At 45.0% G+C, this 72089-nt stretch overlaps 1 protein-coding gene and 1 pseudogene across 25 annotated transcripts; one reads left to right on the top strand and one right to left on the bottom strand.

Annotated features, from left to right (window-relative positions):
- Positions 1-15786: 15786 nt before the first annotated feature.
- Positions 15787-59911, top strand: LOC145537098 (histone-lysine N-methyltransferase PRDM7-like). 24 transcript variants are annotated; one of them, XM_081567759.1, is made up of 7 exons: positions 15787-15955; positions 18365-18678; positions 44943-45039; positions 46118-46281; positions 55310-55953; positions 57079-57271; positions 58954-59911. In XM_081567759.1, the coding sequence occupies exons 5-7, from the start codon at positions 55949-55951 to the stop codon at positions 59059-59061; spliced, it is 306 nt and encodes a 101-aa protein (XP_081423885.1). In that variant the 5' UTR covers positions 15787-15955; positions 18365-18678; positions 44943-45039; positions 46118-46281; positions 55310-55948; the 3' UTR covers positions 59062-59911. The 24 variants fall into 24 exon arrangements, with proteins under 24 accessions (XP_081423885.1, XP_081423871.1, XP_081423881.1 ...); XM_081567745.1 differs by having other exon boundaries at positions 58951-59911; XM_081567755.1 differs by having other exon boundaries at positions 55186-55953.
- On the bottom strand, positions 37487-38133 carry LOC145537097 (histone H2B pseudogene; annotated as a pseudogene). The gene has a single exon (XR_014076202.1). The product of XR_014076202.1 is annotated as a histone H2B pseudogene (transcript).
- Positions 59912-72089: the final 12178 nt, after the last annotated feature.

Below are 72089 nucleotides of genomic sequence, written 5' to 3'. Positions count from 1 at the left end.
AATGGTCAGATACAAAAATCTGACAAACCATTTGCCGGCAAAGATGAGGGACAACAGGAACTCTCATTCGTTGTTAGTGGGAATGCCATTTGGAAGCAATTTCTTACAGAGCTAAACATTGTCAGACCGCATGATCTAACCATTGTGCTCCTAGATAGTTCAGCAAACGATTTGATAGCCACTGCCCACACAAAAACATGCACATGAATTTTATAACAGCTTAATTCATGCTATCTCTCTCCCTGTCTCTCTCTCTCACACACACACACACACACAAACACAAATTGGAAGCAACCAAAGTGTGCTTTAATAGACGACTTGATAAACTACTGTAGTACATCAACATAAGAAAATATTATTGAAGAATAAAACAAAGTGAGCTATCAAATCACAAAAAGAAATGGATGAAACCTGAATGAATGTTATAAAGTAAAATAAGCTAGCCTGGAAAAGATCACACACTGCATGCTGCCTATTATATGACATTCTGGAAAAGGTAAAACTATAGAGTGAATGAAAAATATCAGAGACTTTTTTGTTTTGCTTCAGAATAGTTTTATTAGTTTGGATAATGTATGTCAACGTTTAACAATGCCTCTCCTACTTTGACTCACAAATCCAGTCAGTTGGATTCTTCGTTGCCCCAGAGCTCATAGGTCTGCAGGAACCTCGACATTGTGGGGGGGTGGGGGTGGTTACCACCAGTTGACGTGGCGAATTTCAGATTCCACACACTGGACACAAATTTCACGAGGTCCATCTCGAGCAGGGTTAAGGTATGGAAAAGGTAGTCTTCTTCAGAGGAAGACTTTTCCTTTTTCCTTCTGAGAGAGCCAAATGAACGGTCCTAATGGGCTGCAGGAGGAGGCTGCACTTTACTCTCGCCACTCTCTCCTGCCAACTTCACTGTCACGTACATCAGCACAATGAAGAAAAGCCAAAGCAACGTGATCTCAAGCAAGTCTCGGACATGCTCTTGTAGATTCTGCCGAATTAAAAAGTGCCCTCCACAGAGCAGCTTCCCCTGGGGTTCTTCAGCTTTCTCTCTCAGAGAAGTAAACTTTAAGGCGTAGACACAGGTAACACCCATGGAAAAGCACAGGAACGATTTGAGAGACCACATGGTGAGCCGAGAGGAAATGGCTCCTGGTGCGCTGGTCTGCCCTGGCACCTGGAGACTGAGGTCCAGCCAGGGCTGGGCCCTTGGTGACGTTTTAGAGGCCCTGCCCCATCCAGAACCCATGAGGCCATTGTGATGACTTCAGGGCAGAGGATAAGGAGGCTTGCAGAGGTCAACTGGTAGTAGGGCTTAAAGGAAGATGGTGAAATTTCCAGCGGGTAGTTGCAAAAGGGTTGGGGGGTGACAGAATGCCATCTCCTTGCCAGTGTATTCTTTCTGAACCTGGTGCTCTACTGGGAGGGTGGGTCTATCTTTCATTTTTATTTTTCCATTTGTTAAATCCAGACACTGGGTGAGCAGAGCAGACCCATGGGCACGTGGCCCTGTGGAACAGAGGGCCAAGTGGGAAAGAAAGATAGTAAAGGAGAGACCGCAAACTAGGAGCCGCTGAGGTGTTTTGTGTGGCCTTCACTGTTCTAAGTCGTGAGTGACTCCTTGGGACCCCATGGACTGTAGCCCAGCAGGCTCCTCTGTCCCTGGGATTTCCCAGGCAAGAATACTGGAGTGGGATGCCATTTTCTTCTCCTGGCAGAGAGGATGTTTTAGGGCAGTGAAACTATTCTGTATGATGTTATGGTGAATAGATGACACTGCATATTTCCCAAAACCCTCAGAATCTTACAGCACATAGAGTGAATCAATGTATGCATATTAAACAAATTTTGACCTCAAGAATGGAATACAGAATCTGTCTAAACTATCCAATTATATTGCAAATATTTAAAACAACCTCAATCAGATTCCCTGACTTAAGTAACTTTGGAAATGAACAGAGTTTGAAAGACTGAAAGCAAAAGATAAAAGCACTGTAATCTAGTTGATCGTGTTCTTTCTAGTAGTGATACAGGTTAACAATCTTGATATGGTTGCACATGCGTACATGAATTAAACTGTTAAATAGATGGCACATGAGTATACATACATACATTTCTTTGTTCTGTGAGCTGAAAGAGTCTAAGAGGAATGATACTCCCCATACCTGAAAGAAACAACGATGTAGAAATAAGCACACATTTTGGTTCCCAATACTTTCCCCAAGGAAAGGAACCAGGCTTCTAGGAGAAATTGCTGATTATAGGGCTCAGAGAAGAAATATAGAAGAGGAGTCTGGGGCATCTTATGGTATCAAAACGGAAGTGAAAAAAAAAAAAGCCCCACAGTAATGGGGTTATGTCAAAGTAGACAGGAATGAGCTTCCAATGGCCAAAACTAGAACAGGATGAGCAACGGAATAAATTAAGTAAGTCATCCTTTGGGATTATACCCCAAAGTATAAAGCAACTATTCATAAAGCAATTTGGTGAGGTCTATCAAGACAGGCATCCATGATAGGGGACGTGGTACTATAGTGGGCCAGATGAGATGGTAGGGATGAAGAGGATATCCATGAAGACAAAGTAGCCTAGTATGGGGAGTCAGAACCCAAATAGGGTGAAACGCTAAGATCCACAAGAACAGGGAAAAGAGGTGTGTAGTATGAGATGTGATCACACCATTGGACTTATCTGTGTCATTAAGATCTTTTCTGTATAGATCTGTGTATTCTCGCCACCTCTTCTTAATATCTTCTGCTTCTCTTAGGTCCATTCCATTTATGTACTTTATTGTGCCTATCTTTGCATGGAATATTCCCTTGGTATCTCTAATTTTCTTCAAGAGATCTCTAGTCTTTCCCATTCTACTCTTTTCCTCTATTTCTTTTCCTTCATCACTGAGGAGGCTTAAACTCTTTGCTCTTCTTTGGAAGTCTGCATTCAGATGGCTATATCTTTCCTTTTCTCCTTTGCCTTTCATTTCTATTATTTGCCCAGTTATTGGTAAGGCCTCCTCAGACAACCATTTTGCCTTTTTGCATTTCTTTCTCTTGGGGATGGTTTTGATCACGGCTTCCTGTGCACTATGACGAACCTCCGTCCATAGTCCTTCAGACACTCTCTCTATCAGATTTAATGCCTTGAATTTATCTGTCACTTCCACTATAAAATCCTAAGGGATTTGATGTAGGGCATACCTGAACCATCTCATGGTTTTCCCTACTTTCTTCAGCTTACGTCTGAATTTGGCAATCAGGAGTTGATGATCTGAGCCAGAGTCAGCTCTCAGTCTTCTTTTTGCTGACTGTATCCAGCTTCTCCATCTTCATCTGCAAGGAACATAATCGATCTGATTTTGGTATTGGCCATCTGGTGAGGTCCATGTGTAGTGTTGTTTCTGGTGTTGTTGGAAGAGGTTGTTTGCTATGACCAGTGCGTTCTCTTGGCAAAACTCTGTTAGCCTTTGCCCTGCTTTTCATTTTTTACTCCAAGGCCAAACTTGCCTGTTATGACAGGTATCTCTTGACTTCGTGCTTTTGCATTCCAGTCCCCTATGATGAACAGGACATCTTTTTTGGTTTTAGATCTAGAAGGTCTTGTAGCCCACCAAAGAACCATTCAACGTCAGCTTCTTCGGCATTATCGTTGGGGCATAGACTTGGAGTATTGTGATATTGAATGGTTTCCTTTGGAAACGAACAGAGATCTTTTTCTCATTTTTGAGATTGCACCCATCGCATCGGAGGCAAGTAGCCTAACCTATCCGTGCTTCCGTATCTCAGCCGTGTGATCTTAGGCAGGTTGCCTGACCGTTCTCTGCTTTCACTTCTGAGCTCTATGATCCTAGGCAAGATGCCTGTATGTGCTGTTCTTTCATATTTCAGCTGTGTGAGCTTAGATAAGTTGCCAAAACTCTCTGTGCTTCTGCATGTGAGCTGTGTGATGTTAGGCAAGATTGCTAACCTCTCTCCTTCCACTTCTGAACTGTGTGAACTTAGGTAAGTTGTCTGATCTCTCTGTGTTTCCACTTCTGAGCTGTGTTCTTTGTCAAGTTGTCAGACCTCTCTGTGCTTATGTGCTTATGTCCTTATGAGCTATGTGACCCTAGGTAAGTTGCCCGACTTCACTGTTGTTCCGCATTGAAGCTCTGTGATTTTAGGCACGTTGCCTGACCTCTCTGTGCTTCTTCATATGAGCTGTGTGATCTTAGGCAAGTTGGCTGACCTCCCTGTGCTTCCACTTCTGACCCATGTGATCTCAGCACCCGGCCTGACTTCTCTGGTCTTAACATTAAGAGCTGTGTGATCTTGAACAAGTTGTCTGACCTCTCTGTGCTTCCACGTCTGAGGTCTTTGATCTTAGGGAAGTTGCCTAAACTCTCTGTTGGCTTCCCTGTCTATCAACAACTCCCGGAGCTGGCTCAAACTCCTGTACATCGACTCGTTGGTGCCATCAACCTACTCATCCTCTGTCATCACCTTGGCCTCCTGCAAACAAACGTTCCCAGCATTCACGTCTTTTCCAATGAGTCAGTTCTTCACATCAGGTGGCCAACGTATTGGAGCTTCAGCTCCAGCATCAGTCCTTCAAATGAATATTCAGGACTGATTTCTTTTATGATGGACTGATTTCATCTCCTTGAACTCAAGAGACTGTCAAGAGTCTTCTCCAATATTCCAGTTCAAAAGCATCATTTCTTCAGTGCTCAGCTCTCTTTACTGTCCAACTCTCACATCCATACATGAGCACTGGAAAAACCACAGCTTTGACTAGAGGAAAGTTTGTCAGCAAAGTAATGTCTCTGCTTTTTTCATATGCTGTCTAGATTGGTCAGCGCTTTTCTTCCTGCACGAAGCATCTTTTAATTTCCTGGATGCAGTCTTGTTTCCTTTTATTTTATTTTATTTTTTTGTTAGGTTTTACGTGTGTGTGTAGGGGGCTTCACAGGTGGGGCTAGTGGTAAAAAAAAACCCACCTGCCAGTGCAGGAGACAAGAGATGTGGGTTCGATCCCTGGGTTGCAAAGATCCCCTAGAGGAGGGCATGACAACCCACTCCAGTATTCCTGCCTGGTGAATCCCTGGACAAAGGAGTCTGACAGGCTATGGTCCACAGAGTCTCAAAGAGCTGGTTGTGACTGAAACGACATAGTACGCACAAATGTGTGTATGTATAGCGAGAACACAATTAGATATACTCTTAACAAATTTCGGGGCTTCTCAGGTGGCTCAGTGGTAAAGAATCCACCTGCCGTTGCAGTATATGCGGGTTTGATCCCTGCACCAGGAAGATCTCCTGGAGGAGGAAATGGCCACCCATGTAAACTCTAGAGCCTGGAAATTTTCCAGCTAGCATTCTTGCCTGGAAAAATCTCATGGACAGAGGAGCCTGGCAAGCCACAATCCATAGGGTCACAAAGAGTCCAATACGACTAAACAAGCAACAGATTTTGAATAATACTTTAAAAATCTTCCTTCATTGTGCATTTAATATCTGAAAGCTCTGTATTGATGTCCCCTATGGCATTACTGAAATTGGTAATTAGTGTCACTACTTGCTTTTTCTCTCTCTTTTTTTAATCAACCTGGTTGAAAGTTTATTATTTTGTTAATCTATTCAAGGTATCAACAGTTGGTTTCATGGAGTTTTCTGGTACTACTGATTTTCGGGTTTCTATTTAATTGATTTCTGTTCAGATGTTTGTTAATCTTTTTTTTTTTTTTTTTGCTGGTTGTGGATTAAATTTTATTGTACTTTTCTAGCTTCTTCAGTAAGAAGGTTATTGGTCTTTGAACGATCATTGGCCTTTTTCCTTTTCTAATACAACGATTTAATGCTATAAATTTCCCTCTTTGAAGATTTGGTGTCACCTCATAAATTTTGATCTGTTGTATTTCCTATTTCTCCTTTGATCTTGGCATTAATTTGAAGTGGTTTTAATTTACAAATAGTTTGTGATTTTCTAGCTATCTTTCCACAGCTAATTTCTACTTTAATTCTCCTGTGGTCAGGGAATATACTTTGTATGATTTCAGTCCTTTTGAACTCATGACGTTTTTAAAATCGCATATCTCATGAACTTCCATATTCACTTTAGAAGAATATGTATTTGGTTGCTGTTGTTCTGTTGGTCTTTCCAGGTGGTGCAGTGGTAAAGAATCTGCATGCCAACGCAGGAGAGGCAAGAGACGCAGGTTCAGTCTCTGGGTCCGGAAGATCCCCTGGAGTAAGAAACGGCAACCCACACCAGTATTTTTCCCTGGAAAATTCCACGGACAGAGAAGCCTGACAAGCCACGATCCATAGGGTCACAAAGAGTCCAATACGACTAACCATGCAACAGGCTACAGTCCGTGGGGTCTTAATGAGTTGGACACAAACGAGTGACTGAGCACATTCTATAAATATCAATTAGGTCAAGCTGGTTCATAGTATTATTCAAGTCTTCTATATATTTTCTCATTTTTTTGCTCTCTTATTGTATTAACGACTGGGAGTGAAAAGTTAAAGTTTCCAGCTGCAACTGTGGATTTGTCTGTTTCTCCTTTCCATTCTATCAGCTTTTGGCTCCTATATTTTTAAAATAGCCTACACATTCATGATTGTTACGTCTTCTCAATGAACTGAATTCTCTATCATTATGCACTGTCCTTCTTTATCTTCAGTAAAAGTCCTCATTCTGAAGTATAGCTTAATGGGATTAATTCAGCCTCTCCAGCTTTGATTTGATTTGGAATTTGAAGGTGTAAGTATTTCCACCCATTTAATTTTAAATTATTAACTTTTTTAGGGTGAGATCATTTTTGACCATACATAATGTGATCTGACCAACTAGGTCTTTAAGTATTTATCTGGCTTCATGGGCCTTCGCTGCTGCGTGCAGGCTTCTCTCTAGTTGCAGTGTATGGGCTTCTCTTGTTGCAGCACAAGGGCTTCGTTGCCTCGAGACATGTGGGATCTTTGCTCCTAGACCAGGGATCACACCTGTGTCACCTGCATTGGAAAGCAGATCCTTAACCACTGGACCACCAGAGGAGTCCCCCAAAGTAGGTCTTTTAGTTGACATGTGTAGGCAAGTTACAATTAGTGTGTACACAGTTCAGTTTTAAATCTCCCATCTGGATATGCTTTTCTTTATATCACATATGTTCTTTCAGTGACCAGTTGTCCATTTCTTCTCTTCGTTTAGATGGTTGTTTTCTTTAATTAGTCCATTCTATTGCCTCTATTGGCTTTCTAGCTATACATCTTATGAAAAATCTTTCTAGGGAATTCCCTGGCACTCCAAGGATTAGCTCTTGGTGCTTTCACTGCCATGGCTCCAGGTCCAGTCCTTGGTTAGGGAACTAAGATCCCACGAGCTGAGTGCACAGCCAAAATAATCTTTCTAGCGGTGGCTCTAGAGTTTACAATATGCATTTTATACTTCTTCCAATAAGCCCTCAATTAATACTATACCCAGTTCCTATCGAAGAACCTTAAAACTGTGTGTTTCCCTTTCCTTCCTGCTATTCTTTTCTTACATTTTATTTTTGCATATGTAACAAACACCACGGTACGCTTAATATTTTTGCTTTCAATGATTATCATATGAGATTAACTACTTTTAAAATGTATATTTATAAAACGTATTACTATTTCCAGTATGAGTCAATTCTTTGTACAGACCCACATGTTTTTCTATCCTTTTCCTTCTTCCTTAAGAACTTCATTAAAAGACTTTGTATGGCAGATCTGTTAGCAATGAATATTCTTAGATTTTTAGTTTGATAGTCATTGGTTTAAATATTTCCACTTCATCTTCACGTTTCAAACAGCATTTGCACTGATTAGACAATTCTGGGTGGTATAAATTCTGATGAGAATTCTGCTTTCTCAAATTTGTTCCTGTGTATGAAACGTGTCTTTTTGTTTCTCTTTCTGCCACTGCTGATGTCACATCAGAGTCGCTGCTGATGTTTGAGTCAATCTTTTCAGTAGTTGAGCTGGCCTTCAGTTGTTTTCTGTCTATAGACATTTTCGATGCAATACAGTTTTTTACTATACTCTAGACATGGAGAATTGTACCTTGTTGAGTTCTGGATTTTATGATAATAGTAATAGCAATAATAATAATTCCTTTCAGTAGTTTTGAGACCGAGCCTGTGATGCATTTCAGATGCTTAGAAGGAGATTTATCCTTTTCAGGCTTGCTTTCAATCATTGTTAGATTGGACCAGAGCAGTCACTAATCTAGGGCTAATTTGCCCCGCTACTGAGGTAATATCTTGCTGAGTAATGTGCAAGATACCTGCATATTATGAGTGTTTTCTTCCCTCTGGCAGGTAAGAAGAAGAACTATCTCCATCCCTCTGTGAACTCTGAGATCGCTCCACCCACTCCTTTTCGGTGGTTCTTTTCGTGGCCTTAGGTGCATTCTTCACACATATGAGCTGATCGGAATGGAGCAGGGGGCTCCCAGGGAACCCTGTACAAATATCGGTAGCGCTCGCTCCTGTTCTCTCTCTCTCTCTGCAGTCCTCCCTGCTAGGTGCAGCTCCCCTTTCTCTTGTCCTGTGTTCCAGGATTTCTAGCTGTGTTGGCCTCCCTGAATGCTGTACTCTGTTTCGTCAGATCTGGCAGAGTGCTGGCCTCTGGGTGGGTTCCCTCTTCCTGCACTAATGCTTGGAAACTTCTTCAGGAAGTAAGCCAGGGAAAATTGTAGTTCTCACCTCGTTTTCCCCCTTCTCTCAGGCATCAGCATCTTGCAGGTTCTACTATGTATGAGAACCATCACAAAATTTCAGTTACTTAAAGTGGGAGGATAAATACAAGCCTGTTAACTCCTCATGGGCTGAACCAATTCCTAAGTCAGTCTTGTTGTTTTCTAAAATGTATTTATTTATTTTAATTGGATAATTGTTTTTTAAAAAAGTTTATCTTTAATTGATGTCTTTACAATTTACATTTCTGTATCTATTTTGTAAAAGACATAATTTATTAGCACAATAGTAAACCTGTACCATAAATAGAGTGTCTGTGCACCGCAAGGAAAGATCCGCAACTCAATTTGGGGTGCACGGACTCGCTAGCTGTGCCACAGGCTCAGTGGTTGGAGCGAATTCGCATGCCCTGCACTGCAACGTGAATTCTTAACCATAGGATTACCAGGGAAGTCCCCTCAAGTCCATCTTAGTTAGTTATTGAATTCTGGGTTCAGAGGGTCAGTTATCTTTCCTTATGACGTGTCTGTGTTTGTGTGTTCTGCGATGAAATGGTTGAGGGAAACTCCCAAGGAGTTGACATGAGTGCAAAGACGTAACAACTTTGATGCAGTCCTGAAAATTACCTCTATTTATGATGCGGCGGAGGCTGTCACGAGGGTCTGGAGTCTGCACCAACCCCATCTTCTCTATTGTACCTACACCAGAAGCGGATCAGCAGGGAACATTTACCGTGGCCATGTGCTGCTCTTCCCTACCCTCACATGAGCTGGGTTCCCTTATGCACACTAACTGCCTGGCCCTGGGCCATGTAAGTTTGAGAACCCTGTTCCTGGACATCTTCCAGAGGCCCTCACATACAAATGCTCTGTGCTACAGGTATTGTTTTCATCATATGACCTTGCTTTATATATTAATAGTTACTCAAATATTATCTGAGTACGGGGCTGGTGAGATTCCATTAGTATATCAGTACATGGACTACACAGGTCATCTCACTCCACGTTCTCTGCTCCCAGGACCTACCACTGGGGTTAGTTATCACTGCCTCCTTGTTCCTTTCAAACAGGTTTCTCTGTATTTAAACCACACACACACACACACACACACGGCTTTCACAAACACACACACACACACACACACACACACACACACACACACACACACACACACACACACACAGGGCTTCCCTGGTAGCTCGGCTGGTAAAGAACCAGCCTGCAATGTAGGAGACCCCGGTTCGGACCTGGGTCAGGAAGAACCCTGAGAAGCAATAGGCTACCGACTCTGGTATTCTTGGGTTTCCCTGGTGGCTCAGATGCTAAAGAATTCACCTGCAATGCAGGAGACCTGAGCTTGGTCCCAGTGTTGGGAAGATCCCCTGGAGGGGGGCATGGCAACCCACTCCAGTATTCTTGCCTGAAGAATCCCCATGGACAGAGGAGCCTGGAGGGTTACAGTCCATGGGGTCGCAAAGAGGCAGACACGACTGAGCGACTAAGCACAGCAGAGCACACACACAGACAAATACACACACAGAGCAGGCCCCACTATGAGCATCTCCCATTTGCTTCCCCTCCCCACAACTATTAACAGCATCTCCTGAAGCAGTTCCATAGGATCAGTACACACTGGTCCCCTCATTGTGTTCCACGGCCAGTGCGTGCTGCATGCTCTACCATGAACCCCTCACCGTTAGTTTACCATCCAAAGATCATTGACAATTAATGGACATAAAGAGGTTTTGCACAATTATTTGCTACCACCTTCCTTCTACACACAGGTCTACGAATGTGGGTGTGTTGATTATACATTTTTAAAGTGGAGCTGCTGGATCAAGACTCAGTCGGTCACCAATCACCCAATGAGCACCTACTATGTGCTGGGCACTGGGGTGACTGACAAAACTGGACAGAAAATATCCTTCCTTCAGGGACAGGACAAGGATTTTGAAAGGAGTGTTCACTTTGATAGATGCTGCCACAGCGCTGTCCAATCTACAGTGCAGGAGAAGTCAAGCTTGCTTCCTACCTCCTCACATCATTCTCAGGGCGGACAGAGGGGAATCCCCTTTCTCAGATGTCCAGGAGGCCACTCCAACCCCCATTTTGCCCACGCCCGTCCCCTGCACATTAGCATACACAGGCAGCAGTTTTTGGTTGTGGGGCTTGGAAGGCAAGGAATACTAGACCACTCTGCACAGCCCACGTGGAAAACGCAGGTTCAGGCTCTCGCGGGGTACAGCGACAGAGACCCCAGATCAGACCAGGGCTCACACAGGCACTGAGGCTGATGAGCAAGAGCTTGCAGTGGGGGCCTGGGGCCTGAGCACCGAAGGGCCAGTGGAACCCAGTTTCCAGGAGTGTTTGCTGCCCAGTCAACAGGCTGGAGAGGCTTCCCCAGTCAGTGGCTGCTTTAGCGAGGTCACTCTAGGAGTCAGCAGGCATCCTTGGGCGGGGCTCTGAGTTTCAGGTAATCATCCTTCTGAGTTGCAGTGTCCTAAGCACTTCTAAGGTGCCATCTCACTTCTTCTTCACTAGGTCCCTTGAAGAAAACCCTGTCACACCTGTGGGACCTTGAGTCTGGCTCTTTCTCTCACAGACCCTCACCCTTTCCCACCAGCCCTGAGGGAAGTGCCCTGGACTCCTGGTCTGGGTCTGGATATTCGCTGGATCTTGGAGAGATTTTCCGTTCCTCCCTCAGCAGGAATTTGTGACAGACCCCTGTGTGTGGGCAGGAGAGAGGTGTCCTGAAGAATGCAGGGAGTAGACAGGGTCCTCACGGGATCCTCTGAGGAAGGGGGGTGCCAGCTGAGAGGCCACAAATGGAGTGAGGGTGTCAATGAGGCCCTGGGAGTCGGGCTGGGGGAGGGGCTAAAGAGGCCCCTGAGGTGGGAGGGGAGGCCTCTTGGAAGATGAGGGGAGGGGTGGGAATTTGGGGAGAGAGAGGAGTTGTGGCAGCTGTCACCAGGAGAGGGACTCTGGAAGATGACAGATGATTAGAGGGATGTAAGGGAGTTGTCATAGGCACAGTGAGGGGAAACCCTCTCCGATCTCCAGAATTCAGTAGCCCACAGTGGGTGCTGAGAGAGACGACCAAGTCCCCGGGGCTTCTTCTCTGGATCTGGGATTCACTCTGAACCTCCCATGGGGCAGGATACAAAGTTACCATGACCAGAGGTGACCGGTGATGGGGGGAGGGTTAGGGCCTAAGTCAGGGACCCAGACATGGGAAGTCAGTTTCAGAACCCCTCAGCTCTAAGGCACACCACACCCCTGGAGTGAAACTGCCTTCCTCAGAATGACATGCTGGTGAATGCAGACTGCAGGGGTTGCAAGACTTGCGGCCTCTCTCCCTTGGTGTTGACTTAACAGAGTCTCAGTGCCACTGCCCACACGGAAGTCCAGAGGGAAAGAATTGGGGCTCTGTGTCCCAGGGTGCAGCCTGTCGGCCCTGTGCGGAGGGGTGTGACGCCTCCGAGCTAAAGGGGAGCTGTTAGCTTGAGTAGTGTCTACTTAGAGAAAAACATACGGTGGAAGTGTTGGGAGTCTAAGTTGGATTCAGGGTCTTCTGGGGACTAGAACCCAGGACACAGCTACTCTGTTAGCTCTGAGGAACCTGCTCTGAGGAGGTAGCAGAGAAGTCAGTATGATTTTGGCTAGGAAATACATTCAGTCAAGTATGGATATTGGTGAAAGATTACTGTGAAACACAGAGATCAGATATCACAAGTTACCGCTTTTCATGCTTTTCTGTGTTTGGGAAGATGCAAGAATCTGGCGTCACTGAACCTTTTCCTGAGGTATCCGTGCAACGAAATAAAGGCCAGCTGGTCCAAAGCATAGTGTGCCTCATCCTGTTTTTCACTCTGAATTCCTTCAGGATGCAGTGTCATTCAGCAACCACAGAGGTTACAACCTCACCCGATAGAACTGGCTGTGAGCAACGCTGTTTGTCTTAGGGATCCTAACTCATCTGAGGCCACAGTGGGAATTTCTGAGCTGGTTAGGGTCTGTGTCCTCAGGTGTGACATATTTGAGCTGCTTGGTATTGGTGTCCAGGATGAGCAGGCTCGGAACTATTTGTGGATCTCTGTCCCAGGTATGGAGTCTCTGAACTATGGGGAGGAGGGGTGGTCTTTGTCCAGAGGGATGGGCCTCTGAGCTGTTCATGTATCTGCAAATGAGAGTGTTCTTGAGATGAAGGCTGGATAGACCCCACTCTCACGGGTCTAGAAGTAGACCTGTGATTTCACATTTGCTATGATTTCTACCATGCCTGCCTACAGAGATGAAAGCTTGGGGCCCCATCCTCAGGGAGAGTAAGTGATGTGCAGTTCACAGGAGCCCATGGAAATAACTCTGATAAGAACAAAACTTTCTGACATGATGACCACCCTTGATAGGGGCCCTGTGACCAAATCTGTGTTCACACACTCACTCATTCAATCTGCCCAACCCACAACAAGGAGGGCACTGTTTGTAGATGGGAGCCCAATCCAAAGCCCAGTGCAGATGGAAAGTCTCAGCACCGGAGGAGGGGAGAAACTGGATGTAAGCCTGGGTTCCTTGGAGGAGGCAGGGAAGACTCAGCACAACCCTGGCCAGGTAGTGAGGGAGGGGGGCATTTGCACAGGGCCGCAAGGACCCTGTGACTGACGCACTGTCAGGATATTTCTCTGTGTCTCCCCATCACACACTCAGCTGGTTACCGGATATATGGAATGCAACCTTCTCATCCCCTGGGAGGTGGTGCTGAAAATTACAGAGGTGAGGCTCCAAGCAGGTGGGGAGAAACTTCACACTCAGCAATTTTCATGAGGCTCCACCACAAATGCAGAGACCCCTGCCTCTCTTTCCCCCATTAAAGCATTCATTGGCACTGAGGTCAGCAGGAGTGTAGTCTGGACAGAAGAGGTTGTGAGGGACCCTGTGTACAGCATGAGCCTCCCCATGACTGGAACATGTCCTTGTCTTGATGGGCAGAGGCCCCTGATGTGTGTCAAGGGAGCATGACCGATGCCCTGGCCATGGGTAACTCAATCACTCCCTAGAGGCAGTCCCCGAGGAGGGGCCTCTTTTCTCCTGTAGAGACAGGTACATCATCCAGTAGCAGGGCTGGGCACCCATAGGTGGCTGCTAACTAAGTGGGGACACTTTGCTTCCAGAAAGAGTCTCTCTGCTCCTATCTAATGCTCTAGCTTTGTCTTTCTCCCTGACAACTCCGTGCCTGTTACATCGTCCCTCTTTGCCTCTGTAAGACTGAATGTGACCTCACTCACACCACGAGGGTCCTTGTTCTGGCTCTCCTGAGGGTATCATCCATTGACATGGATGTTCACTGGGAGCAGTAGGGGGCATTCCCCTTGAGAGTGGGGATTCGAGGAAAGGCACGTTCAGCTTCAGAGGGCCTGTGGTTTTCTTGGGGGTAAACCAGGCGTTCCTCAACAATCATTGTCTGACCTGGGCCTCTGAAGGAAGCATGGGGGCTTCTCTTGTAGGAACCCTCCTGGGGCTCAAGTCAAAGTCCTCCCCATGGCCAGTACGCCCTATGGGACCTGCCCCTCGTTACCTCTCTCATCCAATCTCCTGGCTCTGCCTCCATCACGCTGTGACAGTCACATCAGCCTCCTCACTGTTTTCACACACACGACACTGAGTTCCACTCCCCACTTTTTCCACTGGCCATTATCTCTGTCTGGGGTACTCTTCTCCCAGAGAGGCATCTCTTCTAGGCTTTTGCTCAAAAGTCACAATCTTAGAAAGAACTTCCGTGACCACTCTTTCTAGACATGATCCCCTCTCTCTATTTCACTATCCCGATTTAATTTTAATCACGGCAGTTACAAACGCCTGAAAAATTACTTAGAGTTTGGGGGTGTATGATCCCAACAGAATGTACATTCCATGAGGGCAAGGTTGATTTTCTCCTTCCTAACACTCATAGTTGTGCTTCACACATACATGTGCTTCACACATGACTGAATGACAGAATGAATAAATTTAAACTCGTTGAGAGAGGCACAGCTAGACAGGCTGAGGATTCTGCTAGGGAACATATTCAGGGATGACAAGATGATGACAAAGCTGTGGTCTTTATCTCACCTACATGGTGTCCTTGGGTCCCCTTGGAGATGACCCCTTTTCTAACAGAATGGAAAGTCCTGTTGTCCTTTCACATATCACTCGCAGTCAGCGACAGAGGCCGTCCCCACGCCAGGCCTTCGGATTCCATTCTCAGTAGCTTTATCTCTTCTGCCAGTTGGGGGACTGTGGCCGCCTTTCCCCATGAGACCTATTCTGTGTTAAGCAGGAAAGCACAAACAAGCACCAATGCCAATGCTCAGCACAGAGAAAATTCTTTGAATGCTTCCTGTTACAATAGTGGCCACCACAGAGGAGTAATCTTCAGTTTATGAAGACTTTTTTCCGAGTCCAAGAGTGTGGCAATCTGTGGGGTTTTCCTCCTGACTTTGTCTTTCCACCCTTTGCATTATCATCCTGGGAAGGTTGGGGAATCTACGTCTGTTGTTCCCCAATCTCACCACCAAGAGGCGCTCGAGATGAAACAGTTTTGTCCTGGGATGTACCGCTGAGGGGTAGCGGTAGGACCACCCACTCTGGAAGGTACCATTGGGAGAGTGCGTGTGACAACACAGAGGGTCCCCTGACACCGCGTCGGGCATCGACCACAGTTCCCAGCGGAGGCACTCATGGCGCCACTGGGTCCAACCGCATTCGCTCCACTCCGCCTTCCCGCCGCATTTGAATTTGAGTGGACACTGATATTAAGCCGCAACTTTCTTTGTCTCTTTTCCAACTCCACCCCTTCGTTTTGACATGGTCACATCCAAGGTGGGGATGGCTCCAGAGCGAGAGATTGGCTGCCGCTTTGGGGGTAAGGCGACCGGGAGATGGCCGGAATTAGTTCTTCCGGAGCGCGAGTATACGCGGAAGTCCGGCTACTCCCGCCCTCCTTTTTCTCCTGCTCAGTTCCCATTGGCTGCCTGTCTTAGACAGGCACTGAGGTCGCGGAGCTGGACCTCTGGGCGCGAGGCGTGTGTATACCAGTGCGCCTGCGTTCGTTTGCCCGGCTTTTCAGAGTGTGCCATGTTTTCTCCGAGTTTTACCGCTTTTCCCGAAGGGGTTGAATGGCTGCCTTGGTTACTGGCGAGGTTCGGCACAGTCAGTGGCTGTGCAGGGCGACCGTGTTTCAGTCTTACTGAGCTCTCCCTCAGTCTGGATCAGATGGCAACGCGCGGTAAGTCGCACAGATGCATGCAATTCATGACCAGGGAGAGGTCTCAGGGCTTGTTTCGTGTCTCTCCCTGGAGAGTAACCTGGGTCAGGGAGCTTGGGGTTGTGTATGGCTACGTGTGACATCACAGATGCTGTTTTGGGTACGCTTGATCTCTCTGAGCCATTGGCCAGGATTGTGGGTGATGGGGTATTTGATCGGAGTGGATTTTGAGAGCCATAGTCCAAAGCCTCTAGGATGTGTGTGCCTGTGTGCCGGGATGTGCATTTTTGGAGCTTTGGGGCACTTGAGTCCCTGGGTGTGAGATCTCTGTGTAGGCGTCTGCGCCCCAGAATGTGAGATCTCTGAGCTTTTGATTCTGGGTCCCAAGTTGTGCTGTCTCTGAGCTGCTTTGAGGAGGGGTTTGTCTTAAGGTGGAAACTCTCAGCTGCTTGGGGTCTGCGCACAGGGTGCAGGTTTTCCATTTGTCTGGGAACTTTATCTGCAGGTTGTATGATGTTCTTGAGTTACTCAAAGTTATGTCTTTCTGCTTAGCGGTTTCTGTATTAACTTAGTAAGTGTCCGGAGTGGTTCGGAAGTCAGTCTCCGTGATGTGAAGTATCTGTGCGATTCTCATTTGTTTCTGTCTTGACGACCTTGGTCTGTTTGGAGGCTCTTTGTCGCAGTGTGTTTGGTCTCTGTCGTATTTGAGGGTCTGAGGCTCGAGTTGTGAGCTCTCTGTGCAGATACTCAGTGACCTTTTTTTGTGTGTCTGGGTATCTACCTGAGCTGTTTGGAGTCGTTGTGTTAGAAATAAAACCTCTTGAGTTCTTGGCTGTGAGGTCTCTGTCCAGGAGCTGAGGATTTGGAAGCTGGCAGATATGATTCCGAAGCCTGGAACCTGACATGCTGACTGTGTGTCATTGAGCGTGTATGATAATTAATTCAGTGGGGCCAGTGTCGGTCTTGGAGGGTACCTGTGCATGTTAGCGATGTGTGTAAAGGGCCTGGCTCCCGACTGTCCTTCAGCAAATGTTTTCTGAGCACCTGCCATATACCAGAGCGCTATTCGAGGAGTTTGTAACAGGACAAAACGGACCAAGTCTCTCGTTTCAGAGACCTGGTAGTCAGTAAGTAAATCAAGGGTGGGTGGCAGGCACTATGAAGAAAGATAATACTAGATCAGGGGAAAGGGGGTGTGTGGGGTATGATGTTATTATTTTATTCAAGATAATGAGGGAAAATCTCCCTGAAAGATGGCAATTAAGCAGAGATGTGGAGGAAGTGAGGGAGCAGGCCATGGGCTTACCTAAGGGAAGAGCATTCCAGGCTGAAGGAGCAATAAACGCAACAGTCCTGGCAGGGAAATCTACTTGAGGTGCTTCTGAATGTCAAGGAGTCCCGTGATGCTCTGAGTTTGTCATGTTTCATTGGGTTTAGCACTCATTGCAAAGGGTCTGGTGCCGAAATCTCTGTTTCTCCCACAATTTGTGGTCATCCGCATTTCACAGATGAAGGACTCAAGGCTCCAACGTGTGCCCTGCACCTTCTCTCCTAGCTATACCTGAAATTAGGAGTGAAACCTTCTGGTCCATGATGAGACAGAAAGCTTGAGTATACCAGCTGCAGGGATGATAGCATCCAGCTGAATGTCAGTCAGCCAGCGGATATCAGTTACAATATGGGAATCGCGCCTCATAACACTGCTACTCTTGATGCAGGGCAGGACTTAAGAAGGAGGAAGCAACTGGGGCAAAGGAGGGAGGCAGGAAGGAGAAGCTGGAGGACAATGAGAAAATAAAACCAATGGCTTCATCACATTGCTTGGATTTGGCCCATTTTACCTTGAGTAACTGGTTGTGTTAGAATATAGTCACCTTTTCTCTGTCCCTACCCATTTTTTCCCTCCCTTTGTCTGTTGTGCCAGGGATACCACCTGGGCCTGGAGATTTCTGTAAATTTTTCAACTACAAGCTCGATTTTTAAATAGATTATCTATTTCTTTTTGGCTCAACTTTGTTAGTTAGTTCCTTTCACCGAAATTGCCAGATGTAGTTATTATAATCATTCACAGAATCCTTTTAATTTCTGTGAGATCTGAAATCTATTTTACTTCCGATATTCATAAGTGTTGTCTTTAGATATCTTGCTTTTTTTGGTCTACATGAGTAGACGTTTATGAATTTGTATTGATCTTTTGAAAGAGCCAGCTTTGGGTTTTGTTGATCATCTCTACTTTTTTTTTTTCTGATATGTGTTCTGATCGCTATTTCCCTTATTTTGCTGACAGTCTCGCTACTAATGAGGTTTACTAAAGTCCCTGAGAGTTTCCCAAGCATAGTGAAAACGGACAGATTCTAGGGCACTATTGTAGCTGCACTAAGTGAGATGCACCGAGTGCGGATCATGAAATCTCCATTTTTCTTTTTTTAGAATTCCTCAGTTCTGATTGACATGGACAACTTGTCTAGGCACTACTAGAGCAGAGGAATGGTCTTATTTTGCCTCCTGCCAGGCTCTGTCTCCACTGGGAGCATGTGTAGGTGACAGGGGTTTGCTGCCTTCTCTGATGCACAAACCCAAGACCTCCAGTCTAGGAGACTCACTGACCTGCTGTCTGCTGTTCTGAGGATTCAGACTGCTGTTCAGACTATCCTTTCTACAAAACATCCTGATGCAGTCTTGCCAAGCCTCTATCTGAAAGATTTCTGAAGAAATCCGATTTCTATTTCGTGTGCATTTCTGAGGTAAGATCAATTTGTGTTATGTGGTAGCTGTTATTCTACATATTTTGCCATAGCCGTTGGATCTTAGCCTTGACTGAATAAATACAGAACACACTGAGGTTTCCACAATGCCTCGAGACCAGTGGTTCCCTGACTGCTGGGCGACTCTGAGCAAGTAACATAGTGTCTCTGTGCCTCATTCTTCCATTAGCCACATAGAAGCACTAGCTTGGAGTAAATTTAACTACTTCATGGGGCAGTGTAGAACACTGACCATGTTAAGACAGGGGAAAGTGTCAGAACAGTATGTGCCATATGGTACGTTCCCGGTCAATTCTAGCTGTTGTCATTACTGTAGTTAATATTATTGCTGTTCCACATTTCCCTGGATAGTGCTCCAGGGACACAGTGTCAAGACCACCTTTGACTCACCGCATGGACCTTGCAGCATCACTTCAGCCCTTCAGGGCCTCAAGAATGGATTGTATGAGGCATGGGGGAAGGATTTTTTTTTTTTTTTTAGCATAATGAGTATTCGGCTCTTCCTGTGGGGACATTGTGAAGCCTAAATACAACACTGAGGCTTCATCATGTGCTCGTATGGAAAAATTTAGTGCATATTCTCTATGCAGTTACAAGTCTAATGACCCCTTCCTATGATATGTATAATGACAGGAAGTAAGTGGTCACTGGCCAGTTATAGAACTAGAGTATATAAAGTTTTAAAAACCTTATAGAGGGTCATTTAAAGGCCAAGAAACTTCTTCACATAGTTTTTTTTTTTTATTTTGGCTTTCTTTTTATCAAGTCTAATTCCCCTGTATCAAATTCTGAAAATCTCAATCTAATGAAGATATGAAAATGTTAATAGTCAAACTTTCATCATTAATGCTTTATTTCTTGTTTAGTTTTCACATTGCCAGTTTTAGTGTGTTTCTTATTTCTTCTGCTAATATTCATGATTTTTAATCCAAGGGTAATGGTGTGGATATTTTCATAATTTTCATAATAAAGGAAATTAATTTTCCTTTATTCTAGGAGGTTTGTCATAGAGGATTTTACTATGATTTGTGTCATACAGTATTCTGCCTATGTTTTCTTCCTAGAGTTATATAGGTTCTGGTCTTACATTTAGGTAAATCTGAGGAGATCGTCAGCCATGATTTTGGATGGAGAGTCTGAGGATGGGACACGGGTGCTAGAGAGCGGAGTTGGGGTGGGAGGGGAAAAGGGTGGGGGCAGGGACGGGGGTGTGAGTACAAGCAGAAACGGAAGTGAAGAGAGGCAGGAAGATAAGCTCACCCTTCTGAACCGTGGTTAGCTCTCCATGTGTGCACGTATAATGAAGTCTTTGAGTACTCATCACAACACTATGAGGTAGCATTTTTAATGCTGTCATCCCTTTCGGCAGCTGAGGAAGCAGAAACACGTAGCGGTTAACGGGTGAATGAATTTACCCAAAGTCACCTCCCTGGCAAGAGCTGAGTCAGATTGGTGCCAGGTGGAGAGGAACAGAGACGTGTTGTATCTGACCCCCAATCTGGAACACATTGCGGTGTCTAGTGTACTCTGGATCAAAAGGCAGATCCACATGTCCATCCGCAGGAAACTTTACCGTGTACGGATTGAACACAGTGTCTCCTAAGTGCATGAAAGACCATGGGATGTCAGGTCAGCATGCACATATCACAGAGAACAGTTCCTGGTCCAAATAATAGATACAGTATCATGAAGACATTAACTCCCCTATCTCATACTTTTTAAAAATGAAGAGAACGGAACCTGGAAGGCAATAGATCACATATTAAGGGGTTTTTTCCCTCTCAATTGTGACATTCTAGGTAATTTCCAAATTACCTATTTCTAGCTTTTAACAAATATTTATTTTTCATTGATTGATTATTATTTACAGTATTGGTTTGATTTCTGTCACACCTCAACCTGAATTAACCATAGTTTTCGGTGTACATATGTCCCCTCCCTCTTGAATCCCTCCCACTTCCCGCTCATTCCCACCCCTCTAGGTTATTACAGAGCCCCCGTTTGTGTTCCCTGAGTCATACAGCAAATTCCCATTGGCTATCTATTTACATATGTTAATGTATATTCATCCATGCTACTCTCTCCATTTATCTCACCCACTCCCTCTCCTCCCCTACCCTTGTGCACAAGTCTGTTCTCTATGTCTGCGTCTCTATTGCTGCTCTGGGATCAGGTTTATCAGTACCATCCTTCTAGATTCCACATGTATGCGTTAATATACGGTATTTGTTTTTCTCGTTCTAACTTACTTCCCTCTGTATAATAGGCTCTGGGTTCATCCACCTCCTTAGAACTGACCCAGATGCATTCCTTTTTTTCTATGGCTGAGTAGCATTCCATTGTATATACGCACCTCAGCTTCTTTATCCATTCCTCTGTCGATGGACATCTAGCTTGCTTCCATGTCTTGGCTACCGTAAATAGTGCTGGAGTGAACACTGGGGTACGTGTGTCTTTTTCAGCTTTGGTTTTTGGAAGGTCATATGCCTAATAGTGGGATTGCTGGGTCACATGGTGGTTTTATTCCTAGTTTTTTAAGGCATTTCCACACTGTCTTCCATAGTGACTGTATCAATTTACATTCCCACCATCTCTAGCACTTGTTGCTTGTGGACTTTTTGATGATGCCCATTCTGTCTGGTGTGAGGTGATATCACGTTGTAGTTTTGATTTGCATTTCTCTAATAATGAGCTTCTCTGGTGCCTCAGATGGTAGAGAGTCTTCCTGCAGTGCAGGAGCCCCAGGTTCAATCCCTGGGTCAGGAAGATCCCCTGGAGGAAGAAATGGCAACCCACTCCAGTATGCTTGCCTGGAAAATTCCATGGACAGAGGAGCCTGGTGGGCTACAGTCCGTGAGCTTGCAAAGAGTTGGACACGACTGAGCGACTAACACTCTAATCATGAGTGATGGAGAGCATCTCTTCATGTGTTTCTTAGCCATCTCTATGTCTTCTTTGGAGAAATATCTGTTTAGGACTTTTGCCCACTTTTTGACTGGGTTGTTTGTTTCTCTGGTATTGACTTGTATGAGCTGTGTGTATGTTTTGGAAATTAATAGTTTGTCAGTTGTTTCAGTTGCTATTATTTTCTCCCATTCTGAGGGTGGTCTTTTCACTGTGTGTATAGTTTCCTTTGCTATGCAAAAACTTTTAAATTAAATTAGCACCTAGTTATTTATTTTTGTTTTTATTTCCTTTATTCTAGGAGGTTTGTCATAGAGGATTTTACTATGATTTGTGTCATAGAGTATTCTGCCTATGTTTTCTTCCTAGAGTTATATAGGTTCTGGTCTTACATTTAGGTCTTTAGTCCATTTTCAGTTTATCTTTGTGTGCGGTGTTAGGAAAGTTATGACCAACCTAGACAGCATGTTAAAAAGCAGAGACATTACTTTGCCAACAAAGGGCCGTCTCGTCAAGGCTATGGTTTTTCCAGTGGTCATGTATGGATGTGAGAATTGGACTATAAAGAAAGCTGAGCGCAGAAGAATTGATGCTTTTGAACTGTGGTGTTGGAGAAGACTCTTGAGAGTCCCTCGGTTTGCAAGGAGATCCAACCAGTCCATCCTAAAGGAGATCAGTCCGGGGTTTTCATTAGAAGGACTGATGTTGAAGCTGAAACTCCAATACTTCGGCCACCTGATGGGAAGAGCTGACTCATTGGAAAAGACCCTGATGCTGGGAAAGTTTGAGGTCAGGAGAAGGGGATGACAGAGGATGAGATGGTTGGATGGCATCACCGACTCAATGGACGTGGGTTTGGGTGGACTCCGGCAGTTAGTGATGGACAGGGAGGCCTGGCATGCTGCGGTTCATGGGGTCGCAAAGAGTCGCACACAACTGAGCGACTGAACTGAACTGAACTGATGGTGTTAGGAAGTGTTCTAATTTCATTCTTTGCACTGAGTTGTCCAGTTCTTCCAGCACCACTTACTGAAACTGCTGTCTTGTTCCCATTGTATATTCTTGCCTCCTAAGTCAAAGATAAGGTGCCCACATGTGTGTGGGTTTTTCTCTGGGCTTTCTATCTTGTTCCCTTGGCCTTTATTTCTGTTTTTGTGTACTGTCTTGATGACTGTGACTTTGTAGTATAATTTGAAAGCAGGTAAGTTGATTCCTCCCGCTCCATTCTTCTTTCTCAAGATGACTTTGGCTATTCAGGGTCTTTTGTGTTTCCGTACGAACTGTGGCTTTTTTTTTTCTAGTTCTGTGAAAAATGCCATTAGTACTTTGATAGGGATCACATTGAATCTGTAGATTGCATTTGGTAGTATAGTCATTTTCACAATATTGATTCTTTCTACCCAGGAACCTGGATTATCTCTCCATCTGTTTATATCATCTTTGATTTCTTTCATCAAATTATAATTTTCTGTATATAGTTCTTTTGTCTCCTTAGGTAAGTTTATTCCTAGATGTTTTATTCTTTTTGTTGCAGTGGTGAATGGAATTGATTCCTTAATTTCTCTTTCTGATTTTTCATTGTTAGTATGTAGGAATGCAAATGATTTCTGTGTATTGATTTTGTATCCTCCGACTTTGCTAAATTCACTGGTTAGCTCTAGTAATTTTCTGATAGTATCATGGTATTCTATGTACAGCATCACGTCATCTGCAAACAGTGAGTGTTATACTTTCTTCTCTTCCGATCTGGATTCCTTTTATTTCTTTTTCATCTCTGATTGTTGTAGCTAGGACTTCCAAAACTATGCTGAATAATAGTGGTGAAAGTGGACACCCTTGTCTTGTTCCTGATCTTAGGGGGAATGCTTTCAGTTTTTCACCATTGAGAATAATATTTGCTGTGGGCTTATCATATGTGGCCTTTACTATGTTGAGGTAGGTTCCTTCTATGCCCATTTCTTGAAGAGTTTTAATCAGAGCCAATGCCCCCACAGACTGAGGGGTCCACAGGTCATGATTTTAGAGCCCCCACCACTTGATTTACACTGGGTGACTCTGCAAACCCTCCAACCCCTCTTGCGGATACAAACACACACAACAGCACAGCAGAAATTGTGAGCCTGTCTTTGTCTCCTGAGGTAATTGCAGATTTGTGGACTCACTACCCAGAGTTGTCACTGGCCATCCTTTGCTCATTCTTGTCCTGAACAGGGTCACCGCAGAGATGCGTGGACCAGTCTCCCCTAGACTGTGGACGTCTCCTGCCTCCTCTTCTCGTTGTTAGACATCTCATGTTCTTTCGCCTTCATCTCCCATGTCAGCAGGGGGCTGGGCCCATGCACATACACGCAAACACAGGTGACACAAGCACACACCTGTACACACGCATGTGCAAGGCACAGGGACACAAACAGGGAACAAATGTGTCAGTACCTGAAGAACCAGTGGTTCACACGAAATGCAGTGATTTCATATTTCTCATAGGAAAATCCATTCTGATCTTCAAATGTGAAATATACAGAAGTCCAACTTCCATGAAAGAGTGTTCAAGCCTAGATTTTGATAGAAGAAATACAAAGAATTCCATATTTTGCGAAGAAGCAGTGGTGCACATATTTTCATTTGTGAAACAGAGAGAACTCCAATACCATATAGGTTCTCCATATCTTAAGAAAACCAACGCCATGATTTTCGTCTGTGAAATATAGAGATTTCCATATTTAATGTAAGGAAGTCACCACCCAGATTGTCATATATGAGGTATAGAAAATACCATATTTCATGTAAGAAACTCAGCATCCAGATTTTCCTAAAGTGAAATACAAAAAGTTCAATATTTCATGATGTAAATTCAGCACTGACATTTTCATATGTAAAATATAGAGAATTCCATTTTTAACTGAGTAAAATTTCACCCTGATTTTCATATGTGAAATATACCGAATTCCATAGTTTAGGTAGTAATATTGGTGCACAGATTTTGATATCCAGAATATACACAATTCCGGATTGTACATGGGTAAATTAGCACCCAGTTTTTCATGTGTGACATACATAATGTTAAGTACTGCCTAGAGGAAAATTTGAGCAGAGATTTTCCTATATGATATATAGAAGATTTCATATTTTGTGGTAAATGGGTGTCCAGGTTTCACATGTGATTCTATAGAGAGAACTCCACATTTCATGTGGGAAAATTGGCAACTGTATTTTCATATATGAAATATAGACTTCAGGGTTTTTTTGTATGAATGTCTGGGATGGGATTTCCTTATATGAAAGATGAAAAATTTCTTATGTCATGTGTGAAAATCTGTTCACTGATTAATATATGTGAAAAGTAGAGATTTCATATTTCATGTAGGTAAAGTTTTTCCCAGTGTTGTATAATGTGAAATATAGACAGTTACATATTTATGTAATAAAATCATAAGATTTTCATATATGAAAAATACAGAATCCCATGTATCAATATAGCAGAAAAACCCTTCCTCCAATTATCACCTGTAAAATATACAGAAGTCCATATTTCATTTAGGAAAACTTCTAATGTGATGTCCACATGCAAAACACAAAATTCCACATTCACATTTGAGAAACTATGCCTACAAAACCCATGCTAATATTTTAATATGTGAAGTTTAGGGAATTTAATATTTAGTGTAGGAAAATGAAAGTCTATATTTTCAAATGCTAAACACAGAGAATTCCATATACCATGTAGGAAAATGTGCAGCCAATATTTATAAATGCGATACGAAGAATTGAACATTTCATTTGTGAAATGTAGAGAAATACATATATTGTAGAACACACAACGCCAATATTTTCATATGTGAAATATAGATTAGTCTATATTTAAATCAAGGAAATCTGTGCTCAGATCTTTTATATGGAATGTAAAGAGTACCACACCTCATGTAAGACAAGCTCTATCTAGATTTTCATTTGTGAAATGTACACATTTCGTATTTCTGGAATGAATATTTGCTACTGGAATTTCATATTTGAATGATAGAGAATTGTACATCTCTTGTCAGAAAATTTAATTGAGAAATTCATTTATGAAAGTAGAATTCCATGATTCAGCAGGAAAATGGATACTCAAATTTTCCTATGTGAATAATACAGAATTCCCTATGCTTGCAGGAAAATACGTGCACATATATCCATATGTGAAGCAAGCAATATTTCATATATCATGACCAAACATATACAGCTAGATTTTCAGACATGAAATACAGATTTCATACTTCCTGGAGAAAATTCTGTACCCATATTTTCGTGTATGAAATATAGAAAGTTACATATTTCCTGTAGGAAAGTCATCTTTCAGGCTTTCCTATATGAAATATAGAGAATTCCATATTTGAAGTGGGAAAATCTGCACTAATACTTTAATACAAGAAATGTACAGAATTTCATATTTCATGTAGAAAATCTGCACCTAGATTTTCAAATGTGAAATATAAAGAATTCCATTGTTCGTCAAGTTAACCTGCCCTCATGTTTTGCAAGGGACATACAGAGAATTCCATATTTCATGTGGGAGAATCTAAACCAAGATATTCATATATGACATGTAGCGAATTGCACATATTATGGAGCAAAATCAGGGTCCACATGTCATATAGGAAATATAGGGATTCTATATTTCATAGAAGCATATCTAAGGTAAGTTTTCCATATTTGAAACATAGAAAATTCCATAATTCATGTAAAAAATATGAACTCAAATTTTCGTATCTAAAATATACACGTTTCATATGTCATGTAAGAAAATCTGTACCCTGGTTTTCATATGAGAAATGAACAAACGTCCATATTTCATCTCAAAACTTCCTCATCTTGTTTTTACTTGGGAAATATAGAGAGTTCCATATATTTTCTAAAATATCTGGCCTGAGAGTCCCACATACGAAACGTGGAAAATTTCATATGTGATGCGTGAATATCTGTACACTGATTTCTATATGTGAAATATAGAGATGTCATAGTTCAAGTAGGAAAATCTGTTCCCAGATATCTATATGTGAAATTAGAATTACATATTCTATGTCAAAAAATCATAATTAAGGTTTTCTTATATGAAATATGCAGAATCCCATATAGCAATATAGCAGAAAATCTACACTTAACTTATCATCTGTAAGATATACATGATTTCATACTTCATTTAGGAAAATCTGCACTCAGATTTCCACACGTGAATCATACAGAATTATATAATTTCACAGTTGAAAACCTAGGCCCACAACACCTGTGCCAATATTTTAATATGAGTTCTAAGGAGAATTTAATATTTAATGTAGGTTCCTGAATGTCTATATTTTCCAAAGAGAAACACAAGAGAATTCCATATGTCATGTGCAGAATGTGCACACAGATTTTAATAAGTGTAAAATAAAACATTCAGTATTTAAGCAGGAAAACCTTTTTCCAGATTTTCATATAGCATATTGCATGTTTCATGCAGGAAAACCTGTGTCTAGATTTTCAAATGGGAAATATAGAGAGTTACATATTTAGTGTAGAAACATCAGCACCCATGTTTTCATATGTGAAATACAGAGTATCCCCAAACAAGGAGATCTGTGTCCATATTTCTTTATGTGAAATATGAAATATGCCAACTTTCATGTAGGAAAATCTTTACCTAGATGATCATTTATGAGATGTACAAATTTCCTAGTTCAGTAATGAAAATTTGCCTCGGTGTTTCATATTTGGACTATGGAGAATTATATACTTCATGTCCGAAAATCTTAAGTGAGATTTTCATTAGAAAACTGCAAAATATTCCATACTTTATTCAGGAAAACATGTGCTCAAATTTTCCTATGTGAAGAATACAGCATTCCATATTTATGTAGGGAAAAGAGTGCAGAGATATCCAGATGTGAAACATACAATAGTCCATCTATCATGACCAAAAATATACAGCTAGATTTCCAAACATAAATACAGATATCAAATTTAATGTAGAAAAAACTACACCCATAACTCATATGTGATATAGAGAAAATTGCATATTTCATCATTCAGGAAAATCATCATTCAGGTTTATATATGCATAAAGCAGGGCATTCAAAACCAGTGCTCTGGAACAACCCATAGGAATAGGGTGGGGAGGGAGGTGAGTGGGGCTTAAGGATGTGTGGGACACATGTATACCTATGGCTCATTAATGTTGATATATGGCAAAAAGCATCACAATATTGTACAGTAATTATCCTCCAGTTAATACAAATAACTTAATTTGAATTCAAAAACGAAAAAAGTGGAAGGAACTCTACTCAGTGCTCTGTGGTGACCTAAATGGGAAGACAATCCAAAAATGAAGGGATCTATGTATGCCTATAATAGATTGACTTAGATGTACAACGGAAACTAATATAAGATGGTAAAGCAACTCCATTCCAATAAAAATTGTTTTCAAAATATAACAATTCAACTATAGCTCCAGCAGTGAATGAATAAATGGTTCCCCCATTTGCAATATATATGTCTGAGGGGACATTATGCTTTTTAAGTATAATATTTCAGTTAGAGGAAGATAAAAACTATATCATCACATGATATTGTTAGTTAATTTACCTGAGTTATAGAAACAGAGTAGAATGTGATTATCTTGGGCTAGTGGAAATAGACCATGATGGTCTAAGTTACCCACTTTCAGTCAAAGTTTGTATAATCTCACCAAGGAAGATACTGTAATAGGGGCAAGATGGGCATGGAGCTGCCGTCCTTAGCTAAAGACCATAGAGGTTAGAAGACCAGGTCCACCAATAGTCAGCCTCTCAGCAGAGTGTAGTAAAAGGTATATTTCAGCCTTCGTCCATGGCCCTCCAGGTCCTCTGGCCTTGGTCTGGGTAGCAAGGGGTGGAGCCTGGGGACAGGCCAAAGGCCGAGTCTTGCAGAGGTCCAGAGACCTTGCTAGAGACACTCACTGGCCTGGCCCAGGGTTCAGAGCACTAGGCAACCTACCTCTGCCATCCCCACCTCCATGACTCAACGCTTGCAATAATCTGATTGGGTCAGAGTCTACAAGACCCAGCTTCCCCCCCAAAGTTAGGGTAGACTGAGAAGACTGAGGGCAACTGTGGGCTGGGCACCTGGCTCCCTCCTTTAAGGTGGCTGGGCAGGGTATGGGGACCTTGGTAAGAGGAGGGCCCAGAGACTGAGAGCTGCATCTTCAGCTGTGACTGGCCACTGGTGGGAGGACCAAGACTGGGTGCTGGATGAATGCTCTCAGGCAGGATAATCAGCTTGCCCAGGAAGCCCCTCCTCCTAAACAGGACCTTGGAGTGTGAAAGTCAAGCTTGGAATCTTACCTTTCAGCATTGAGACTAATATTTGTTTTGCTAGAGGTTTACAGGAACACAGTTACCTCACTATGACTTTTCTTCAAGAATAGAATATCTGACAGCAAGAAGGTTGTCAGAGCTAATCACATTCCTCCCTCAAGTTTTGTATAAGTGGGCATTCTTGAAAGTGTTTGGAAAGTTCAGGATTGTTAAAGGCATAAGCCACCCATCTCCTTGCATGGCCCTGCAAGAAAATGCTCTCTTCCTTAAACTGCAATGTTCTGATGTTGTTTGTCTAACTAACCCATGGGTACATCAGTTCAGTTCAGTTTATTCAGTCAGTCAATGTCAGTCGTGTCCGACTCTTTGCGACCCCTTGGACGGCAGCACGCCAGGCCTCCCTGTCCATCACCAACTCCCGGAGTTTCCCCAAACTCATGTCCATTGAGTTGGTGATACCATCCAACCATCTCATCCTCTGCCGTCCCCTTCTCCTCCCACCTTCAATCTTTCCCAGCATCAGGGTCTTTTCAAATGAGTCAGATCTTCGCATCAGGTGGCCAAAGTACTGGAGTTCCAGCTTCAACATCACTCCTTCCAATGAACACCCAGGGCTGATCTCCTTTAGGATGGACTGGTTGGATCTTCTTGCTGTCCAAGGGTCTCTCAAGAGTCTTCCCCAACACCACAGTTCAAAAGCATCAATTCTTCCACGCTCAGCTTTCGTTATAGTCCAACTCTCACATCCATACATGACTCCTGGAGAAACCAAAGCCTTGACTAGATGGACCTTTGTTGGCAAAGTAATGTCTCTGCTTTTTAATATGCTGTCTAGGTTGGTCATAGCTTTTCTTCCAAGGAGTAAGCATCTTTTAATTTCCTGGCTGAAGTCACAATCTGCAGTGATTTTGGAGCCCAAAAATATAAAGTCTGCCACTGTTTCCACTCTTTCCCCATCTATTTGCCATGAAGTGATGGTACCAGACGGCATGAGTTCTCTGAATGTTTAAGCAAACTTTTTCACTCTCCTCTTTCACTTTCATTAAGAGGCTCTTTAGTTCTTCTTCACTTTGTGCCATAAGGGTGGTGTCATCTTTATATCTGAGGTTATTGATATTTCTCCCGGTAATCTTGATTCCAGCATGTGCTTCATCCAGCCCAGCGTTTCTCATGATGTACTCTGCATATAAGTTAAATAAGCAGGGTGACAATATACAGCCTTGATATACTCCTTTTCCTATTTGGAGCCAGTCTGTTGTTCCATGTCCGGTTCTAACTGTTGCTCCCTGATCTGCATACCGATTTCTCAAGAGGCAGATCAGGTGGGCTGGGGTTCCCTTCTCTTTCAGAATTTTACACAGTTTCTTGAGATGCACACAGTCAAAGGCTTTGGCATACTCAATAAAGCAGAAATAGATGCTCTTCTCGAACTCTCTTGCTTTTTCGATGATCCGGCGGATGTTGGCAATTTGATCCCTGGTTCCTCTGCCTTTTCGAAAACCAGCTTGAACATCTGGAAGTTCATGGTTCACATATTGTTGAAGCCTGGTTTGGAGAATTTTGAGCATTACTTTACTAGCGTGTGAGATGAGTGCATTGTTCAGTAGTTTGACCATTCTTTGGCATTGCCTTTCTTAGCAACTGGAATGAAAACTGACCTTTTCCAGTTGTGTGGCCGCTGCCGAGTTTTCCAATTTTGAAGGCGTATTGAGTCCACTGGTTTCACAGCATCATCTTTTCGGATTTGAAATAGCTCAACTGGAATTCCATCACCTCCACTAGCTTTGTTCATAGTGATGCTTCCTAAGGCCCACTTGACTTCACATTCCAGGATGTCTGGCTCTAGGTGAGTGATCATGGCATCGTGATTATCTAGGTCATGAAGATCCTTTTTGTATAGTGCTTCTGTGTATTTTTGCCACCTCTTCTTACTATCGTCTGCTTCTGTTAGGTCTATACCATTTTTGTCCTTTACTGTGCCCATCTTCGCATGAAATGTTCCCTTGGTATCTCTAATTTTCTTGAAGAGATCTCTCGTCTTTCCCATTCTATCGTTTTCCTCTCTTTCTTTGCACTGATCACTAAAGAAGGCTTTCTTAACTCTCCTTGCTATTCTTTGGAACTCTGCATTCAAATGGGTATATCTTTCTTTGTCTCCTTTGCTTTTCACTTCTCTTCTTTACACAGCCCTTTGTAAAGCCTCTTCAGACAGCCATTTTACTTTTTTTGCATTTCTTTTTCTTGGAGATGGTCTTGATCCCTGTCTCCTGTACAAGTTCGGGAACCTCCGTCCATAGTTCTTCAGGCACTCTGTCTGTCAGGTCTAATCCCTCGAAGCTATTTGTCACTTCCACTGTATACTCGTAAGGGATTTGATTTAGGTCATACCTGAATAGTCTAGTGGTTTTCCCTACTTTCTTCAATTCAAGTGGGAATTTTTCAATAAAGACTTCACGATCTGAGCCACAGTCAGCTCCCAGTCTTGTTTTTGCTGACTGTATAAAGCTTCTCCATTTTGGCTGCAAAGAATATAACCAATCTGATTTCGGTGTTGACCATCTGGTGAAGTCCATGTGTAGAGTCTGCTCTTGTGTTGTTCGAACAGGGTGTTTGCTATGACCAGTGCGTTCTCTTGGCAAAACTCTATGAGTCTTTGCGCTGCTTCATTCTGTACTTCAAGGCCAAATGTTCCTGTTACTTCAGGTATCTCTTGACTTCCTACTATTGCATTCCAGTCCCCTGTAATGAAAAGGACATATTTTGGGTGTGTTAGTTCTAGACGGTCTTGTAGGTCTCATAGAACCGTTCAACTTCAGTTTCTTCAGCATTACTGGTCAGGGCATAGACTTGGGTTACTCTGATATTGAATGGTTGCCTTGGAAACAAACAGAGATCATTCTGTCGTTTTTGGGATTTCATCCAAGTACTGCATTTCAGACTCTTTTGTTGACTATGATGGCTACTCCCTTTCTTCTAAGGGATTCTTGCCCACAGTAGTAGATATAATGGTCATCTGAGTTAAATTCAACCATTCCAGTCTGCTTTAGTTCTCTGATTCCTAAAATGTCGACATTCACACTTGCCATCTCCTGTTTGACCACTTCCAATTTACCTTGATTCATGGACCTAACATTCCAGGTTCCTGTGCAATATAGCTCTTTACAGCATCGGACTTTCTTTCCATCACCAGTCACATCCACAACTGGGTGTTGTTTTTGCGTTGGCTCCATCTCTTCATTCTTTCTGGAGTTATTTCTCCACTGATCTCCAGGGGGCACCTACCCGCTGGGGAGTTCATCTTTCAGTGTCCTATGCTTTTGCCTTTTCCTACTGTTCCTGGGGTTCTCAAGGCAAGAATACTGAGGTAGTTTGCCATTCCCTTCTCCAGTGGACCACATTTTGGCTGAACTCTCCACGATGACCTGTCCTTCTTGGGTGGCCCTACACGGCATGTCTCATAGTTTCACTGAGTTGGACAAGGCTGTGGTCCATGTGATCAGGTTGGTTAGTTTTCTGTGATTGTGGTTTCAGTCTGTCTGCCCTCTGATGGAGAAGCATAAGAGGCTTATGGAAGCTTCCTGATGGGAGAGACTGACTGAGGGGGAAACTGGGTCTTGTTCTGATGGGCAGAGGCATGCTCAGTAAATCTTTAATCCACCTTTCTGTTGATGGGTGGAGCTGTGCTCGCTCTTTCTTATTTACCTGGGGCCAAACTATGGTGGAGGTAATGAAGATAATGGCGACCTCCTTCAAAAGGCCCCATGCATGTACTGCTACACTCAGTGCCCCCAACCCTGCAGCAGGCCACCACCAACCCACATCTCCACTGGAGACTCCTGCACACTCCCAGGCAAGTCTGGGTCAGTCTCTTGTGGGGTCAGTGCTCCTTTCTCCTGGGTCCTGGTGTGCACAAGGTTCTGTTTGTGCCCTTCAAGAGTCTATTTCCCAGTCCTGTGTAAGATCTGGCGGCTCTGTGGTCAGGCTAATGGCGACCCCCTCCAAGAGGGCTTATGCCATAGCCAAGTCTGCTGCACCCAGGGCCCCTGCCCCTGCGGCAGTCCACTGCTGACCCGTACCTACACAGGAGACACTCAAACGCAGTTCTGTCTCAGTCTCTGTGGGGGCTCTGGGTCCTGGCGTGCACAAGGTTTGTTTGAGCCCTCTGAGCATCTCTGGCGGGGATGAGGTTTGATTCTAAATGTGAATTTGCCCCTCCTACCGTCTTGCTAGGGCTTCTCTGCCCTTGGACGTGGGGTATCTCTTCAAAGTCGCTCCAGCGCCTACCATCTTGCTGGGGCTTCTCTGACCTTGGACATGGGGTATCTCCTCAGGGCCGCTCCATGCCACGCAACCGCGAAACCAGTATTAGCCAACACACTCCAGTATTCTTGTCTGGAGAACGCCGCTCCTTGACAGAGAAGCCTGGCAGGCCACAGTCTCCAGGGTTGCAAAGAGTAGGACACTACTGAAGCGACCCCGCATGCAGAGGCACAAGACTGTTTTTGCCTGTGGCAGCTCTGCCCCAGTAAGAGTTGACCGTGAAGGTGGCACAGCTGCTTGGCTTGCAGGGACCATGGCAGCGCCAAGTGTGCAGGGACACGGACTGCCTCCACCGCAAGACTTATGGCCCTATCAGTCTTTTCTCAAGCCTCTTGTAGCTGGCGATCAGAAGGCCTCTTTGGCCAGTCTTTCTCCGTAACTCCACCCGTTCAGGCACTTAGAGGGCTTCGTTGCCTGGGGACCTTCTCTGTTGTTTGGCACATCGGGCACACAGAGGGGCCCCCCTGGCTGGGTCCTACTCCGTAGACTGGCGCATCAGGCACTTAAAGGGGCACCCTGGATGGGGTCCTCCTCTGTAATTCAGTGCGTCAGGTGCTTGCTGGGCCAGCCTCTCTATTGTTCAGCTGCCAATGCTGGCAGTGTGGGAAGAGAGAGGCTATGGTGATGGCTCCACCGCCAAACGTGACTCAGCAGTATCGCCTAGCTTCCGTGGCTGCCCGACTTTCCTCCACAGGCATTTGCCACCACAGTCTCCTCCCTCATATCCCCTTGATCAGTCTCTCCACAGTCAAGAGCAGCCCTCGCTTTAGGATTGCTCCACAATCCCTAAACTCCAGCTACCAGCCGCTGCACCTTCCAGGGGATCTGCATCCCCGTCTTGGGTATGTATGGCTGCAAGGACTGTCTGATTCTCATCCCACTTAGGCTGCCACAGATCAGCTGTTTCACTCTCATCCTTAAATGTTTCTCCTCTGACTCCGACAATTGCCCCGACGTGGGGATCGGACCCTTGCTTCAGTTCCCCCACCTGCTGAAGGCAGGTCCAGTCCTACTAACACTTCTGTTTTTCCCTAGTCCCTTCATCCTACCAAGGTTTGGGTGGGTCTATATATTATTTTCCACTAGTCAGGGACTCCTGTCCACTCTCAGCTGGTGTTCTGCATGCACCTCTGTGTCTGAAGGTATATTCCTGATGTATCTGTGGAGAGAGATGTACTCCGCGTCCACCTATTCCTCTGCCATCTTGTTCTTCTGTATGAATTTTAAAAATAATTTCAAAAAACCAGGGAATTAGAAAATTGAAATGTGTGTGAAATGTTTGTTTTGCCATTTCTATACTATATATCAGTCCCCATTTATATATTTAAATGTTTCATTAACTAGGATATGTGGAAAATATGTAAATAAACTGGGATATGTGGGATAAGTGTGATAGAGGTAGTGGATGCGTATATCAGTTTCTTCACTTTATCTACTGCATATCACACATAAACTGCTTCTGAAGAACTCCATAGTACACTTTGGGAGAATGAGAATAAACTGGGAAATGAAATTGCTAGGAAAATAATTTAGAACTTACCGAACTCTATCATGACTGACCTCGAGAAAACACTACAGCTGGGATCAAGAGGTTGGAATTTTGTAGATCCTCCTAGTTTTTCTCTCATTGTTTTGCTGAGAATCACATCCTTCACAGATTTCTACATCCAATAACAGTGGTACTGATAAATTGTTTTTAACTTTAATTTCTTTTTTTGTGGATGTATTCATGAGTTGCAATATTATATTTGTTCAGATTTACAACATAGCAATTCAGTTGTTTTATATATTATACTCTGTTTACATTTATTATTAGATAGTTGGTATATTCCTCTGTACTGTATAGCATATCCTTGTTGCTTAAAGTTCAAAGTGAATAGTTTAAAATGAAATATTAAGTTCTAATGAAAACCATTGTAAATTACAAAGGACTGAAATCACAGTGTGCTTTCTCTCTCTCCAAGGATGTAGTAAGCTTGAAATCAATCTTTTAAAAAAGAAATAGGAGAATAGAATTATGGACATGGGGAAAGGGGAGGAGAGGGTGAGATGTATGGAAAGAGTAACATGGAAACTTACATTACCATGTGTAAAAGAGATAGCCAAGGGGAATTTGCTGTATGGCTCAGGAAACTCAACCAGGGGCTCTGTATCAACCCAGAGGGGTGGGATGGGGAGGGAGATGGGAGAGAGTTCCAAAAGGGAGGGGATATATGTATCCCCTAGGCTGATTTATGTTGATGTTTGACAGAAAACAGCAAAATTCTGTAAAGCAATAATCCTTCAATAAAAAATTAATTAACTAAAATCACAAAAAGTATCTCAAACAAAAATAAAAGGAATAGGGAAATCACCAACTACTTTGAAATGCAGCAATATACTTATAGAAATAAAAATGTCAATGCACCAAGAAGGAATCACAATGGACATTAATTTCAGTAAATATTATCATAAGCATTAGCAGTCAAATACTTGAGGTAGAAGAAGGAGTCATCTTATTTCTCTTAATTGCTGAACATCGTCCTCCTTCTTACTTTGATGCAAGGTGCTAGAGACATGTCCCACAACAAGAAATGGATGCATGCATGTGTGCTAAATCTCTTCAGTTGTGTCCGACTCTTTGTGACCCTATGAACTGTGGCCCACCAGGCTCCTCTGTCCCTGGGAATTATCCAGGAAAGAGTACTGGAGTGGGTTTCCATGCCCTCCTCCAGGGAACCTTCTCCACTTAGGGATAGAACCTGGGTCTCCTGTGTCTCCTGCATTGCAGGCAGGTTCTTTACTACCGGCGCCACTTGGGAAGACCCAAGAAATGGATGGCGTGTATGCTAAGCCGCTTCAGTCGTGTCCGACTCTTTGAGACCCTACGGATTGAAGCCCGCTAGGCTCCTCTGTCCATGGGATTTTCCAGCAAGAATACTGGAGTGGGTTGCCATGCCTTTTTCCAGGGCATCTTCCCAATCCAGGGATTGAATCCGTGGCTCTTAACGTTTCCCACATAAGAAGGCAGTTTCTTTACCACTAGCGCCACCTGGGAAGCCCCAAGAAATGGATACCTGTACTTACATCGCCATGGTTAAAAGCAGGTGCTTGAATGGAAAAACATCAGGGAAACTATCACCCCACCTTCCCGCTCCATCTCTAGGCTGAGTGCCACAGGAAGGTTGTTATTTGTTCAGCCCTCCTCACTCCACCATACGTTTGGCCAATTGCTTTGGCTCATGGGCTACCAGTCCCTCATTGGCTGCTACTGTGGAGACTGTCGCTGCATTCACTGTCACTGGACTATCCCATCATCCCTGCAAGTTTGCAATTCAGTCCGGATTTTTTTTTTTTTTTAAAGCCAAATGTTCTAGTTTGCAAACAAAAAAATAGGATAAGAGAAATCTAGATAAGGTAATTTCATAAGATATGGTGCTTGATTCCAGAAATTTAGAATTTTCTCATTTTACACTGTGTTTGAGTCCTATTTTACACATGGAAGTGAATTGGGATTGAAGAGATAGAATGGGTAAGTGTGATTTTTATATCTGCTACTGCTGGTGCAGTGGTAAAGAATCCACCTGCCAATGCACGAGACGAAAGAGACATGGTTTCTATCCCATGGTCAGAAAGATCCCCTGGAGTAGGAAATGGCAACCAGTTCAGTATTCTTGCTTGGAAAATTGCACGGAGAGAGGAGCCTGGCGGGCTCCTGGCCATGAGGTCAGAAAGAGTCAGATATGACTGAGTGACTGAACACACACACACACACACACACACACACACACACACACACTGCTCTTTGTGTCCATGCGTGCTACCTCGCGACAGTGGTGCCCGACTCTTTGCAGACCCTGTGGACTATAGCCCACCAGGCTCCTCTGTCCATGGGATTCTCTAGGAAAGCATACTGGAGAGGGTTGCCATGCCCTCCTCCCGGGGATCTTTATGACCCAGGGATCGAACCTGCCTCTCCTGCGACTCCTGCATTGCAGGCGCATTCTTTACTGCTGAGCCACCCGGGAAGACCACACTGTTCTTTATCGGTTGCTATACACCACATAAAAATCTCTGGATGGTACCTAAGTATAGGTGGGAGAATGAAAATGAAAAAGGCCGATGAAACTTTTCGGGAAACCATTTTGACCATAAAGATCCCTAAAATCGCTGAGAAACCACAAATAGATATAACCATTTAGGAAAGTGACGAGTTGCAATACGCTAAGAAAAAAGTACACGATTTTCCATCGAACGAATGACACATCCGACACACATTGAAGCAAAGTTAATGAAGTTTTTAATGTTTTCGTTGGGGTGGAAATGTGCCTCTTCATCGCTACAGGTCTTTTCTCTCCAAGTGAGAGAAGAAAAGTCTGGTTTGCGATGTTCAGGCGGTCCTGAGGCAGTTTATCTGCAGCTGTTGTATCTGATGATCGCTTTAGTGGCCTCGGACATGGCATGCTTGCCGATCTCTCCAGGCAAGAGAAGACGAACAGCTGTCTGGATGTCATGATTTGTGATGGTGCGGTGCTTGTTGGAGCGGGCCAGGCGCCAGGCCTCTTCGGCGATCCGCTCAAACATATCCTTCACGAACGAATCCATGATGTTCACGGCCTCACGGGAGAGACTCAGGCCCGGATGGACTTGCCTCAGCAGCCTGCGGAAATAGATGGCGAAGCTCAAGAAGTCGTCCGGACGGGAGCGGCGGCGACGGCGACGGCGACGGCGGCTCTTAGCCGTCTTCCGCTTTGCCTTCTTTGGCTCGGCATCAGACGACTCTGGTCTGGAGGGCTCTGTTTCCGAGGGCTCAATTTCGGAGGTGCCAGTTTCTCTGGTGCTCAGATCTTCCTGAGAGTTGTCAGAGGCTGGTTCAGCCTTGTGGGAGACACCACCCCCCATGGCTCAGAGGGAAGACCAGTGCGGGCGTTGAAGGCCGTTGGCCGAGTTTATAGGCCCTGCGTTCCCTGACGTCACAGACACTGTCCATATCTGATTGGATAAAATGCAAAGCAGGGAGGCCTGTTACTATGGCAGCCCATGTCACTTCTCACTGGATGTCCCACCTCCCAACTCCTGCCACGCCCCTCCCCCACGCTTAACCCCCAGTCAGCCAAAATCAGTGGTATCTTCAAACTTTCCCTGACCTCCACCAGAAAAATCTTTGAACTCTGCCCCATGTAGGAAACAGGCATCCATTCACCTCAGCTGACTTATGTCTACTATTGATGCATGAGAAGTTTGAAAGATGTCACCAAAGTCACTGAAGTTGAAAAATGAAATAATCAGTTAGAGCTTCCTGAGAGAGTCTGACTGACCTCCATAACTCAAGCTCTTTCAGGCATCAGAGAGACTCAGGTCACTTGGTGGATATTTTACTCCAACACAGAATCTTCTCCTGATTGACCTGCAGTGGCATGAGCAGAATGTCCTGGCTTCCTCAGCAGAGTGCTCCTGAAAATCCTAAGAATTAATTGACCAGCTATTATCTCCGAAACTTATCAAAACCAATGATCAATTTGAAGAGACTGACAAAATCCCATTCTCCAAATACAGAACACAAACAGAAATAGGAATACTTACACATACACAGTGAAAATATTTAACATTTTTCAAATTTTAAATTGTTTTCTTAAACATTATATAGGTCCCCCAAGTACCACACATACTGGAATTGATTAATGATTTATAGCGGTTATTTCTCAAAAAATGATCACTCTTATTGCTGAAAAGCCACCAGGGTGAGATAAAATGAATAAAATGATAAATAAAGCAGCTAGGAGTAAACGTATCTAAGGTGGTGAAAGACCTGTACGTAGAAAAAGTAAAACCCTGATCAAAGAAAGTGAAGATAATACAAACAGAGGGAAAGGTTTACCTTGTTTATGGATGGGAAGAATTGATATTGTTAAAATAAACATGCTATCCAAGGCAATCCACATACTCAGTGCAATTGCTGTGAAAATACCGGGGCATTTTCCACAAAACTAGAACAGACCATTTTAAATTTTGTATGGAAAGACAAAAGACCCTGAATCGCCAAAACAGTCTTAAGGAAGAAGAGCAGAACTGGAGGAATCAGGTTCCCTGACTTCGAACTATATCAGAAAACTACATTAATCCAGTCAGTGTAGTATCGGCACAAAAACAGACACGTGGAACAGAAGAGAGAGCCCAGAAATAAACCTATGTGCTATGGTCAACTAATCTATAATAAAAAAACAGAAGAATATACAGTGGAGAGAAGACAGTCTCTTCAATAGGTGCTGCAGGGATAATTGGATAGCTACATGCAATAAAGTAAAATTAGAACATTCCCTAACAGCATATACAAAAATAAACTCAAAATGGACTAAAGACCTAAATCTAATACATATATTGTGTATGAAGTCATTTTAAGAAATAGAATCCATTAGATATCTTAATGACCTGTGTTTCTTTCACATTTGTAAATTCAGAAATTAAATGAATACATCAGTTATAAAAAAAACATTAAAAATACAAAACAATTGGGTTTTGAAGAGATAATTGGGACCTCAAAGGACTCTGATACACAGAAAATCTAGGATGGAGAAGGGAAAAGCAGTTTGATGTTGAAGATTGGAAGGGGGAGTAACACTAGTAATTATTCACTTCAGTTGATGATTGAGGAAATAAGAGAACCTAGTGAGGAATCACCTTGCAATGTTGTGGTTCACTGTAAAGGCAAAATAAGGGAAATGGCTTCATAGCTGAATTAACAATTGCAAGTCTCAACTCGTGGATGGTGGTGTTGATGGGATAGGCATACCCCATTCAGAAACCTTTTCAACATTACCATTGTTTATGGATTCCCTTAAAAAGAGGACCCCAACACAGCATAGAAGTTAAGTGCAACAAAAAATTTCAGGAGAAAAACCTCATTTCACACTGCCTAGAATCAGAAGTTTCTACCCTAACTCGTTCAGATGATCTAATGTCATTCTTTTCTAGCCCTTATTCTGTTGTTTTTGAAGTGGAAAATCTTGATGATTTTCAGCTTAACATCATAGGGATGCTGAGGGCATTCAGTCAGAGAAGCTAAAAAGTTCATGTTGACTCCATGTCAGCCAAGGAGGGAGTCAAACTGGTAGCCACGGTCACTGAGCCACTCTACAGCGAGGTTATCCTGACTAAACCAATAATGGTCTTCCTGGTGTGTTCGGGTCTAGTGACAGTAGTGTAACAAGTATGATTATTTATCTACTGTATTGTTCATTTTATAAAACTAGTTAAGATCATTTAAATATCATATGAGTATTAGAAAATGGCCAAATAGTAAAGAATCCACTTGCAATGCAGGAGACTCAGGTTCAATCCCTGGGTCCAGAAGATCCCGTGGAGTAGGAAATGGAATCCCACTCCAGCGTTCTTGACTAGAAAATTCCATGGACAGAAGGGCGAGGCAGGCTACAGTCCATGGAGTCACAAAGAGTTGGACACAACTGAGCGACTAATACTTTCAACACTTTCAAGTATTCTAGAGCTCCTGTACAAAATGCTAGTGATTGGGTCACTTAAACAACATTCATGTATTGTCTCATACTTGTGGAGGCTCTAAGCCCAAATCAAGGTTTCATCTGAGTTGGATTTTATGCAAGGTGTGAATGCATAACGGGCCTCCGTTCCTGGCCACTTTTCTTGGCTTGTAGATAGCTGAAGTCTCCCTATGCCTCCCCACGTTTTCTTCCCTATATGTATGTATCTATGTCTGATTTTCCCTTATTATATAGATATAAGTCATTTGGATTAAAACCTACTCTAATGAATGCATTTTAACTTGATCACTTGGTAAATACTCTATCTCCAATTATGATCACATATGAGTATGAGTGTTTATGGCACAGATACATTAATTTTAGAGGCAGAAAATCAACCCTTAGGAGATATGTATTTTGAATTAATTGTGGGCATATCTCCTGCCTCTTCCATCTTATTTAGAGAACACTGGTGACCACTTATGAGAAACAAGGTGGCCCCACCACAGTCATTTTCACAGTTCTGTGATTGTTCAGTAATTTTGTTTTCGTATTTTATTTCTTTTTCTCTGTGTGAGCGAGAAGATAGTGTATCATTTTCAATTGCTGCAAAGTATTCTTTACACCTACAGTTGTAATTATTTCCTGTTGTGTAGGATATAAGAATCTGTAAGTACACCACTGTCAGCCAAACATTGAGATGAAATCCTGATAATCCACGAAATCAAACTTTTCCTGAGCCCTTCAGGAGAGGGACAGGGCTCTACAGGACAAAAAAAACAAAACACTTTCTTGAAACTGGCAGAACCTCATGAGATAAAGGAAAAGAATTGAGGTCCTTGGGCAAGATACTAGAGAGAGCCTCCCTGAGTAGTACAGGTATGAAGTGGACAGTGCCTTTTCAAGAATGGGCAATGAAGGTCTGTATCTTTTGGTCCAAAATAGAAGAATTCTGATGGGCTATTATACCTCCAGGGCTCTCCTTGGTCACTGCAGTAAATATTTAGGAAATGTGAGTCCAATTATCAAGAACATTATTTGGTGTTTTGTGGAAAGTTAGAGAAATCTTATGAGAGAACATTTACAACAACTACAATGGGAGGGGGGGAAGGGGAGAAAAAAGAAAAAAAAAATCCAAAAGAATCTACAGAACAAGTCAAAACAAAAATAATCAATGTTTTTCTTGAGTCACTGCTGTCAGAATCCTTTCCCTCGCTGGGAGTCACAGTTCACCTCACCTCCCTAGAAACCCCTCTAACACTGTGCTGCTGTCTGGACCTGCTGTGGGGGCAGCTCAGATTCTAATCTGGTCCTAATCTTCTGTGTTCTTGTCTCCAACGTCCACAGCTATCAGAACTAGTGCGTTTTCTTTTGTGGGAGCTCTCGATGACCTTTTATATATTCCATAGGCACAGAATCTGCGGATTGAATCTTCAGCTTGTACAGCTGGTGGGAAGGTCTGGGGTCTTCTTCCTTAGCCGCACTGCCCCTGGGTTTCTATTGTGGTTTCATTTCCACCTCTGCATGTGGGTCGTCCACTGGGGTTTGCACCTGAGGCTGCCCTGGAGGAGTTGGGTTTCCCCTGTGAGGGCCAGGTGTGGAGGTGGTGCACTTGCTTGGGTTGCAGGGGTTCTGGCAGCACCAGGTACTCAGGGGAGTTGGCGGCTATGGTAACAGGAAACAAAGTGCTCTAGAAGGGTATCAGTTCAGTTCAGTTCAGTCGCTGAGTCATGTCCGACTCTGCGATCCCATGGACTGCAGCACGCCAGGCCTCCCTGTCCATCACCCACTCCCAGAGTTGACACAAACTCATGTCCATTGAGTCGGTGATGCCATCCAACCATCTCATCCTCTGTCATCCCCTTCTCCTCCCACCTTCAATCTTTCCCAGCATCAGGGTCTTTTCAAATGAGTCAGTTCTTTGCATCAGGTGGCCAAAGTATTGGAGTTTCAGCTTCAACATCAGTCCTTTCAATGAATATTCAGGACTGATTTCCTTTAGGATGGACTGGTTGGATCTCCTCAGTATCGAAGGGACTCTGAGGACTCTTCTTCAACACTACAGTTCAAAAGCATCAATTCTTCAGTGCGCAGCATTCTTGATAGTTCAACTCTCAGATCCATACATGACTACTGGGAAAACCATAGCTTTGACTAGACAGACCTTTGTTGGCAAAGTAATGTCTCTGCTTTTTAGTATGCTGTCCAGGTTGGTCATAGCTTTTCTTCCAAGGAACAAGCATCTTTTAATTTCATGGCTGCAGTCACCATCTACAGTGATTTTGGAGCCCCCCCCCACCAGAAAACTCTCTCATTGTTCCCACTATTTCCCCATCTATTTGCCGTGAATTCATGGGACCGCATGCCATGATCTTACTTTTCTGAATGTTGAGTTTTAAACCAACGTTTTCACTCTCCTCTGTCACTTTGATCAAGAGGCTCTTTAGTTCCTCTTTGCTTTCTGCCATAAGGGTGGTGTAATCTGCATATCTGAGGTTATTGATCTTTCTCCCAACAATCTTGATTCCAGCTTGTGCTTCATCATCACGTGTTTCTCATTATGTACTCTGCATAAAAGTTAAATAAGTGGAGTGAGAATATACAGTCTTGACATACTCCTTTCCTGATTTGGAACCAGTCTGTTGTTTCGTGTCCAATTCTAACTGTTGCTTGTTGGCCTGCATACAGATTTCTCAGGAGGCAGGTCAGGTGTTCTGGTATTCCCATCTCTTTCAGAATTTTCCACAGGTTGTTGTGATCCACACAGTCAAAGGCTTTGGCATAGTCGATAAAGCAGAAATAAATGTTTTTCTGGAACTCACTTGCTTTTTCAGTGATCCAACAGATGTTGGCAATTTGATCTTTGGTTCCTCTGCCTTTTCTAAATCCAACTTGAACATCTGGAAATTCACGGCCCACGAACTGTTGAAGCCCGGATTGGAGAATTTTGAGCATCACTTTGCTAGCGTGTGAGATGAGTGGAATTGTGCGGTAGTTTGAGCATTCTTTGGCATTGCCTTGCCTTGGGATTGGAATGAAAACTGACCTTTTCCAGTCCTGTGGCCACTGGTGAGCTTTCCCAATTTGCTAGCATATTGAGAGCAGCACTTTCACAGCATCATCTTTAAGGATTTGAAATAGCTCAATTGGAATTCCATCACCTCCCCTAGCGTTGTTCATAGTGATGCTTCCTAAGGCCCACTTGACTTCACATTCCAGGATGTCTGGCTCTAGGTGAGTGATCATGCCATCGTGATTATCTAAGCCATGAAGATCCTTTTTGTGTAGTGTTTCTGTGTATTCTTGCCACCTCTTCTTTATATCTTCTGCTTCTGTTAGGTCTATACCATTTTTGTCCTTTACTGTGCCCATCTTTGCATGAAATGTACCCTTGGTATCTCTAATTTTCTTGAAGAGATCTCTAGTCTTTCCCATTCTATTGTTTTCCTCTCTTTCTTTGCACTGATCACTAAGGAAGGCTTTCTTAACTCTCCTTGCTATTCTTTGGAACTCTGCATTCAAATGGGTATGTCTTTCTTTGTCTCCTTTGCTTTTCACTTCTCTTCTTTACACAGCCATTTGTAAGGCCTCCTCAGACAGCCATTTTGCTTTTCTCCCATTTCTTTTTCTTGGGGATGGTCTTAATCCCTGTCACCTGTACAACGTCATGAACCTCCGTCCATAGTTCTTCAGGCACTCTGTCTATCAGATCTAATCCCTTGAATCTATTTGTCACTTCCACTATATAATCGTAAGGGATTTGATTTAGGTCACACCTGAATAGTCTAGTGGTTTTCCCTACTTTCTTCAATTTAAGTCTGAATTTGTCAATAAAGAGTTCATGATCTGAGCCACAAAATCTGCCAACAAGGTCTCCCGACAAGATCTCTCAACTTCCTTCTTAGCCAAGCCTAAAAGACAGACTCTGTAGTGCAGCACATCAGGCCAAATACCGGATAAACTGAGAATATTTGTATGTAAGAGTACCAGGTACGGGATATTGTGCAGAAGATGTGCACTGCGAGTGAAGTCACGTAAAAGTCTTTTGTGCCACTTTCAGAGGGAAACTATTCGTCTTCCAGACGATCCAGTCGACAGGATTCAAATCACTAATAATAGTCAACTCAGCCACAAGGCAGGGCAGGGTCCCTTTGTGGAACTTAATAAAGAAGTTCCCATGCAAGCCTGTCTGCACCCTCTAATTTTCATTACTCAAATGTTTTCATTCCATCAACAGAGAGTTCAAATACAGACCATGGGCAGGCACTCGTGGAGATGATGAAGACTGCAAGAACACAGCATCCTTCCGGGGCGGTGAACACAGAATGCTGCAGGTTGGTGAGAAGATGGAGGAAAAATGGACCAGAGAATGAAGGGGAGAGTTCAGAGCAAAGATCTGGCTTTTTGGGGTGGTGGGAGCTGCTCCAGACCTGCCTGCAAGCCTTGGGGACATATTTCAAAATGTAATAAACAATGTAGTCTCTGGCCTCAATGAGCTTTGACAATCTTAATGCCTCAGCATACTAGACTAGACCAACTGCAGTGCAACAGGTTAGAGATTCAGGAGATATTATTTGGGGAAAGGGGGACAGTGACTTAAAGGAGACTTGCTCGGTCACACTTTTTCAAACAGTGTGACTACTTAATAGAGCTGGAGCCAGGATTCACCTATATATAGACTGTTCTCTTAAGCATATTTCAATTTCGTGATCATCACGAGATAACCACGTTTATGTGGGATTTCATTTTCTTTCTGTTTGAATACTTCTCTACTTATACAACCGGAAGTTAGCACTACCTTGGAAGTTACATTTTTGTATTAGGACTTTTCTCTCACTTCTCCAACTGTACCAGTTGTGCTAGATGACTTCCTACCACTAAAGATGGCCCAGTTCATAGTAATTCCTCCTGCCATACAAGAGTCTCTCAAAAAAACGAAAAGGCAGATAGAATGCAAAAGCACAGACAAGCCAAGCTTCTGAGGACTGTTTGAAAAAAAGGCCATGGGAAAGTAGGCCATGAGTTGGCTGATTGACATAGTAGTGTGGTTATAGAATCCGTGGCATCAGAAAGAGACAAGCGGCACTCAAAGATGCAGAACAGCCGAGTTTATTCAGCACCGGTGTGGGCTCAGTGGAGTCGCCGCCAAAGACTGAGTGCCTCGGCTTTGTTCTGGGTATCTTTTAATACACCGTAGATTTCCTGCTTGAACAGCTCAGATCCCTCCCTTCCCCAGGTAGCCCTAGTTCCCGAGAAGAGGAGGTGACCACCAAGCAAGAGATCAGATGTGGAAGCGGTGATTGATGAGCAGCAGCTGTTAACACAAGATAAAGGAAGGGAAAGCAAAAGGTTGTTACTTTAATTGGGGGCTTTGATCTGGTTTCTATTTCATTCCCCGCTCTTGATATTTAGGGTGCATCTGCGGCTGTCAGAGAACATCATCATCCAGACCTGGTTGGTAACCCCTTAAAAGCAACAACTAGGTGGCTGTTCTCCGTTTGACAACTCTTTCTATGAATGAACCCTGTTACGTGTTTGATTAGGACCGGTATGAAGCAGGGAATAAGCAGTCATCGGTGAGTATGACTACGACAATCCCAATCATTGTTTTAACCAGAAACATTGTCTGAACTAGAAGATGGGCAGTCTTCCTGATATTTTTAGCTATGTCTGTCACAACTCTTCGATTGTCTCCTATTTGGATGCAACAGTCAGTTTGGTAGAATTTCCCACAAGCTCCTCCTTCCTCCACTATTCGATTTGGATAGATGGCAGTCCTCATCTGGGATTGTTGCTGTGCCAACAGTTCCAACGCAGTTGCAATTTCATTAGTTATACTCTCAAGTACCGCCCGCAGTCGGATTATTCCGTTGAGCATGTAAATGTGGGTCCTGTACCCCCAACTGCCGTCTTGTGGCTACGTGGCCGGACCATAATACGGGATTATCTGTTGGGGGCGCTCAGCTTTGCCCCAACTTTGTTTTCCCCCTAGCTCGAGGAATCATTTTTCTCTATGTCTCAGGTTGTCGCAAATTGGGAACACCAGCGTGTCCCCTGGTGAGTCGGGAAGAGGAAGAAACCTGACTGAATTATTCCTATGGTGCAGGTTCCTCCGCATCTGGATGGGAATCATGAGTAGGCCTTCTCCCGCAAATCCAAAAAGTCCCTCTCGGGGCTGCCATAAGTCTGGGTTTGTGGAGTTAAAATGCTTCCAATATGGGCTAATGCCTGGGATTGCAAGAAAAGGATTAGTATCAGGTTGACTTCCCGTACAGTTTCGCTCTGGAATCCCAGAAGTGGAGTTGAAGGGAGTGCAAGTGTGATTTCCATTCCCTCCCTTTTGGGGATCCCGATACCAGGTTGGGGCCCCTGACCACCACAGACGTTTGTTACAGGTACCATTATAGACCAGGGCTCTTCTACATTTTGTTTCTCTGACCCAGGTATAATGTGTCCCTTCCTGGCTTAGGCATTCTTTGCCTTCTGTTTCCTTGGACAGGGTCCAACTCTGAATAGAACCCCCTGCCCGCCTGCTAGTTGTTCGATTCCATTGGAATAGCAGAGAGGCATCCAGTGCAGTACACTTCCAGGGCCATGTTTTATGCATCAGAGCTCCTCCACAAACACAGCAGCTAGTGACATTTAGTTCCAGGGCTACCTCCTCGGCTAGATGGATAAAAGGATTATTTCCAATAGTGGTCATTTCTAACTTATCTTTGAGGGAAACTCAAAGCTGGTTATAAAGTCCAGAGGACCCCATCTTTGGACCTGATGCCAATGGGTCTGGCTTGGTTACTTGGGCCTTTAACCATTTGACCACCTCCTGGGCTCGTTCTTTCCTAGCCTGGTCTTCCCCCCCACAATCTATCATCCCAAAATGAGTCTGTCGAGTCTAGCAAGCCATCTGTCTTGGGGTACCATAGCACGTTAGGCCATTCACACTGTGGGCTCTAATTGTCCCTCGCAATGATGCTTCCTTTCTCTAGTTCATGGGAAAGCTGAACTATAACATGCGGCTGGTTTGTATGTGCAGTCAGTGAATCCTTGGGCCCATTTACCCTCATGGTAGAAAGACTCCGTACATTCAGAACAATTATCCTGGCTCTCAGATGAGGAGGCGACTTTACAACTTAACAGAACTATAAGGCAAAAATACACTGTTTTCATATTTAAGTTGATCACAGTCGGAGGAGACTCCTAAAAAAGAAGAAGTATGAAGAAGTAGGGAAAGCAGAGAGAGAGTTTTTGGATACAAGTCCACTCTGTGGGAGAGAGGAAAGCCCTATTCCAAATAAGATGAATAGGGGGAGTCCCAGACCAATTAATAACCAATACATCTGCCTTGTGTAGGTCCTATTGGTTCCTCCAGCTTCAGCCGTGTGTTTCTTAACCAGCTCCCGGTGTGGCCCCCAGCAGGGCTTTGGGGTGCTTGTTTCCTTCTTTGCAAGGTCAGGCACAGGAGTTTCTCCAGACTAAGGGTCATTTCCCACTTTTCCTGGCTATCAGTGGGACTTGCAGGTTTGACTCTGGAGTAATGGGTCCAAGCATCTGTTCATGCCACCTTGAGATCAGTGGGGGTAGTTAAGATTACAAAATAGGGCCCTTTCCACATGGGTTTTACAGGCTGTTGTTTGCAATCCTTACCCATACTCGGTCCCCTGGTTGGTGAGGATGTGCTGTTATACCTAAGGAAATGGGTATTCTATCAATTATCCACGTATGTATTTGAGAGATTGTGTGTCCTAACCCTTTTAGCTGCCTATATAAGTCCAAGTTCCCCAGTTCTCTGGTGTCTCCCCTTAAGTTGACTAGCGAGGGTGGTCGTGCATACAGGATTTCAAATGGCAAAAACCCTGTCCGTGCCCCGGGTGAACACCTCACCTTTAAGAGGGCCGCAGGCAACATGCCTACCCAAGATAAGCTGGTCTCCTGGCATAGTTTTGCTAGGGTTTGTTTGAGGGTTCCACTCACGTGTTCCACTTTCCCTGAGCTCTGGGGATGGCAGGCAGTATGCAATTTCCACTGGGTTTTCAAAGCCTTTGCCACCTGTTGTTCTGCATCGGCTACAAATGCCGGTCCATTGTCCAACCCTATGGTCAGACACATTCAATATCTGGGGACAATGTCTTTCAGGAGTGCCTTGGTTACTTGTCTTGCTTTTTCAGTTTGGGTAGGAAAGGCTTCCACCCAGCCTGAAAAGGTGCAGATCAAATCTACAAGGTATCTAAATCCTTGATTTGGAGTGATTTCAGTGAAACCTGCTTCCATATCCTCAAAGGGGGATAGTCCAAAATGTTGTGTCCCTGCTGACCTACTAGGCCCCTGGCGAGCATTATTTTGTAAACAGGTTACACATCACTGGGAGACCGAAGAACAGAGTGCGGGGAGGTGAGCAACGAGATAGTATGGGCCTAGCAACGTCTCTAAGGCAGTCTTGCCCATATGGGTCAGTTCATTTCGCTGGTGCACCAGCTTGTAGGCAAGGTGTTCCAGAACATAGACTCGTGGTCTTGTGTGAGCCACCATCCCATCTTGGCCTTGGTTCCCCCTTCCGTTTTCATCCATTTCCTCCGCAGGCCGGCCGGATTTCCCAGGCTAACAGGGCCCCTGGGCTGCTGGAGCTGTGAACCACTCCCAGGCTGCTTGGCCCAATCTCAGCCATTGGCAGAGAGGGTAGTGGGCGTCACGCTCCACGGACAGGCCCCTAGCCCAAAGGGAGTCGCCTCGGGCCCACCTCACCCCCTTGCCCCGGCTTCCGGGGCTCCAGCGAGCCACGTGATGCCTCTGATTCGCTGAGTGCCCACCTCCAGGCATATTGCCTGTCTTCCATCTGGCAAAACCCAGGTGCGAGCTGCCATTTCCTTGGCCTGTAGAAATTCAAACCATGAATTCCCACTTCCATATCCGAAAAAGACACTCCTGCGTCCCACAGGACCTTAGACATCTGGGTGCTCTCCCAAGGTGTCCCATGAAAGGCAGGGGGGCAATGTGGCTGGAGAGTTTCCTCCATAAAGCAGAGAGCCCGATGTGGTCTGGATGATAGGAGAGTGGGTACAAACCCAGTTTGATACAATTGAGCTCTTTTGCTCAGGAGCCACAGGGTACAGAGCTCTCTGTGTCTCTGTCTCTGCTTCTGGCACGCACTGTTTCTCTGTCCATCTTTCTCCGTGTGTAGTAGGGGCTTGTGTCTGTGTGTCTCTGTCTCCCTGACTGGTGCTGTTGCCCTCTGCCACTCTCCGGACACCGGCACTCATAAAAGACACTTAACCTAGGCATAAAGCCAAAGTTCTCCTCCTGTGTGAGTTGCACCCACGGGAGATCTGACTTTGTCAGTTCACAAAGCTGGGGAATGCTTTCTCAAACTTAGAGGCAAACACAGGCGATCTCTTCTGAACCACAGAAGGAGACAGGCGTCCCTCCCTCCCTCACATGGTGGACATGAACACTGCACAGGACTACGGTGGCTTGGCCACACTTTGGACAGGGGGAGAAACGGGGCATGCTCTAGCTGGCATGAGGGAGCTCCATGAAATGTGCTTAAATGCCAGTCAGTGAGAATGCTAAGGACAGCTCTCCATTGAGGACCATGACTCACCGGTGCCAGAGGCATTGAAGTCTGCCCATTTAGTGTATACAGGCCCTTTCAAAATGGGGCTGTTCTCGTTCAGCCTCCAGGTTGAGAACACACCGCAGCCTACCCTGTCTCCCCAGCCCTGTGGGGTCGGGAGCAGCGAAGAATCAACTGACGCCATCCTTTGCATAGTCCTGATAGCCAAGCTTTCTGCGAAGAGAATAAAGAGTGATGTTTCCAACTGGAAAACTCTGCAGGTAGCAGCTGCTTATGCTGGAGTCCCGTCAGTCAACCAAAGCTTACATACAAAGCAAGGTGTGCTCATGCCCCTGGTCATTTTGGGGCATGAATGCTGCTACACTTGAGAAGGACAGAAAGATCCAAGGGACTGTAGCCCCGCCCCCTCTTCTGTGCCTGGGAATCCACCCCATTCTGTTTCTTGGCTCCTTTCCATCCTCACCGACTTCCCACTGGTGCTTTCTGCCTGCCTATCCTTTCGGCAAGGGATCCAGGGTGCAGCAGCACACTCGGAAAAAGGAAGGAATTCACGTCAGGACATTTTTAAACGAGCAATGTGGTGTCTTCCTCATGACTGCTATTCAGTAATGCCTGGAGCCTAAATACAGCAGGCTCTGCACTGGAACCTGTCTCTCACTGTCCCAGGGTCCCTGCATGCAAACAGCCTGCCGTCCTTGCTTCATCCCTGTTCCCTCCCTCACAGGCAGACACTGGCAGAGGGGCACTCACACACACCGCCCACCTGCGCTTTCCTCACCCTTCTGCACTGCCAGGTAGCTGGAAGTGCCCGGACGGATTGCACGCTCACACCCAGGCTCTCCTAGGATGCCTGGGGATTCACTCTGAGAGCCTACATTAGCATGTCATTTGTCTCGCATGGTGCCAATATGGAACACACTTGGAGAGGGAGTGTGCTGGCTGACAGGCTGATCCTAGGCAGCACTAGCCTAGGACTTGCCCAGATCGCCTTCTCACAAGTGTGGAACAATCTTCAGTGAAGCCGGCTCTCATTCCAATCCTCCTCCTTCCAGTCTCTTCCTTTATCCGAAGCACCCTGGCCTCTTCAAAATCGGGGGTCCTGCCCTAGCCTCGTCCAGCATTTCCACAGGGTAGCCAATGCACCACAGACTGAGGGGTCCACAGACGGTGGTTTTAAATCCCCACATCACTTGATTTATTTCCTCTGGGTGACTCCTCAAACCCCCCACCACTGCTTACGGATACAAACACACATCACAGCAGGAATTGTGAGCTTGTTTATGCCTCTTGATGTAACTGCAGATTTGCAGAGTCACTGTCCACAGTTGTCATCTGTCATCCTTCCCTCATTCCTGTCCCGGACAGGGGCATGACAGAGATGCATGGACCCGTCTCCCCTAGTCTGTGAGCGCCTCGTGCCTCCTCTTCTGGTTGCTCCACATCTCATGTTCTGTCACCTTCATCTCTGTGTCTGCAGAGGCCAGTACCCATGCACACACACATGCAACACAAGCAGACACGTGTCAGGGACAGGGACCCAAATGCAAACAGGGAACACGTGGCAGTACGTGGAGAACCACTGGTTCATTCAAAATATAGAGATTTCCATATTTCTTATAAGAAAATCTCCATTCTGATCTTCAAATGTGAACCATACCAAAGTCCAACTTCCATGAAGGAGCATTAGCACCTAGATTTTGGTATAGGAAATATAAGGAATTCCATATTTCATGGTGGATAATGGTTGTCTTGATATATGTATGAGAAATGCAAAGAATTTCATATTTCATGAAGAAACAGTGGTGCTGACATGTTCCCTTGTGAAATAGGGGAATACCAATACTATATTGGATCTCCGTGTCTTAAGAAAACCAATGCCTAGATTTTCATGTGTGAAATGTAGAGTATCCCATATTTAATGTAAGAAAATCACCACCCAGATTTTCATATAGGAAGTATAGAGAATTCCATAGTTCATGTAAAAAACTCTGGATACAGATTTTAATCAAGTGAAATACAAAAAAATTCAACATTTCATGTAGTAAAACCATCGTTGAGATTATCATATGTAACATACAGAAAATCTATTTTTAAGAGAGTAAAAATGTCACAGTGATTTCCATATCTGAATTATGCAGGGTTCCATATTTTATGTAGTAAAATTGGTATGCAGAATTTGAAAGATATCTTAAATATACAGAATTCCTGATTGCATGAGGGGAAATTGGCACCCAGGTTTTCCTATGTGATACACATAATGTTCAATACTTCCTCTAGGAAAGTTTGAGCAGAGGTGTTCATATGTGATACATAGATATTTCATATTTATGTAGAAAATGGATGGCCCTAGTTCAAATCTGATATATAGAGAATTCCGTATTTCATACGGGAATATTGTCACTCATATTTTCATATATGAAGCATAAAGATTTCTGTATTTTTTGTGCAAATATCTGGGCCGAGATTTTCTTATACTAAATGTGAAAAATCTCATATGACAAGTATGAAAATCTGTTCACAAATTTCTATTTGTGAAATGTAGAGGTGTCCTAATTAATGTGGGAAAATTGGTTCCCTGATTTCTATAACATGAAATATAGAAAATTACATACTTATGTCAGAAAATCTTAATTAAGATTTTCATATATGAAATATACAGAATCCCATATGTCAATATAGCAAAAGTCTTTGTTCCAATTATCATCTGCAAAATGTATGTGATTCCATATTTTATTTAAGCAAATCTGCACACTGATTGCCACGCGTGAAACATACAGAATTTGGTATTCCACATTTGAAAATCTATGCCCACCAAAGCCAGGCTAATATTTTCATATGTGTTGTGGAGAGAATTGAATATTTAATGTAGGAAAATGAATGTCCATATATTCAAAGGTTTACCATGGAGAATTCCATATATTGTGTAGGAAAATGTGCTCACAGATATTCATAAATGTAACATAAAGAAGTCAATATTTCCATTGGGAAAACTTTTTCCAGATTTTCTTAGAGCGTATTCCATATATCATGCAGGACAATCTGTGCCTAGATTTTCAAATGTGAGCTATAGAGAATTATATATATTTAGTGCAGAAATAACAGCATCCTAACCCTTACCCGACACCCTAACCCGACACTCTAACCTGACACCCGACACCCTAACCCGACTGCCTAACCCGACACCCTAACCCGACACCCTATCCCACACCCTAAACCTAACCCACACCCTAACTTACACCCTACTCAACCCCTCACCCCTAGACTTACCTTTTGAAGACCTCTGTCTGTCTGTGGATTTATGTATGTCTCAGTGTGAGTCTTCTGTTTTTTGATAATATTGCTGAAGTTGTAAGTGAGTTCTTATTTAAATAATCTAAAGAAAAGGAAGCCCTTACAAATCAAACAGTTCTAAATACAAGAAAAAATTGACCTAAATGAATTTTAGATTCATGTGAACTGGGAAATAGTCAATATTAAATACCTGGTATTTATTTTTTTTCACTACTCTAGACATGTCTGAGTCATTAACAGTAAGCATAAAATTTTTATAGTGCCTAGGTTTATTATAAGTTAAATATTGCTATATTGTTATGTCTGTCACAAGCTTGTCAACAAAGAAAGTACCTCTAAAAACAAACAAACAGAAAAACTCCTAAAGAATGTAAATGCGATATGAGCTTTTAGATAAACTGTTAAAAATAATTATACTTTAAAATATCTATCTACAATAGTCTCAATTGAAGGCAGAGGAGAAGGGGACGACAGAGGATAAGATGGTTGGATGGCATCACTGACTCGATGGACATGAGTTTGAGCAAGCCCCGGGAGTTGGTGATGGACAGGGAAGCCTGGCATCCTGCAGTCCATGGGGTCGCAAAGAGTCAGACACGACTGAGCAACTGAACTGAACTGAATTTACAATAGTTTCTCCAGATTTTGGTTACCTGAATTTCTATCGTTGTGCTAAACTAAGTGATGACAGTGTATTGAATAGCTAGGTCATTTCCAAATAAATAAGGTTCTGAGACATTCACTACTTGACAGGACCTTCCTCTTACACAGACACTAAAGAGGTTTTTGACCATCCATGAATAGTGTCTGGTGCCATCCTAAGATGTTCACTATAAGAAAGCAAAAATGTTTTTTAGATAGTATCACTGATACGTATGTTCACCAATCTATAGAATGCCAATGTAAAAGTCAGTTCTTTGTTGCTTAAGGAAAATGTATGTCTTGTTATTAAAGAAGGTATGAGTAATGAAATCACATTTTATGAAGGAAAAAGAAATAGTTCTGACTTCGGGTGGCAGTTTCAGGATGGGAGAAGCAAAGGAATGGGTACGGAAAGGGATAAGGAGGTTTTATGGGAAGTGGACCTCCAGAAAAGTGTTTTGTGCCTAGTACAAGTTTTCTTGAGAGGTTGAACTGCCTTTGCTAATGGATTTTAAGTTTCTTTACCTCTTGAGTGATCTGTTCTAGGTTGACCTTTGAAATCCTTTGTTAACTTTGGCTAAGTGGATAAGTATTGTTTCACAGTGACTTATGTCATCCTACTTGACTGTTATAAACCCTTTTGATATTTATAAACAAACCTTCCTAAATAATTGACGTCTAGCTACCTTTGGGATGCTTCAGAGGGCCCCTGAGACCTCCCAAAGAGAGATATTAAACAGCCCGAGTTCATTTGGCATGTTAAACTACATGGGAAGTGTTGTCAGAAGAAGTGATGGATCTTCTCAAGTTATATTGTATGGTTGATGATACTAATATAGATATCCTAGAAATTATGTGACATTCATGAAAATCTGATATGTTTTGGTAAAATGCTGTCAGTTATAATTCTAGTTATCATATTCAAGTGTTTCAAGTCACAGCAATGGCCAGATTACTTTGTCAATTTCAATTTAATCAGGTTTTAAACATGCCTTCTATGGTTTCACACTGATGCCTTTGCAAAAATACTGCTACTTCAAGATATATGGAAAAGACTTTTCTAAGCTTACCCATAAACAATTTTTTTTCTGTCATCTGGTAAGCTGGTACCAGACTGGAATTTGGTCTAGTCTCTAGGATCATCGAAAAAGCAAGACAGTTCCAGAAAAACAGCTATTTCTGCTTTATTTACTATGCCAAAGCCTTTGACTGTGTGGGTCACAATAAACTGTGGAAAATTCTGAAAGAGATGGGAATACCAGACCATCTGACCTGTCTCTTGAGAAACCTGTATGCGGGTCAGGAAGCAACACTTAGAACTGGACATGGAACAACAGACTGGTTCCAAATAAGAAAAGGAGTACGTCAAGGCTGTATATTGTCACCCTGCTTATTTAACTTATATGCAGCGTACATCATGAGAAACGCTGGGCTGGAAGAAGCACAAGCTGGAATCAAGATTGCCGGGAGAAATATCAATAACCTCAGATATGCAGATGACACCACGCTTATGGCAGAAAGTGAAGAAGAACTAAAGAGCCTCTTGATGAACGCAGTTGAATCCATGCAGGCTGAAGAGCACCAATGACAGCAGAGAGAAATCGTTCTTCTATTGCTTCCTACACAAAAAAATAAATAAAAGAGAGAAGAAAGCTTGTAACTCTTTTTCTGACACTCAGATCACCAAAGGGAGAAACTGCTATGAATATGTGGATAGAAAGGACACGTCTTTGGCCAACTGGATGAGGTGAGTGCAGTGAGTCTGCAGTTTGTAGACGTCGCTCTTCCCTCAAGCCCACACCCCTTTCCTTCTCAACCTGTCTCCCTCAATAGCTTTCACATCTTCTTTCCTCTTTTCCTTCCATATCATGCTCTTTCATTTCAAAAGATATTGGAAAGAAAGAAATACAAATATAGCATGTGCCCTCAAAATACAAGTCTATGTGCTAAACAAAACTGGGGGACTTGAAAACAACTTGAGGAGTCTAGATTCACCAGGGACACTGTAACTCACTTAATTGACACTTACCAAGCACTTCATGTTTCAGTTTAGACAGTGAACTTCATTACTGAAGCAGGTCACACAACCCATGTCCTTTTGGAGAACATACTGCAGACAGACATTAGCCAATTGGTTTTAGAAATAGTAACTTTAATTTTTCCATTTTTGAGTAACTGCACAGTGCCAGGATAACCTAACACGAGAGACCTTGAGTCCATGTGGGCAACAACCTCCCCAGGCTCGGTTCCAGTGAGAAGTGAGCCCTGAGGCCTGGGAAGGAATGCGGGGCAGGATGGCCGTGAGCATGGCCATTCTCTAAGGGCCTCTCCTTTCATCAGGGCAGGCAGAAAGTGAATAAACTATTACTGTTCTGGGTCTCAAGCTATGTCAGAGCACTCTCCAAGTTTCCATGGGAGGGGGTGGGCAAGTGAACAGGACCCTGGATACACATGGGGAGATTGAAGAAAAGCCTCGGGAGAGAAGGCAGGCTGGGGTGAGTGCTGAGGGGTGTGTGCTAGCCTAGGAGCACCAAGTCCTGTGGAATGAAAGAGAACTTAATTTAGAACTTAAGGGAGCTGGAGGTCACCAGCCTCATGGACAGTCCAGGTGGAGACGCGGCTGGGACTGGGCTCCGGAAAATGGCTAATTAGGTAAGGAGAGAAAAGCATTCCAGCCAGGAAGAGGACCAGAGACAGGATCTGGAAATAGGAATTCGCACGGCCTGGTCGAAGGTGTGAACAGAAGGTCCCCATGAGGGGCGGTGGGAGCCACAGCGGCCTCAGAGTCTGAAGGCAAGGAGCTGGGCATGGTCCGACAGTGGGGGGCGCTCGTCACCTGAGGTTTCTTTTCCTTTCCCTGCCTCGACCCCAGGTATGTGAACTGTGCCCGGGACGATGAGGAGCAGAACCTGGTGGCCTTCCAGTATCACCGGCAGATCTTCTACCGAACCTGCCAAGTGGTCGGGCTGGGCTGTGAGCTGCTGGTCTGGTACGGGGACGAGTATGGCCAGGACCTCGGCATCAACGGGACAGCAGGGGGAAGAGCGAGCTCGCGGCCGGGAGAGGTGAGCGCCACCCCTCTTCCAGCGCCCCAGCCCACCCCGGGGAGCCTCCCTGGTCCGATTCCAAAGCAGAGTACAATCCAGTCTAAAGTCAGTCAAGTCGCAATTAAAATGCCTCAGAATTAGATTCATTTCATATGACTGTTAGGAAAGATTTTTATGTGAAAAATGTTAGTTCTAATTTTCAACATTTTATGCAAAAAATATGTAACATCACCTTCTGCTGAAAGGCTCAGAAGCAAAAAGCAAGTTTTCTAGCACCTACCAGCTCTCTCACCTTTCCCTGTTTCTTCCTCATTTCCTCCCATTTCTAAGCGACAGGAGTCCAGTGATTTGCATTCAGTCACTGTTTCAGTTTGTTGTCCTGTGAGTTCATACTCTGTGCCAGACAGGGCTCCACCCACCAAAACAGACAGAACCACTGCCCTGGGGCAGCACCGGCTTCATACCAGACAGGGGCTGGTGCTCTGAGGAAAACAGTGCAGGAAAAGTGCCTTGGATCAGTGTGAGCAGAAGGCGGGGTGTGGTGCAGGATGGTGGGGCAGGGTCTCTGCAGAGATAACACCCGTGGGAAAGGATTCCAGGCAGGGGAACAGCCAGTGCCGCAGCCCCAGGGCCGGGACGAGAGGCCATGCCGGTGGTCGCAGGAGGAAGCACAGAGGGACAGGAAGGAGGCTGGACGGGACACGGAAGCCTCAGGGCCTGTGTCCACGTACAGGCCCCAGGGGTCTTTCTGGGTGACACAGAACAACCGTGAGGTTTTCAGCTGCAAGCGGCATGTTCTCTGTTCTGTGACAATGCTTTGGTTCATTTTGGGGAAGAGACAGCAGCGGAGAGTCCCCTCAGAGGTCAGTTCATTGCCGGACACGAGGGGAGAGTGGGCTGGCTGAAGATGCACGGGAGTGAGGGTGTGAGGAGTCTGGCTGGAGATGTATTTTTAAACAGGACTTCCTAGTGCATGTTAAATGGACTAAGACTGAATGAAATAAATGAGGTATGAATACTGGTGAGGCTTGAGAAAGGACATGCCTTTATTTTCGGATTTATGGAAAACTGAGAGAGGAGCAATTTGTGAAGCAGTTGGGGCAGCAGGAGCCAGAGACCTGTAGTCAGTGGGACCTGGGCCACTCGGTCTCGTCCAGTCTGAAACCCACTTCCTGCAGAGATCGGCACAAAGGCTGCTCTTTGAACCAGGAGCCGCAAAGTCAGCTTTACTCACACCTGCTCTAACTACCCCCTGTGCTACCTCCCATAGGCAGAGAGCTCCAGGCCAGGCGCCCCTAACTTAATAGACCCTTTCCCCTCACAGGGAGCCACTCAGGAAGATTCTACCTAAGTCATCAAGAGTCTTATCTCTCAGTAGGGTAAAATACCTGTGGCCACTGTGACATGACTTTTCAGATACTGACACACAGGGAAAGGTCCCTGCAGATCCACCTCTATCAGGAGAGACGCTGCTCTGATGCTGCTGGAAGGTCCCTAGTCCGGGTGATACGTAGAAAAGGCCCTTGACACAAGCTTCCCGGATTTCTGTAGATGTAGAGAATAAGGATGGAATGGAAAAGTGGACTGTAGAGACACACTTGATGGGAGACAAATCGTGCGCTGTCAACACCAAGATGATTAGTGGGCAGGCCTTACGACGGCAAACCAGCTACCTGACCAAAAGCTTTCTCTTTCAGCAGAACCGAAGCCCAAGATCCACCCATGTGCCTCCTGCTCTCTGGCCTTCTCTAGTCAGAAATTCCTCAGCGAACATGTCCAACGCAATCACCCCTCTCAGACCCTCCTGAGACCATCTGCAAGAGACCACCTCCAAGCAGAGGATCACTGCCCAGGCAATCAAAATCAGCAGCAGCGATATTCTGATCCGCACAGCCCGAGTGACAAACCTGAGGGTCGCGAGGCCAAGGAAAGGCCCCAACCTTTGCTGAAAAGCAAAAGGCTGAAGAGGATTTCAAGGGCCTCTTCCTACTCGTCCTAGGGACAAATGGGGGGCTCTGGGATGCATGAGAGAATGACGGAAGAGCCCACCACAAGCCAGAAACTGAATCCAGAGGACACAGGCAAATTATTCATGGGGGCAGGGGTCTCGGGGATTATAAAAGCCAAGTGCGGAGAGTGTGGGCAAGTCTCCAAGGATAGGTCAAGTCTCATCACAAACCAGAGGACACACACAGGGGAGAAGCCCTATGTGTGCAGGGAGTGTGAGTGAGTCATGACCAACAAACCACATCTTAGCCACAGGAGGATTACTGCAGCCGCCCCATGCCTCAGCTCTAAGGGGGCCTCAGAGGAGGTCTATGACCCTTTACTGTCCCCAAGAGTATGAGAAGAGACTTCCCAGGTGGTCTAGTGGCCAAGACTCCAATGCAGAGACCCATGTTCAATACCTCATTAGGGAACTAGCTCCCACATGCTGCAACTAAGACACAGTGCAGCCGAATAAATTAATACATAAATAAATATTTTAAAGAAAAAGTGTGATAAGCCCAGAATTAATTGATTAAACAGACCTTCCACTTTCATGACAGGAGAGGAGGTAGATAAACAGCAGAGGGTTTCTTAAGTGTTCTGGAGATGTTCATGCCAATTGCCTTTGTGGGTTTTTTGTACTCCTAATAAATTTTGTCTCCAAACAAATCTGAAGCCCAGACTACGTACTTATTCCCCGCTTATTACTGAGAGCAGTGGGGTCCAGTGGTAGCTGAACCCCTGGGAAGGCATAATTCTGGAGCCAACTCAGTTAGGTCATGGAACAGTCAGTTCCTGGGTCCAGGGAGAGGAATCTAGGGTTTGAGACAGACTCACCAGGGAAGAGAATTTCCCGGCCTCCTGGGAAGTGTGGCCTCTCCTCCTTATAGACCACGACTCTCCTTTGGCCTCTCCTGGTTGCCCTCTGGTTTCCTCTGGCTTCTGTGGCCTCAGAGGTGAAGGCCTCGTGCACGTGTGTGTGCGCATGTGCGTGTGCCTTGCTCAGCCTGGGCCATCTGGTCTTTGCTGCTCCCCCAGGGTCATCACAGCATCTGGACTCCAGATTCGACCACAGGGGTCCAGTTTTCAGCCCTGCCCTCAGCAGCTGTGCGACCTGGGGCAAGATGCTCAACCTCTCTGTGTCTCTATTCTCATCTGTGATACACGGTGGAGGCAGCAGCATTTTAGTCTTATGCATAAGCACAGGGAGAATCTGGCAGAGGCTGGCTGAGAATGCAAGCCCCACCTTTGCTGTTCCTTGTGATGTTTTCTTTAACCTTTTATTATTTTTTAATTGAAGAATAATTGCTTTACAGAATTTTGTTTTCTGCATGTCCTTCAGCCCCCACACCTTCCAGCTCTTCAGAGCTAGACGAGGAAGGGGCCGTTTAGGCACTCGGCTGCCCTGATGAGTGGGTGTGAGGTCAGGGGTGCTAAGGGAGGGCGACCTCCCTTCCCACCACTGCCATTCCTGCTGAGCTGGGCAGCCCCAGAGCCCCTCCACAGACAGGCAGTGCCGACAGTAGTCCGCCCTGCCGAGAACAGAGCCTGGAGCCGCGTGTGCAGGAAGTCCCTGTCCAGCCCCCATCCCACCCCCACACGCAGGGTCCTCGAAGCCCACACAGCGGCTTCTCTGTGCACGGGCCTCGTACCTGTGTCCACGTGCTCTGGTCAACGCTGTCGCGACCTTGAAATTCTTAACTATGGAACAGTTCATCCTTACACGTCCCTTTTATGAGTAAAGTCTGATGGACCCTGGGGTGTGCTGTGAGCAGAGCAGATACGCACAGCACGGGTCCCAGGGGTGACCAGGCTGCACGAGGGGACAAGGTGGACACAAAGGCCCCCCGGTGAGTGAAGGTGGTGACGGCATCAGGAAGCCACACTTGCTTAGACCCAGAACTGAGCTCTGACACAGAGTGGAGGCAATGGCGTTCTAAAGAGTCGACCACACCCTCCCCTCTGTGAAGGACCTCTGCCCTGGCCTGATCCTTCCAGGATGTGTTCAGGAGGCTGAAGTTCGCCCGGTCACCAGAAGACACCAAGGGGACAGTGGGCTGCGGGACGGGGGGTGGAGGGTGCAAACTCCAGGACTGGGGGCAACAGCCCTCAGTTCCCTCCCTGTGCCAGGCTTCCGAAGCGTCTCTACACGAACCGTGTCAGTAATAACCAGCCACTATTATTTTCTCATTTCTTTCACGCTTTCTTAAAGGATCACGTTTGTCTGTGGCTTGGTTTCCCTACAGGAAGCGAAGCCGTATAGACTCCCCATCTTCTGTGGCTTTAGGCAGGGGCCACGGGAGGGAGAGTTAGGGGTGGTGCAGGCAGAGGGGCTTCAACTGAAATACGGTGGGGACCGAGAAACTTGCAGGGGCTTCTCACCTGCACCTCCCGCCGGAGCTGGGCCTGGAATCCCCTGGAAGCCTGAGCAATTCAAAGCTTCTCCCTCCCCTCTGCTCCCCTCTCTTCCCCTCAAAAAGCTGACTCCTGGGCCAGCCCACAACACCCCCAAATCCCCCATCACCCACAGCCCCTCACAGCCCCTCCCTCACAACAGTGGGACAACCTGCATGGTGGCAGGGATGGTGTGTGACCCCAGAGCTTGGGGTCTCAGCTGATCTTGAGCAAGGGGGCTGGTGCTTTACACAGCCTCCCAGCCCTAGGGAGCTGCCAGCAGCCACAAGCCACGATCTGAAGCGGGGTGGGGGGGGTGGGATGTGAGCTGCCTGAGGTCCCATCCTGTCCCCACGACAGCAGCCAGGCCTCATCTGATACCGTGACTGCTCTGCACGAGCACACAGGACTGTAGCAGTCACGGGGACAGGACAGCCAGCTGCCTCCACCGCAGGCTCCACTCTGACTGCAGCGGTCCCACGGCTGTACCAGCCCCGCCTGCACGCCGCTCTGCTTGTCTGCCAGAGCTCGGGGACCCTGCGTGAGTCGGTGAGGGCAGAGCTCCAGAGGCCAAGCCTGTCTTCAGCCGCCAGACCCACCCTGGTTGCCAGACTCATGAGCCCAACCGGAATCTGAAGCCTTTGGGAGAATGACACCGCAGATGCTGACCTCAGAGCTCAGACTCCTGAAAACTTACTAGACAGGTTGCTTTTAGTCTTTTTTTTAAGTAGGAGGTTGGCAGGAAGGGGAGAGGAGAATGACTTCCTTGGTGGTGCAGTGGTTAAGAATCCAGCTACCAATGCAGGAGACATGGGTTCAATCCCCGATCTGGGAAGATCCCACCTGCCATGGAGCAACTAAGCCCATGCACAACTACTGCAGCCATGAAATTAAAAGACGCTTCCTCCTTAGAAGAAAAGTTATGACCAACCTAGCATATTAAAAAGCAGAGACGTTACTTTGCCAACAAAGGTCCATCAGTCAAGGCCATGGTTTTTCCACTAGTCATGTATGGATGTGAGCGTTGGACTATAAAGAAAGCTGAGCGCCGAAGAATTGATGCTTTTGAACTGTGGTGTTGGAGAAGACTCTTGAGAGTCCCGTGGTCTTCAAGGTGATCGAACCAGTCCATCCAAAAGGAAATCAGTCCTGAATATTTATTGGAAGGACTGATGCTGAAGCTGAAACTCCAGTCCTTTGGCCACCTGATGCGAAGAGCTGACTCATTTGAAAAGACCCTGATGCTGGGAAAGATTGGAGGAGGGAGGAGAAGGGGACGACAGAGGATGACATGGTTGGATGGCATCACTGACTCAATGGACATGAGTTTGAGTAAACTCCGGGAGTTGGTGATGGACAGGGAGGCCTGGTGTGCTGCAGTCCATGGGGTCACAAAGAGTCGGACACGGTTGAGCGACTGAACTGAACTGATTCTTAAAGATCTTATTCAGAAAATCAAAAGACAAGCCACAATCTGAGAGAGAAGTATTTGCAAAGCTCACATCCGATGAAGGATTTGGACTCAAAATAGACAAAGACCTCTTGAACAACCCCATAAAAAATGAGTAAAGATCTGAACAGACACCCAGCCAAAAAAAAAAAAAAATACAGATCGTCAAAAACAAAAGCATGCTCAACATCATACACCATTAGGGAATTACAAATTAAAATCATGAGATATCACATCACACATGTTATTAGGACCCCGTCATACCAATTACTGGAGGCTGAGGAACAGCAGGAATGCCCCCTCACTGCTGGTGGGACACATGCACAGCCACTTTGTAACACAGTTGGGCAGTTTTCTCTGAAGCTAAACAAACCTCACCTTGGGATCCAACAATTGCTATTTCCAGTATTTAAGAAACTGCTTTGAAAAATCCATGCCCAAATGCAAACAAAGATGAACTTATGCACAGCAGCACTATTCATAGTAGTTAAAAACTTGAGGGCAAGTAGAGTAGGCCACCCCAAAATAAGCCTATCTGGTGTGAGGATTATTTACGTTGGCTTAGAGGAAAAAAAAAAAAAAAAAAAAAAAAGAGGACTCTCAGTAAACTAAGTAGCAATTGCCTTTTGTGAAGGACATTTACAACAGAGAAATCTCTGCATTTAAGGCTTGCCCCTGTTTGCACCAGAAATAGAAGGATAATTAACTCAAGTAACTCATCAATGGGAAGGTCCCATCTTAAATCTACCAACAATCATCCTTCTTTACTGTGTCTTGCATGATAACTTTCCATAAGTGGCTTCTCCCATTCCCCAAGGTCTTACTTCTGTCTTCAGCTGAAGAAGGTATTTAAGGTGATGGCTTAGGACATTTCAGGGACTGACTCAGTTTTCTTGGGTAGCTCCCCTGTATACAGTAGGCATTTGTTGTTTTAGTCACTAAGTCATGTTCAACTCTGGGATCCCATGGGCTGTAACCCCCCAGGCTCCTCTGTCTATGGGATCCCTCGGGCAAGAATACTGGAGTGGGCTGCCAACTCCTTCTCCAGGGGATCTTCACAACCCAGGGATCAAACCCGTCTCTCCTGTTTTGCAGGCGGATTCTTTACCACTAAGCCACCAAGGAAGCATAGAGGAGGTATGCTTCTGTTTTTTCTCCTGGTGATTTGTCTTTATTATGTAAGGGCAGAATGAAAATTGTTTTTCCTCCCATACACATGCAATGGAGTATTACTCAGCAGTAGAAAGGAATGAACCACCAACCCTCAAAAGGCATGGTTAATGTCACTTGCATATTACTCAGTGAAAGAACGCAGTCTGAAGAGACAGCGTGCAGCATGACCTCATTTATGAGGGATGGGCTCGGTTTGGTGGGTCCTCCCGTTTCCTGGATCTCAGAGGGAGCAGGCTCCAGGGGGCCGTGGAGCAGGTATGTGGAGTTCTGCTGCAGATAAGAAATCCAAACTGAAATAGAGGTGAATATCTTATGATTTCTCCAAAATAGTTACAGAACAATCAACTGGAAACCACATAAAATGAAATGACTGCAAACACAAACTGTAAAACTTACACCAAATTCACTCAGATTTATTTAAAATGCAAAACAATCAAAATTACGTGTATATATAAGAAAATATACATGACCTTGGCGTTGGTCTGCAGATCATGAGCTCTGAGTTTTAACACAGAAAACGCCAATATACAAAAGAAAAAAATATTGTGGACTTTATAAAATTAAAGATTTCTCCCCTGAAAGACCTTATTCAGAAAGTCTAAAGACAAGCCACAAACTGGGAGAAAAATATTTGGAAACACATATCTAATAAAGGATTTGGACCTAAAATAGACAAAGACCTCTAAAACAGCCCCAGTTAAAAAAAAAAAAAAAGAAAGAAAGAAAGGGTAAGGATCTAAACAGAAACACCTGGCCAAAGGAGATATGCAGATGCTACATATCATACAAAAATTATACAAAAAGTATCATACTACTAGGGAATAACAATGAAAATCATGAGATAACACACCGCACCTATTAGCACTGCTGTGCTCTGAATATATGACAGTAGCGATTGCTGGAGGGTAAGGAACAACAGAAGCTCTCCTTCAGTGCTGGTGGTGTTGCAGGAAGGGGGACCCCTTCCAGGCCCTGAAACTGGGCTCTTGTCTAACACTCGGAAATGAATTGTCCGAGGAGACACACGTGCTGACAAAGAAAGAGATTTTATTGGGAAGGGCGCCCAGTTGGAGAGCAGTAGGGGAGGGGAACCCAGATTTTATGGTGATGGGATTCGTTTCTGGATTGTCTTTAGCCAGTCATTCTGACTCAGAGTCCTGCCTGGTGGTGCTGAAGGAGGAAAGTAGGCCGAACAGATTCCATCTTGAAAATCAGTCTCCATCTTGAAGCCACTGTGAACTTTGGACTATATGCCTGGGTGCTCACCTGATGGACACTAAATTATGTGCCCACTACCCATGCAACGACATAACAATTGGAAAACCGACCCCCGGATAAAAGGCCTTCAGGATTCGTACCGAGACATCCCGTCACCAAGGGAGTGTACTAATTTACCCCAAAGCAAAACAAATTCTCTGTACAATACGTATTGATATCTGTTACCCTGTTTATCCAACTAAGACTTACTGCATATAAATCATAGCTAGCAGTAGCAGCAGTAGCCTTGATTGTATCTCTCCTTTACACTATCCAGACTAGTTTCAAGGGATCTGGGGATGTGGGTTTGGGCACGTACACTTATGGTATATACGGTTGTCACCAAAACTGGTCGGGGTCCTTGGCTAAGAGGAGACTGTGCCTTGAACCCACCAGGGTAATAAATTGCACTCCACTATTTGCGTTGTCCTTCTGAGTGAGTTTGCTTCCCGGAGAGCGTGGCTAAAACAGTGCACACCCTGTTCTGCCAAGATGGATGCCAGCGTGGATTCTGGGAGGTGGTCGGACATGTGGTGTCTCCTTTTGACCTTTCCCGAACTCTTTCGGTTGGTGGTGGCTTATGAGTTCCGTGTTCCTTACCAGGACCTCCAGTCGTAAAACAACTCATGCATATGGTTACCATGGTGCCTGGGCAGGGTGGACGGTTTCAGTCAGGGTGCCTCCCCTAACAGTGGGATGCATGAACAGCCACTTTGTAAGACAGCCGGGCAGTTTTTTCCAAAGCTAAACAAGTCTCACCTTGGGATGCTCAGTATTTCGTCAACCGCTCTGAAAACCTCTCTCCAAATTCAAACAAGGATGAAATTATGCACAGCAGCACTATTCATAATAGCTAAAAACTTGCACAAATAGGGATATCCTTCAATAGATGAATGCACAAGCAAAGTGGGATACATCCATGTCAAGGCAAATAGAATATGCCACCTCAAAATATGCCTTTCTGGCATAAGGAATATTTCAGTCTCATTAAAAACAAACAAACAAACAAAACCCAGGAATCTCAGAAAACTGTATGGAGATTCCTTGGCTGTGAAGGACATTTACAATAGAGAAATTTCCATATTTAGGGGCTGTCCCTCTTTGCACCAGAAATAGAAGGACGATTAAACCTCAAGTAGCTCTTTTCGAAGGGAGGAGCCCTGACTTAAATCTGCAAACAGTCATACCCTTCTTTACTGTGTTTTGCCTGATAACCTGCCAAAACTGGCTCCCCCTCCCCCAAGGACTTTCTCCTATTGTTTTTCTCTGAAGATAGTATTTTAAATAATGGCCTTGGACGTTGCAGGGAGTACCTCACTTTTTCTGGGTAGCTCCTGTATATATAGGAGGTGTGTGCTTAGTCGCTCAGTCATGTCTGACTCTTTGCGACTCCATGGACTGTATAACCTGCCAGGCTCCTCTGTCCAGGGGGTTCTCCAGGCAAGAACACTGGAGTGCGTTGCTGTGCCCTCCTCCATGGGAATCTTCCCAACCCAGGGATCGAACCCAGGTCTTCCGCATTGCAGGTGGATTCTTTACCATCGGAGCCGCCAGGAAAACCCATACAGGAGGTATACAGGTTATTAAACTTCTGGTTTTCTCCTGGGAATCGGTTTCTTCTTTTTTACAGGGGAAGTCTCTACCAAGAATCTGGAACGGTAGAAGGAAAATTGTTTTTCTTTACAAGCATATGCAATGGAACACTGCTCAGCAATAGAAAGGAATGAACCATCAACTCATACATTGTTAGTGACAGAATCCAGCCTAAAGAAGCTGCACACACTATTGAACTCAACGAGGCAGCAGTTGTAACCAGGGAGGGTTAATTTTAAATTTACACTGGATCTACGACTTTAACCCTTTTTTATTATACTAAATATACATAATGGCCTGCCTCTGGGAGATAATCTGAGCCCCCTATGAAGGACTGTAAGGAAGTGAGACTAACACATCCCCCTGCCTGAGGCTTGCCATTCTAGGAGACATCTGCAAGGATTGAAAAGTCTTTTTGCTTTGTTTTCTCACCTCCCTCATTTCTGATCCATAAAAGAGCCTGGGCATCCGGCCCTGACAAGATGGATATTTTGAGGCACTAGCCTGCCGTCTTCTCCGTCAGCTGGCTCCCCAATTAAAGTCTCTTCCTTGCCTCAACACCTCGTCTCTTGGATTCACTGGCCTGTTGTGCGACGAGCCGAGTGAGCTTGGACTTGGTAACACGGTGAGCAGGGCATGAAGCAGGATCTTAACTCCCTGCCCAGGAACTGAACCTGGCCAGCCTGGATGAAAACCAGGAATCCTAGACACCAGAGCAGCAAGGGCTACAGGCTAGAAGATATTTTCCCTTGACTCTTTGTCCCAGGGAAAAATGCATTTATCCCGGAGGCAGAAACTGTAAATGCAAGTATGAAATTCATTATTACAGACATAGACAAGTGGGAGAGCACATAGAGAAACAATTTGTTTAGCTGAGACAGAAGCAAAGCAGAGATGCACATCTGGAGAGAAAGTGTGTGGGCAGCCCCCCTGGTGAGGAGGAGCACAGTAAAGAGGCGGTTAAGTCATTAATACGGGTCAGTTTTTCCGGGTCTTTGTCTTCCTTCAGCCAGTTATCTGGTTTCTTTTTCAACCTGATCTATGCTGGGACCCTCCCCTTGGTATGCACACACCCCTCAGGCAAGATGGATCTCGAAGTGAAGGCTTCTGGGAGGCGCAAGACTCATTATGGCCTGGCATTGTCCCCAGACTTTTAACCCACAGAGAGCCTTCCTGTGCATGTGTAGTGTCTCCTTTGTCCCAAAAGAGGGGGAGCAGCGATTCCTGAATCCTTTTCTCACACAGGGTTTTGCCCCTCTTTGTCCTTGCCTTGACTATTACCTTGACTATTGCCATGACTGTTACTTTAAGGTGTTTCCAAGAGACAAACCCTGGCTGTTTACCCTGTTTCTCTTGTTACTTACATTTCAGAGGGCAAACAGGAGGCTGATTGTAAATGCCTTAACCGGAGTCCAGCTATCTCTTGTCTCAGGAAATGCTAACAGTTGTGAGTATCCAGCTGAAGCCCACTTCTTCATGCCCCGTGAAATGCAAACAGGAGGCCAGTTGCTAGTGTCTAACCTGGAGCCCAGCTATCTCCTACATCATTATGACCCCATTTATGACATGCTGGATGAGGCAAAGCTACACAGATAATAAGCAGATCATGGGGTGGGGGTTTAAAGGATTCCATGTGATACTTTAGAATGGATACCTGTCATATGCATTTGTCTAAGCCTGCAGATTTGTATCGGAGAAGGCAATGGCAACCCACTGCAGTCTTCTTGCCCGGAGAATCCCGGGGACGACGGAGCCTGGTGGGCTGCCGTCTATGGGGTCGCACAGAGCCGGACACGACTGAAGCGACTTAGCAGCAGCCGCAGCAGCAGATTTGTATAGCCCAAGGGGTCGATTATAATCCATTTGATTTTAGTTATTTGGGGTGTAGGAGTGGAACACACAACGTGACATCGCATCTAACTGTAATAGAACTACATAAAAAAACCTCACTGCACAGGATGAGGCAGAAGGTGCTGACAACTTTGGAAATGAGCAGAATCTGTAGACTAAAGGCAAAATGGAGCTTTCATAAGCAGTGGGCTTTATTTTACAGAGGTCTTTCCAGGGTGTGGTAGCTAAGACTGCTCAAACCTCTGAACATGTCATCTGGAAAGGAGCAACACACAGAGACACGGCGGCTGGTGGGCGTCGGGTTCCTCACTGTGGGACTGACAGTGACACAGAAAGGAAGAGAGGGCCTCTGCCCTGGTGACCCTGGATCTGGGCTTCCTGGGAGGATGACGTGGGGAGCTGACTGGCTGGGGAAACGCACAGACCTCTGCACTGGGAAGGCCCTGCACAAGTGGGAACCTCACGCCCCATGTTTCCCCCATACCCGCTGGAAACACTCAGCCCTCCATGATCTGCGAGGTGCAGATTTTAAGACATTCTTGACCCCAGGCAGGTACAGGAGTGTGAGGGTCTTACTTACCCCTAAGCTGTCCCAGAAGCCAGGCCCTGGAGCCTGGAGCCAGGATGGGGATGCCTGGGCCTCTAGCCAGCAGCTGGTTGGAAGGAGGAGCCAGTCCTGAGGGCAAGAGCTCCCTGTCGTCTGTGAGCCCCGGTGCCCTGACGGGACTCATCCCCAGTGGGGACACGGGCGGGGCCTGCAGTGGTTCTGTTTTCCCCAGGGACTCTTTGATGAAAAGGCTCCCCGGGTGGTTCAGTGGTAAAGAACCCACCTGCCAATGCAGGAGACGTGGGAGAAGGGGATTCGATCCCTGGGTTGGGAAGATTCTCTGGAGGAGGAAATGGCAGCCCACTGCAGTATTCTTGCCTGGAAAATCCTATGGACAGAGGAGCCTGGTGGGCTACAGTCTATGGGGTCGCGAAGAGTCGGACACAACTGAGTGACTTCACTTCACTTTTCACTTCACATTCTGTCCCTAAATAGCAAGTTCCAATCTCCATATTAGGCAAGGTGGGCAATCAAAAGACCCCCAACCAATGAGAACACCATCCCATCTCATAGGAACTTTCTTTGTCCTGAGACTATAACCATTGGGTGCAAGCCCAGGAAAGAGATCAGCTCTTCCTGGTCAGTCAGGAAGTCTGCCCGCTGGCTCATCAGTGGCCCTCCCTACCTCAGTCCTCTGTTCTCAGCAAATTCTCTCTTCTAAAATACCGTCTGCTCTGCCTGTGTGTCTCTCTGTCTCTCTCCCTGCCATGTAAGGACACAGTGTTGCACATATTATCCTTTGCTTACCCTCACAACGCTCCCTTGCCCTTGTAGTTACATATCAGAAAGGCCGCAGAGTAACTGAACTGCTAGACTCAATTACTGGGCTATTAACACCAGCCTAGGACTGTTTTTGACAAGATCCTAGCACCTCTGTTCCTCATCACTGAGTCCTGACTGCAAGCCCTCGTCTTATATAGGCCCCTGGACTCCTCATGGGAGGGGGTGCAGTTCTCGAAGCATGACCCTACGGGGTTCCCCTCTCCACTGACTGGAAATTTCTTTTAGGAAGTTCTATGTTCTGTAACGTCAGAGTTAAATTGTTATGCCTTCAAAATTTGTATAAGGCATCCAGCACAAACCTTTTTCAATTTATAAATCGAGCCAAAGTAAAATTCCTATTTTTAAGTAAGAGGTTCTGGGATCACCAGAGTAAAGCTGAGGAAGTCAGGCCCTTTTTGCCTCAGTTCAGTTCAGTCACTCAGTCGTGTCCGGCTCTTTCCGACCCCATGGACCGCAGCACACCAGGCCTCCCCGTCCATCACCGACTCCCGGAGCTTACTCAAACTCATGTCCATTGAGTCAGTGATGCCATCCAACCATCTCATCCTCTGTCATCCCCTTCTCCTCCTGCCTTCAATCCTTCCCAGCATCAGGGACTTTCTCAGTGAGTCAGTATTCCCATCAGGCGGCCAAAGTATTGGAGCTTCAACGTCAGCATCAATCCGACCAATGAATATTCAGGACTGATTTCCTTTAGGATGGACTGGTTGGATCTCCTTGCAGTCCAAGGGACTCTCAAGAGTCTTCTCCAACACCACAGTTCAAAACCACCAATTCCACGGCGCTCAGTTTTTTTATGGTCCAACTCTCACGTCCATACACGACTACTGAAAAAACCATAGCTTTGACTAGACAGACTTTTGTCAGCAAAGTATGTCTCTTCTTTTTAATGTGCTGTCTAGGTTGGTCATAGCTTTTCTTCCAAGGAGGGAGTGTCTTTTAATTTCATGGCTGCAATCACCAACTACAGTGATTTGGGAGCTCAAGGTGGGGGTGGGGGGGGGAAGCACACTCCCTGCTTCCATCAGTTCCTCATCTATATGCCATGAAGTGATGGGACCGAATGCCACGTTCTTCGTTTTTGAATGTTGAGTTTTAAGCTAGCTTTTTCAGTCTCCTCTTTCACTTTCATCAAGATGCTATTTAGTTCTTCACTTTCTGCCATAAGGGTGCTGTCATCTGCGTAACTGAGGTTATTCAGGCAGCCTCTCCCTCTCCTGGTGCTGGGAATCCCAGTTCCAGCCTCCTGCCTGAGGATGCAGCCTTCTAACGCCTAAGAACTCCCAGCAGTGCACTGTGGACCCTGAAGGGACTCATCTGGAAGGGAGGTTTGTGAGATGCTGTAGGGGGAAAGGAGTGAGACCAGGGCCTGTCTTCTTTGCTCAGGCACATCCCGCTCATTTATTGCACAGCCCAGGAAGCCAGCTGGCCCTAAGGCTCCGCTTGCCCCTGGAATCCAAAGGTGGGCCTGGGAAAGTGCTGCCACCTTGTGGCCATTGTCTGTAACTACAACATGACCACAGGCACCTCAGCTCAATCCACAAGGCCTGGGCTTCCCTTCCAGCCAGCTGCCCCCAGGGAATGGCAGCTGATGTTCAGGAAGCCAACTGCCAAAGGAAAATCGCCCTCACACCCTTAAAGGAGAGGAAAGAAAGAAAAAAACAGAAAGCACAGATGCACCCAACCTCCCCCACCAAACAAGGCGCTCAGCATCCCTAATTACCGCAGGAATGCCAATC

The sequence above is a fragment of the Giraffa tippelskirchi genome, chromosome X (genome assembly GCF_054371585.1).
Source record: "Giraffa tippelskirchi isolate mGirTip1 chromosome X, T2T-mGirTip1v1.2.pri, whole genome shotgun sequence".
NCBI classification, from domain to species: domain Eukaryota; kingdom Metazoa; phylum Chordata; class Mammalia; order Artiodactyla; family Giraffidae; genus Giraffa; species Giraffa tippelskirchi.
Note: the sequence above shows the minus strand (reverse complement) of the source record. Positions and strands in the feature narration are given on the sequence as shown.

Coding starts and splice junctions, on each gene's coding strand:
- LOC145537098 (XM_081567749.1), top strand. Junction 57,272..58,950: donor CGAGCTCGCGGCCGGGAGAG/GTGAGCGCCACC, acceptor TTTCTCTTTCAG/CAGAACCGAAGCCCAAGATC.